The sequence below is a fragment of the Nicotiana sylvestris genome, chromosome 8, assembly GCF_000393655.2.
Source record: "Nicotiana sylvestris chromosome 8, ASM39365v2, whole genome shotgun sequence".
In the NCBI taxonomy this organism is placed as follows: Eukaryota; Viridiplantae; Streptophyta; class Magnoliopsida; order Solanales; family Solanaceae; genus Nicotiana; species Nicotiana sylvestris.
Window position 1 is genome coordinate 113912120 of NC_091064.1, and position 72089 is coordinate 113984208.

Sequence of the window (72089 nt, forward strand, 5' to 3'; positions counted from 1 at the left end):
GGGGGAATGATGTTACACCCCATGTTTCATACGTGGAAGTACGCCAAAAGTAAATTGATATAAGCTCGGAAATGAGATGTTACCTTCCGCATTTTTGTACGTTAAAGTGTCGTCGTAAGTTAATTGACATAAGTTCGGAAGTGAGATCATTTTGGGATAAAATACGATCCGAGCTATAATACTCGGTATTTATGGACTAGTGACATACAAAGTACCACATGACCATGATAGTAAGGTGTATAAAATTGTTAAAAGTGAGTAGTATTTTAAGTAATTTGAGGCAATTCCTAATTATGTGGTTAATTATTGGTTAATGGGAGATTAACTAGTTAATTAAAGAATTGGTGGGGATTAATTAAGGCTTTGATAAGCCTTAACATGGCAGCACCCCATACCCATCTAGTGACTCTTATATTAGATTGAAAGGTGGCACATTTAAGAGGATTATGTGACACCAAATCTTGCAAGTGGGTCCCACACCACCAAGACTTTAAATTTGTTAGAGACTATGCGTCCATCAGACTGTATAGAGAACCGGGTTCTCTATGTGTTTCCTCTAAATGTAGTAATGAACCAAACTGTATAGGGATATGGTCCTATATCAGTTTGGTATAGTGCTAAGTTTGTGTGAGTCCACCAAATAGCAGAGTACCTGGTCATTTATCGGGTTCTACAATGAATGCTAGTAAAGCTGAATGTAAATAAGGCTGTGGATTTTTACGTGGACAAATCTCACTCAAGGGGATCAAAAAACCACGATCTACACCTGTAGGCTTTTAACTTCACTAACTTGCAATCTCCTTATTACAAGCCACTTTACAATAACCCTATTGCAAAGACTTCAACTAACTTGTGATGCTCTCATCACAAGCCACTCTAAACTATCCTAGTTACAAAGAATTTGACTAACTTGTGGTATTTCAACCACAAACCACTTTGTCACACTACAGTTACAAAGGCTTTTGACTAACTTGTGATGTTTCCACCACAAGCCACTTTGTTACACTACGGTCACAAAGATTTTTGCTTATGACTAACCTAGCCACAACATAAACTCAGGGAGTTTACGGATTTTTGGTTTTTTCCTAAGACAACGCTTCTAAGAAAGCAAACTAGGAATTAAAATGAAGAACACATAACAAAGACTTAACAACGTAAGGACTTAAGATATCTTCAATCTTGGATCAGGTCCTTGAGGTTGCAGCAGCTTTGTTCTTGAGAGAGGTTCTTGAGCACTTGAGAGAATTTCGTTTTCTGTATTTGCAAGTGTTGAACCAGAATCTTGTGCCTTGCATGAGGTTTATAATACACAAGACATTACCTTAGTGATGTTAATTCACAATGGTGATGTCCAATCTTAATGGAAAGTGACTGTTGCACTGTCTATTGCTCTGTTTGTTGTACTGTTGCAGGCAGTCACTTTCTGCAGTTGCTTTCCAGCTGTAGTTGACTTTGTACTTCTGTTAGAGAACCCTAAGGGACCAGGTCCCTGTTGTGTTCCTATTTGTACAGTTGCGGATAGTCACTCAGTTGTGTTCCAACTGTATAGTTGACTTGTACTTCTGTTAGAGAACCCTAAGTGATCAGGTCCCTGTTGTGTTCCTCTTTGTACAGTTGCGATCCAGCTGTATAGTTGACTTGTACTTCTGTTAAGGGAGCACCAAGGGATCAGGTTCCTGATCTGGTACTTGTGCACACTGCCCAGATTGTCTTCAGTTGAGTAACTTGAATCATTGTATTTTAGTTGATCAGAGAATGAGTGGGCGGTGGAAACAGTGCAGTGCGGCAGAATCTTCATTTCCAGTTGTGTCCAATTGACTTTGTACTGCCGTGAGGAACCCACAAGAGTATTAGGTCCTTGTCTGGGTTCCTACTTCCTGAAGCTGTAGCAAGTTCACATTTGGCTGGAATCCGTTAGTTGCAGTGAAATCCAAGTGAGTCAGGTTCCCTATCTGGTTCTTGATATTAAGTTTGTTAGATCATCGACACAAGGCAAAGATATTGAAAACCTATCAATTTCCCCCTTTTTGATGACGACAAACTTAGAATTGATATTCCCCCTAAGAACCAGATCTCCACATTGTTCCCCTTACGATTCAGCCATATTCCTCATGAGAACTGAACCTAAGGAACTGATCACAACTGGTTCCTCAAGACTGTTTGGCAAATCATCAAAACTCAAGGTACCATAGGTTATCAATTCCCCCTTTTTGATGAATGACAAACCCAGAATTATTCCCCCTGAGAATTAGGTTCCCTATCTGCACTGATCACATCCGGTCCGTACCCAGTATGTTGAGAACGTTTGTCATTATCAAAACGTGACATAGAGTATAACTTATATCAATTTCCCCCTTTTTGATGATGACAAACCTAAAATTATTATTCCTCTTGAGAACCAGATTCCAGCACATGTTTCCCTGCGGATCAGACCTATAATCAACATATTATCAGCATGTTCCCCCTACGAAGCACAGCCATTAGCAACCTTTCTGATGCGAAGTACAGCCATCTTTCATGCACAGCACACATATCAATTCGATTTTGTTCCTCCCCCATGTGGACACCTATATTACTTCCCCCTTTTGGCATCATCGAAAAGAATAACAGAAGAAGTACCACCAAAAAGAAGTTCAGCAACATTCACTGAGGCCACTTGGGCAACACAACATAAACAATAATAAGATCAACAAGTGAATGTCATTGCACAAAATAGAGTGATTGCCCATAGTGGAGTAATTATGATAAAAGCATAGTAGCTTCAACAATACATAATATGACAATTTAAACAACTGAAGTACCAATGTCATCAAATATAGGGATCAAAAAAAAGGTAAGAATTCAAAGGAATTTGGAAGGAGTGAAGGACATGGATCACTGGGTAGGAAAAAAAGTAAAGGGCTAAGGCTTTGATGAGCTTGTCCATTTGTTCATTTACTCTCCTTTGATCAATGATCATCTGTTTTCTCAGTTCCTTCACTTGTTTCCTCATCTTTCATTCTCACCCTTCAACATAGCATTCTATCCTGCCGAGGGTCCTTGAGGATCAGGTTCTCAGCCTATATGAGTATGTTGAGCCATCAATCAGCGCACCAAGAATCTCCCCAAGCTTCGTCTCATCAAGAACAAACTCAGTCCCATGCACATATAGCATCATAGTATCACATAAAACATAGAAGTTTTTACTTCTTCTTCAGAAATATTAGGACTTGTAGGAACAAAGAGGTGATTCCAATTTTTAGAACTCAACAATGTCGAGAGGTTCCTCCATTTTTCAGCAATATCAGAGTCAACATTCTGCCTTACAGCACCTTTTGAGACTTCAACGTTTTCTCCCTCCAAACCTAATGGCTCAACCTTTTGCTTTTGTAAGGAACCAGATTCCTCACTTACACTATCCTTTCTATCCCTGAGCACCATGTCTCCCTCTTCTTCTTCTGAATCTGTTTTACCCTTATCATCTGCTGTATCTTTCTCAACCAACTTTCTTTTCTCCATTTTTTTTTATTTTTTGTTTTTTTTTTAATTCTTTCTCACAAATGGAGATTTTTTTTTTCACTTCATTCTCTCTTCCACAATCACCACATCAGCAGGTCACACCACTTCATCATCGATCAGCCTACTCTCTATCCTCTTTATTGGATCGGAAGTTCGTTTAAACACAAAACTCAAGGAGAAAAAGATCATCATTAAAACTGACTTCATGAGAAAGACTTGAGGCATCAGGTCCCTCATTCAGTCCTCACATTTGCCAATTTCTCCATCATTCAAGACTTCTACAAATCCAACCACAACTTCATCTTCACGCTTTAGAATATTAGATCTACCTTGTTCCCTTTTAGTTACACTTCCATCAAAATCTACCAAAGACTTCTTCGGGTTATGATTCTAATGGAGTTAGGTTTTTTTTTTGGAAAGTGAGAGAGTTGGATTCAGCTCTGGCATATTTGGAAAGAAGGATTACTTTGAGACAAGGTTGATTCTGGTTTTGAAGAAAAGAATCCATTTTGTTTGGGTGTAAGATAGAGAAGTTCCTTTTTGGGGCAACGGGCCAGTTTAGAAAAGGTTTAATATTTTGGACTTCAAAAGTTAGGAGGAGAGGCAGGAGAAAGGCAGAAATAAATTGATGACATGACACTTCAGTAGCTTAAAAAGGCATATAACTATTGAAGAGACTACTAACCTGAGTCACAGGAACCAGGTTCCGTGACTGTTTTTTGAAATTTTTGAGCAAGGACTCCTAGAAGTGCAATGTCACTCTTACTTGTTTTTATCCTGAGGCTACCATATGTGTATACCTGTAACAGTATAGATTTGAGTTAGATATCGCCGAAAAATACTTTTTAGCATTGTACCTTTCCTTCTTAACATAGCCAACCATCCAGGGATCAGGTTCCTCTGTGCCATTTTGGAGATTCTACTGCATCTCCTTCATCCTTCTGCTTGACTTGACACATCAAATCAGTCTTTCCATTTGCAATATCTATAGCTTTACCAGGAGCATTTGTGAATTCTCCATCTTCATCTGCTTGGTTTTGTGACCCTTTTTCCAACATTGTTGAGAACAAAACATTTGCATCCAAAGGCTCTCGGGTAGGTTAGCTTGGCTTTTCTCCCATTGAGCAGTTCATAGAGAGACTTCTTGAGGAGGGACCTGATCATGCATTTGTTAATCAAGTAGCAAGCAGTGTTGACTGCTTCAGCCCATGAACCAGGTCCTCCATAACCAATTTGTTCAACAAGTAGAAAATCACATGCCTAGTCATCTTCACCATAATCAGCATCATCATTAATGACACTTAGGCATGTTAGATCACCACCATGCTGGGACTTAAATTCAGCAGTGTAGACATTCTTGTATCTTTTGGCCACAAACACCACCTCACTAGTCACAAGATTTGTGACTGTGCATATCTTGGACAAGAATTCCACTTTATTTCCCTTGTCACATATCTGAGAAACACTCAAGAGACTTTACTTCAGGCCATTGATAGAGTACACGTTTTCAGTTGAGTAAGTGAGTGACATCCCAATCCTTTCTACTTCTTGAGTGTACCCCTTTTAGCTATTTCCAAAGGGTACATCTCTCCTTGCAGGGCCTTAAGTGAAAGGAGATCATTTGTACTTCCAATCATATGCTCTGAGCGGCCGCTATCCATGTACCATTGTAGGCTGCTCCCTTTCATTGTTCCCTACACAAGAAAATCAGGAGTTAGACTTAGGAACCCAAACGAGTTTGGGTCCCTTGTAATGATAGAACGGGTGGATCAGACTTCTTTTTGCCCATGCAGGCATCACATATTTTCTTTTCTGGGAACTAGGTTCCTCATCATTATGCCTCTTTTCAATAAAAACTTTATTGTTCTGCAACGACTGAATTTTAACTTTACAGGAGTCCTTGCAATGAGAAAAGGGGTGAATGAGGGCTCTTTTGGTCCAAGCAGGCATTATACGTTTTTTACGTGAAGGACCAAGTTCCGTAGCAGCAGTTACTTTTTTAGCAAAAACCTTATTTTTCTGCAACGACTGAATTCTAACCTTATAATTTTCTTTAAAGTGTCCAGTGTTGCCACATGAGTGCAAAGCCAATTGTCAGGTATAGTAACATACTTGCTATAAGGGTTGTAGGGAATCCTTTCCCTTTGGAACCCGATTCCCTGCCTATTTCCCCCATTGTTTGTGTACAAGGTAGTGATAGCATCAGAGGACCAGGTCCACTTATGTGATTTTTCAAGATCACTTTTCAGTCTTCCTAGTTCTTCCTGAAGTTGTTTGTTTCTCTCAAGCTCAGCACACAGACTAGACTTCACTGAATTCAACTCACTTTCAAGCTTAATGTGTGTCTCACTTGCAACTTCCTCCCTTTTGAGAATTCTCAGGCCTACTTTTCAATTTAAGATCCCCAATTGTTCCCTTTAAGTTTACAACTACCGCCAATAGGTCATCTCTCTCGTGCTCAATGTTAGCATTACTCTCAGTTAAAACCTCTTTTTATTTCTTCATACTCTCAATGGTTTCCTCTAAGTCTACAATGGAAACTCCCATATAATCCCTCTCTTGTTCAATGCCACCAATTTCTTCTATTAAAGAATTCTTCTCATTAATGAGGCTGTGAAAGGCATCAATCAACACATTTGCTAAGGAAATCAATTTTTTCTTAGAGTAAGTTTTCAAATTTCTTTGAACATCAAGAAAACTTACCTCATCTTCCTCCTTGTCCTCATCATCATCAGATTTGTCCATGAGTGTAAAGATTGACTCATATTTTGAAGATCCGCTTCTCTTGAAGTTTTTGGAGAATTCTTGCTTCAAGAGAGGACAATTTTTCATGAAGTGTCCACCATTTCCGCACTTGTAGCAAAAATCATTGTTCTTTGATCTGTTAGAGCTATCCCTTTTTAGCACTTCTCCATTTCTTCTAACCATCTTCTGAAATCTTTTGGTTAAGTAAGCCATGTAACTATCTTCCTCACTCGAATCATTATTAGCAGTTTTAAGTACCCGGTACTTTTCCTTCTTTGGTTTTCTCCTTTCAAGAGTTGGTGGAGTAGCCATGAGGATCATTCCTAGGTGTTAGCCTGATAGGAAGAACGTGTTCTGATACCACTTGTTAGAGACTGTGCGTCCACCAGACTGTATAGAGAACCGGGTTCTCTATGTGTTTCCTCTGAAAGTACTGATGAACCAAACTGTATAGGGATCTGGTCCTATATCTGTTTGGTATAGTGCTAAGTTTGTGTGAGTCCACCAAATAGCAGAGTACCTGGACCTTTATCGGGTTATGCACTGAATGCTAGTAAAGTTGTTAAGGCCGTGGATGTTTACGTGAAAAAATCTCACACAAGGGGATCAAAAAACCACGATCTACACCTGTAGGCTTTTAACTTCACTAACTTGCAATCTCCCTATTACAAGCCACTTTACAAAATGCACACCCGAGTTTAGGAAAGTAATTTTTTAATAGCGCACCTAAAGCAACTACGCACTTTCAGATTTGCGAGGGCCATGGAAAATTCAACTAAATGGCGCACCTCGATTTCTAAGGATTAAAATTAATTAAGCAAGGGCCATAAGTTTTGAGATTTTATTTGACATGGCACGCCTTAAATTATTCCAAAAGATTTGACTCTACTAAAGTAAACTAAGAATGTTCATAAGTTGTTATCCTCCTAAGTTTGAGGTGAAGTGTAAAAGTAAAAAAAAATTATGGATAAGACAATATTGGGGCAGAGAATTACGACTTCACTTGTTAAGATTTTATAGATTTTCCTAACCTTAAGAATATTTACAGCGTGATAAATTACTAACTTTGTATCTTGCTTTGTTCTAATTGACACTAAATTGTAGATTAAATGGGACAGGTGCCAAGGTATATAAAAAAAACCTCTTAACAGAACACTAAGATTTAAGGATTTTTGAAGGTTCATTGATTTGGTAAATTATAGAGTAGTTAATAAGAAAGGGCCTTGGCTAGCCAATTACATATTAAAAATAAATATTCACGCCATCATTTCATTATTTCAAACCAACAGAAAGTCCATAAGAAATAGGGACAAAATCAATTCTAATCAGCACATGAAACCCACTTCAGAATATTCAAAAATATGAATCCAAACATGATCGATCAACAAATAGGAAACGATTTAAAGGAAAACTAAAGTTTATCAAACGATTGCAAGGAAAAGGTTAATCCGCAAAAAAAAAAGTCCGATTCTTATACGAGCTTAACAGTGTGCAAGGAAACAAAACTTTATCACAAAACTAACACTATTTAATCACCAAAAAAATAAGCAACACCAAAATCCAATAGAACATTTCCAAATAAAGAAAACTTTTACAAATATAGCCTTAAAACTCAAAATCCCACATCTCAAAGCTGCATTTTGAAGCAGCAACACTTGAACACAGAAGCAAAATGGAGGAAAGGAGCAACAAAAATAAAATAAACAAAAAATACCTTAATTGGATTTCTACTTCACTGAAGCAAACAACGAAAACCTATAGAAACAACAACAATATGCGCCCAAAAAACCACAGCAGAATCCCAAATCTCGCACGTGAATTCGGAGTTCAACTCACTCCATGCTTAGGCATAAAAATCCAAATAAAAGAAGATGATTGAAACAAAATTTTGTTTTTTTTTTTTTGTTTTCTTTGACCAGCGGCTCTGATTTTTGCTGAAGTGGAAGGAAAAACAGCTATGGAGTTAGGGACTTAGCTCCATTTTTGTGTAGGGAGGAGGTCTGTCGCTGTCCCTCTTTTGGAAAAAAAAATGAGCTGCAACGTTCTCTCTTTTTTTTGTGAAGGGGTCTCTTCTTTGGAGGGGATGGGATTTAGGATCTGATGGTATTTTTTGTCTTAGCCGTATTTAATGTGAGGAATTTAGGGTAATGCTGCTTGGTGGGCCGGGCCTGAACCGGACCGGACCGGACCCACGGTCTTAACGGGCCTGGTGGGCCGATCCTGGTGGTCCTGAGAAGTCCGTGACGGGCCGGTCTTCATATATTAGCCCGGGACCGTTTAGCTCGGGACCATCAGTCGGGCCTGGGCAGGTTCTGGCGGGCCTAACGGGCCCAACGGCTATTTTAAAAAAATATATATATATATATTTTTAAAATTCTCCAATGGCCATATTTAAAATCTAGCCGTTTGGGCTGACAATTTGACCTTTTTTAAGTTTAGAAAATGTTCATTTGGCCCCCAAACTTTATATAATTACACTTTTTTCCATTTCTCAACTATAAATACCCCTCATTCTTTCATTTTTATTCACCAATTCATCAATATCTCTCAATCTCTCTACTACAATTACTTAATTTATTGTTGAAATTTCGTGAAAAATTGTGAAGTTGTTGAATTGAAGTTTTCAAGTGTTCAACGATTTTCAATTTTCAAGAAGTTGTTCGGCAATCCGGTAAACTCGTTTCAACTCTTACGTTTTAAGAATATATTTTTGTGTGGTTTAGTTTGCATAATTATAATTAATATGGCATTTACTTTGAAAAAAATGTTTGGTAAAGGAAAAGATAAAACCGGTGAAAGTAGTGGCCAACCAACTACCCTTCCCCCGGCTCCCCGACCTAGAAAAGATAAGCAAGTTGAAAGTAGTCGCCAACCTAGACGTCCTCCTCCTTCCGTAATTCTTGATAGTGATCACCCTTGTTTTCAATTTACCGATAGTGAATTTTATCATAATGTTGCACCAGGTGATAGATTAGATGATGAAATTATGAATGCTCTTTATCCTAATGAAACCATCTTAGAAAATAATGAGGAAAATGAGGATGATGATGAAACCCAAGCACCGGATTTAGATGATACACCTACTAGTCCTCTTAATAACCCAACTGATGCACCGGCCGACCCACCTGTAGAAACTCCTACTTTTAATAGAGAACCTGCTAAACGCCTAGAAACATCATTAGTTTGGAATTTTTTTACTCAAGTAAGAGAACAAAATAAGGCTAAGTGTAAAACTTGTGGGAAATTAATGGCGCATAAATATACTGGAGACCGTAGCGGCACGGGTAGTTTGACTAGGCACATAAAAACACACCCTAGAGATAAGGCTAGATTTTTTCAAATGAAAGCGCAGCTAGAGGGGACAAGTGTAGATTCTGCGGTTAACCCTAGTACAGGTTCAAATCTAGTTCAACCAGGAATTAACACTGTCACCGGAGGTATTTTATATTACGATCCAAATAGAGATCGTGAAGAATTAGCAAAGATGATTACTGTTATGTGCTTACCTTATACTTTTGCTTCTAATCCTAATTGGGTTCATTATATTAGAAGAGTTTTTAATCCTACTTATAAAGGTTGGCCTCGCGCAACAGTTAAGAGTGATATTTATAAATTCAAACATGAATATGAACAATATTTGCGGTATTTATTTACTCATATACCTAATCGGATTTCTATTACTACTGATATTGGTAGAAGTGGTAATGATTGTGATTATCTAACTGTTACAAGTCATTGGATAGATGAGGAATGGACAATGCAAAAAACGCATAATTGTGTATAGAATAATTAATTCACGTCACACAGGTAAGTTTATAGCTAACACTGTTGCAGATATTTGTAGATATTTTTGCTTTAGCGATAAAATAATGGCAATTTCTATGGATAATGCTTCTAGTAACACTAGTGCTATAGGCATGCTTACAACAACACTAAATCCTGCATTTACTAATATTTTCCATGTTAGATGTATTTGTCATATTTATCATTTAATTGTCGGTGATGGTATGCGAATTTTAAACATAGAAATTGAAAAGGTTAGAATGGCTCTTAATTGGCTTTTTTATTCAAACCGTAGAAGTAGACTTAGAGAGTATTTTAAAAAATGTGATGAATATGGCCTTAGAGAAAGAAAGGTTCCTAAACCTTGCCCGACTAGATGGAATTGTATGTACGAAAGTTTAGTAGTTGCATATGAATATAGAAACCCAATTAATGCAACGTTTAATTCTCGGGTAGGTGGTGAGGATGATGATGAAATGCTTACTACTCAAGATTGGACGAATGTTAAAATTCTTTTAGATTTTTTAGAACATTTTCAAATTGCTACAAATGCATTTTCTGGGCAATATTATCCTACTATTTCAAACTGTTTAGTTTATATTGCAGCACTATCTGATTTGTTTGTTGAATTTGGTGAGGGTGGGGACATTTATGAACTTGCTATAAATGAAATGAAACAAAAGTTTAAAAAATATTTTTTTCCTATCCCTCCTATTTATGGTCTTGCTGCAATGCTAAATCCTACAATGAAATTGGGAGGTCCTCATTTTTGGTATTCAAATATTTATAAGGCTTTAGATCTTTCAAATGAGGAAATTGCGACACTTGCAGATGCAAAAGCTTCAATTAAGATTAACGCTCAAACAGTTTATAATGCTTATCAACTTGCCTTAGAGCATGCTAGGCCAACTATTCCAACCCCTACTTCGTCTAGCTCACAATCCTCTAAAAGAGTTGCGGGCTTAAAAGCTCTTAAATCTTGGACGGAGTTCAGGGGGTCTCAAGGTGAAAATTATGATGAAACTTCACATCTAAATGAGCTTCAAGTTTATTTGTCTCAGGGACTTGAAAAGGAGAATCCAGACGGCTCTTTTGATCTTTTGGAATGGTGGAAGGCAAGGGAAAAACATTTTCCTGTTCTTGCAAGGATGGCTCGGGATATTTTATCAATTCAAGCTTCAACTGTTGCATCAGAGAGCGCTTTCAGTCAAGCAAGACTGCAAATAGGTGATCATAGAGCGTCTATGAGGGATAGCTTGGAAAAATCAGTACTGTTTAGAGATTGGATCCGCTCGGAAAGAAGAAACTTTGGAATTGCAGAAGCACAACCGGCGATAGATGAAGCTTATGAAGAAATGATAGCGGAACTTGCGGAGGATTCGGCTTCGCCCGGAAGTGGTGATGAACAAGCTTCTTTTCCACCACCACCAACGCAACCTCCTCCGAACCTTGAAGGATTTATGAGATTTGTTAGAGATAATACATAGACTAATATGTAACTTGTATTTTGGCACATCTTCCTTAGTTTTTTTCCTTCTAATGGTGGTATTAGTACCTTGTTGTGCTCATTCCATTGGGGGAAGGAAGACTAAGAAAGATATGTTATTTTTGGTAATAAAAATTATAAGACATACCCTTGAATATCTTTTCGCAATATTTCTTTGTCTTTACGTGGAATTATTTATAAGCTACAATATATATATAACATACAATATATACTACAAGAAAATATATAAGTAATAAGTTATAATATATATACATAAGATACAATATATGTACTACAAGAAAATATATAAGAGAATATATATACATGACATACAATATATACTACAAGAAAATATATAAGTAATAAGCTATAATATATATACATAAGATACAATATATATACTACAAGAAAATATATAAGAGAATATATATACATAACATACAATATATACTACAAGAAAATATATAAGGGAATATATATATACATAACATACAATATATACTACAAGACAATATACAATGAAATATATATACATAACATTCTATACTAGTATACTATATATATATATATATATATATATATACTATATAAAATTTAAAATTCAAATTTCAAAATTCAAAATTCAAAATTCAAAAATCAAAATTCAATTTCAATTTACAAAACTAACCTTCTCTACCACTATAAATACCCCCCTCCCTCTTCTTCATTTCAATACTCAATACTCATTTCTCATTCTAAATTTCTCTCAATCTCTCAATCTCCAATTTTCAAGACTTCAAGTCTCAATCTTAATTTTCAAGTTGCATCATGCCTCGTTCGGAAAGAGTGCGCTTATTTATTTCGTAGTACTATGAAGTGGTTGAAGAAAATGAAGAAGGCCAAAAATTAAAGTGCAAGAACTGTGGAAGAGTCTTAAATTTTAGTACTGTTCAAACCACAGACACTTTAAGGAGGCATATAAAGCATTGTGTTGAGGGTATTTATCCAAGAATTCGTCTTTAAGGTTTTTTCAACAATTTGTGTTATTTCAAAATTATTAGACGTATTTATGCTTCATGTTGTACTTTGTTATTAATTTATTATGCATGACAATTTAGTGTTTTACTATTGTTTTGTTATTTTTCTTTTTCGTCAAGCACTTTAATAATTAGATTTCTACATATATACTACATATATATTTTTAATATAGCCATGATACTACAAGAAATTGCCTTAAAAAAACCGCTAGGCCCGCGAAACCCACGAGCTTGGCCCGTTTAGCCCAGGACCATATGGGCTTAGGCCCATCATGGGCCGGTTCCACCCGTTGAGCCCACGAAGCCCGGGACCGCCAAAGCCAAGGCCCACGAAGCCCGACCTGTTTGGCCCACGAAGGCCCGGTCACGGCCCAGAATACAGTCCTAATTTAGGGTATAAAGAGGGGAAAGGGTTAATGAGTCAATGTTCTGGGCCTTTAAAATGGACTAGGGATTTAAATCAAATGGGATGTTCCAAGCTGGCCCAGTCCGATTTTGAGCTACAAAATGGCCCTTTTGCCTTTCTTTGTTTTTTTTTTTTGATTTTAAAATCCAATTAATTAAAGTCCTAAAATTAAAAATCCTAAATTATCCAAAAGTGTGAAATTAACGTAATTAGCTAATTATAAAAATTATAAACAACACTTAATTCTAAATTAAAAGAGATAAATCAATAAGCTAAAAATTAAAAGACAAAAATGTAAAAATGAGGTATTTTTTGTGATTTTCGAATTTCTATAAAACAAATAATTACCGGTTAATTCTAAAAATGTAAAAACACATTCTAAATGCAATGCATGATATTTTGGTATTTTTTATGATTTAAATAAAATAAACATGCATAGATAAATGCAAACAATTAACAAAAAAATGCTACAAAATCCACGAAATCGCAAACAATGGAAAAAAAATTTACTTTGTTTGAATTTATGGGAATAATTCATATAGGGCAAAAATCACGTGCTCACAGTTAGCATATCAATCTTTGATTGCTTCACTTGAGACGAACCTTCATGAGCATACTAGAGGGTATCCCATATAGATTTTGCATCTCTGCATGCTGAGATCCTGTTGTATTCATTTGGACCAATACCACATATCAGAATCTTCTTGGCTTTAACATTCTCTTGAACTCCTTTGACATCCTCTTCTAAATATTTTTCTCCTGGCTTTGGTCTAATGGGAATACCTTTGTCATTAACAAGCATAGGAATATTTGGTCCATTTTCAAAAATATCCCAAAGCTCCAGGTCTTCTCTTCCAAGAAATCACGCTTCATTTCCTTCCACCAACCGTAATATTTTTTATGAAACAGTGCTGGCTTGACAATTGATTATCCTTCTTGAGCATCTGGTGGTGCAGCCATTGTAGATTCTTTCAAGGTATTAGCCTCTTATGAAAGAACTTGTTCTGCTACCAATTGTTATTTTATGATACACCTAGATACAAGAAGGATGGTTGAATTGTGTCTTACCCAATTTTCACGATTTCGAAGAACCTGGTTCTTTGAAATATGCAAATAGACACAAATAGAAATAATTGCGAAAATTTAACCAACACAGAGATTTTTACGTGGAAAACCTCCTTGCTCAAGAGAAAAAAAACCATGATCTACCTAGTATGATTTTCCTCAGAACTCAACTAAACATCAAAGAATAGTTTTAGGTTACAACTCTATAACCAAAGGAACTAACTCAAGTACCCAAACCCCTACAATCAACTCAATTTTAGCAACCCCTTCCCAAACTAACTCTAGTGTAGGAAACTAACAAAAACTCAAGGTTTCTGTATTAGCCTATTGATTACACTTCCCAAAAGTAAATAGGTTACATTTTAAAACACCTTGACTCAACCTAACAATTAAAGAACTTGAACAGCTATTCAAGAACTGGTTCTTCGGTCGATCAGCTTGAGTCTCCAGATGTATCTTCTTGTTGTAATTGCTATTGTCAGAAGTAATTCTATGTGATTTCTCTCAATAGCAGTAGTCTTGAACCGCGGCAAAAAGTCTCCTTTTATATTTACAAAGTTGGCTGAAACTCTTCTTCAATTATGCTCCAAAACCTAGAATATTTCGGTTAAGGAAAACCTCTCCTATTTAGATTTGGTTTCCTTATTTGCTTCCAACTCTACAACCTTCTCTTTCCACGCAAGTTTTTTCCTTAATTACAAAATCTTTTAGACCACGAACTCCTTCAGTTTACATATTCCTTTTAGGGAACAGGTAGGACTTTCAGAGGAATCCAACTTGTGCAAACATTCTGACATTCGGGTCTGAAGAGCATTCTGCTTTTGGTCTGCTACGAACCTGCTTCATCTCTCATCTGCATCCAAGCTTAGTAGCAACCTAGAACACGAAACTTGGTTCTCTGCTCTGGTTTGTTAATCATCAAAATATAACTTACACAACTAAACAGTTAGCAAAAAGTGTTGAATATTTATGAATGCCAGTGGATCAAATTATCAGTGACTTAGGGTGTATTTGGTATAGAGGAAATTATTTTAGAGGAAAAATGACTTCCCTAGCAAAAATAGGGAAAACAAAGTTCGAAACTCCCCAACCATGTTTTCAACCCTCCCACGTCCTCATTCCCTCACCCCACCCACCTTGCCACCTCCACAAACTGGACCAACCCTCTGCCGCCCTACCTTCCGGCAAATCCAACATCCCACCCTACCCCCACACACCACCACCCCATCCACCACTCCTCAACCTCGACCACCATCCTTACCCCCTATCACCCAAATGTCACACCTTCCCCGATCCCCACCCCCAACCACATCGACCCAAACCCACATACCAACTCCAACATCAAACCCCGACCTGCCCATTTCCTCCCTCGACTCCGACCTCGGTTCGACCCTGACCCTCGACACATGACTGACCCCGACCCTTCGACCTCTCCACCCTCGGCTCCCGACCATGCACCTACCCACCCCGTCAACCATAGTATTTGCTCTTGGAATAATATTTTTTGCTTACTAGTCAGATACTAGAAGATCACTTATTTTCCAGGAAAATATTTTCCATAGAAAACATGTTCCTTCATGCCAAACACAAAAACATGTTCCTTCATGCCAAACACCCCCTTAGATTGATATTTTGAGTCTATTTTACTATGCAACAGCCTATCACAGCCAGCAACTATATGTTTTACTTATTTGTTTTGTTTAATTTCAGGAAGATATCTTTTCAGACCAATGAGAAGGCCTAACTCAGATTGATATGTGAAACTATCATGTTTTGGTGCGTAAAGTTCCAGCGGAACAATAATCACCTCTTACATGATGTTGGCTTCCATACTTCCTAGTCCCATTGAAGATATTAAGTATGGCCTGTGTATTGCATTGATTCACGACAAAAATTTGTAGAAAAATAAAACTCAAAGATGTTTTAGTAGAATTTGGTGATTTGAGTAGAAAGTAAAAATAAACTAAAATTGTTGGCAAAGAAATACGACCGAAAGCTGAGAAGAATATGTAGATTTTTTACTTCTGCAGGAAGAGTTTTTTTGTGGAAATTAAAGGGAAAAAAAACTTGATAAAGCACTATATATTATCATTTTTTTAAGCAGTGAACTGCACTACAAGTTATCATGAAGGAGATAAGAAAAGGACATACAAATGATATCTTAGCACTATCTAATCAGTGGTCTTTGATATTGAGGAAGAAGGAACAGAGAAAATGTGTCCTATCTGATATGGAATTAGGGGATCCGTCATCCGAGGAGTGTGAGGAACAGTTCCCATCGCTGGCTGCCTCTCTCTGTAAGATGCCCAAGTTACTAAATAAAGCCCAGCTATAATGAGAAGTCCTCCTAAAATGCTGCAATCACAAAGCGGGGGGGTATATCTTCAGACTTGAGGCTAACGACGAACAACTAGAAATGGACTATAAGGAAAAGATCATACGAGCGGCACAAATGTTCAGCAAGTGGAATATTGCATAGTTTCACAAGAAAAAATCTCCCAAAAAAAAGCAAGTCAATAAAGGAAACATGGCAATTTTCCAGCAGGAGAATTTCGCAGCACCCTCACACCATTTTGGTCCTCATTGTGCCAAAACGACTATAAAACAAAGAAATGAGAACATAAGACAGATATAAAAGTGGATATTCAATATATCAGAGCACTAACCTTCCCAGATAAATAGGGCTCCCGAGAAAAATGCTAGATAGAATTGCTGAAGCAGCAGGTTGAAGCGGATTGTATAAAGCAACTAAAGCAGGGCCAAGAATCTTATTGCACCATGTCATAAGTCCATAGTTCAGGGCTGATGCAACAATTCCCTGAAAAACACTAACCATTGTGAAGATACTAGTTTCATTTCACCCAACTAAAAACATTGTCGGTCTACATATTAACCATATGGCATGAGATGCTATAGACAGATGAATGAGAATCCACTATGCAACATTAAAAATTATATTTAATAAATGATGCATTGACGATTGCAAAATGAAAGAGCAACGCAGGGGAAGGAAGTATGAAGAGCATTGATGTGTCAACTGCTTAGGTACATGTTAAATCATCTTGGTACTGGTGATCGGCTAGAAACAGTGTTTTTAAAAGTGAAAAAAAGCAAATAAGCAACAAGGTCCATGGGGCTTGAAGCAAAAAGTGAGAAGTGAAGCGCATAATTTACGAGAAATTTCAAAATATCAAACATCTATGAATTTAATAAAATGAAAACTAAATTGCAATTAAAATATCAAATTTAGTATCCAACATACAATAATCCTGATATTAATTAAGGACTCAAAGTTGAGATTCAAAGAAGGGACTGATCCTTGTTGGAGTCACTTTGTGCACTATTATTTGAAGCACAAATTTCTCTAAAGCGTATGGCTTCACCCCTGAAGCGATAAATCCTCGTTTCGCGTCACTCATCGCTTTTAAGTGACAAAGCGATGACTTCCAATGATACTGGCTAGAATACCTCAAGGCGCCCCATTTTACTGTGAATGTGAAAGGAAGATCAACGAAGTGGGTTAAGAACCTTGAGGTCTCAAGTTCAAATCCCACTGGAGGCAAAAAACACTAGGTAGTAATTTATTCACATCTGTCCAAGCCTTGTTGGACAGAGTTACCTAGTACTTGTTGCTGGTAGGAGGTAGCAGGTATCCCGTAGAATTAGTCGAGGTGCGTGCAAGCTGGCCCGGACACTTCGGTTATCAAAAAAATATGCTCATAATAAGAAATTCCATTTAAACAGAAAGTGTATAAAAGGGTCTTCCGTACTCCCATAATTAGCATATTTCGTATCTTATAAAAAGAAGCACTGCAAGTCAGACATGAAGAGGATACTAAAGAGAATCTTACAGCATAGCACACAGCGAAAACTTCAGATTTTGTCAAATACCAGTCTGTTGATCCATTGGTCATAAAGAATGATGTGCCTATCATCAATAGAACGCCAAAAAAGTATGAATATGCTGTCAATGATAAGCCTGCAGGGTATTTTGCCAAAAGTGGAGCCTGCAAAAATTTCATAAGCCACTCAACTCTGCATACATTTCATAGCAGTACAAACACATACACCGACAAACTCAAGGATTTTCCAGAACGTTTCAAGCTAGCCCAAGATGTTACTGGGTTGTTGTTGTTGTTGTTTAATCAGTCTTTTAAAACATTGATTCTGTTAACTGGAATTGGTATCTGGCTATTGTTCAATAAAGTCATCTTTCTAAATCAATTATAAAAGGTGTCCAACATAAGCCAGATGGATGCAAATTAATCTACTTCAGATGAATAGCAATTGATAGATAAAAGTTCACAAGAGAAGAAAACAACTACGAGAAAGATATCATGAATCTGAAAGTGATAACTTTTAACATGGAAATGGTAAAGTGATAACTTTTACGTAGCAATATTTTTTTTTTCAAAGACTGTACATTAAACTTTTTTATCAGGCTTTAATCAATTGTAAACATTCACCCACACTAATTTAAAATTTTCAAAGACCCCCTGCAAATGCTAATGCATCACAGGCCACTCAACCAAAGCATGCCAAAATCACCTTCATTAGCATGTTATTAGAGAAGGAGGTCCATCGTGAAAGATCCTATATACAATGGAAGATTGGGGGTTAACTTTTTCAACCGATGCCTAGACACATATATTTTATATATGTGCATAGCCTTTCAGTTTAATCATTGGGAACGGCCTCTGCTATTTATTCCAATCAAGTAGATCTGAATTAGCAATTGAAATGATTATCTAGTTACCTGAATAGCTAAGTATGCTGCCATGCACATACAGTTTCCTATTAAGCATAAGACGCCGAGGTGCCAATTATCAAATCCCAGCTCCAGAAAACTAGACATTGGCCATCCAGCAGGCTCGGGTTGACCCTTAGCACTTATCTCAATGTGGGCTGTGAAGTCTGATGTGCCATCTCCAAATACCACTGGACCACGGAATACAGCCATTAAAATCGCCCCAGAAACACAAACAATGGTACCTCCAACCTTTCCCTGACCTTCGACAGTAAGAAGCTTCACTGTTTCTGTACTGCATAAATAACACATACAAATAATGTTGAGCAGGTCAACAGCTGCAACAGATAAGTTATGTGACAATACCAGAAATGCACGAATTGAAGACAAATAACAGGTAAAGAAAGGAAGCCATTATATGGACAAGAAACTGAGACTAGAAAAGGAACGAACCCACTACCACCAGCCAAGGCTTTGTGGCTTCCATTTGGGAACTTGCTGTTTTAGATAATAGAAAGATCAATGTTCTAAGTAAATAGCACCAATAGAAATACAGAAGGTTACTTCATTAGCACCCTCCTATGACATATGAAATGTAAAAGCCACTGATGCATAGTTGTTCTTCTCATAGTACCCCAAAATGATAAGTAGTTGCTTATTTAAGTTTCTTCAAGGAGAACGTAATTAATTTATACAGAGCTAGCTTCTTTGTTTTTAAAGCAGCTAAGGCAGTAGGGTTCAGCATTCCCTTTCAACAAAATTATCTAGACCATTCCCTATCGGAGATTCTGAAGTCTCTAACATCCAATCCTCACTAAACATTTATACATAATCAAAATGCTCCTGAACTATAAGACATTTAACTTCATCGCCATATATTTGTGATATAATCAAGCAATGAATGGAGCAGAACGATGTCGTTTTGGGGCTATGCCTTTGCTGACCATTACTCCAATGGAGCTTGCTTGAGGATTCAATCCTCTTTAGTAAATTAGATGCTTTCTTTGATTCCATAATTGAACGTATTTGGTTCCTTTTACCATATGACATATTAAAATCAAGTTTGTCTCTAATTCAAATCTTCTTCTACTCCTATCTATTTTTATCTTGTGTCTGTGTTTGCTTCAAGCTATCACTTCTCTATGTCTCATCTATATTGTGCCATTTTTTATCCTCTCGGCAGGAGTGTTTCTGCAATTTACTTAGAAGGTCCAACTCTCCAAGATAGTGACTGAGATTTATCTCGGTGTTGCATGTATCAATTTGGAGGATAAAGATTCTCGAATTGACTGTAATTATTCTCATTCTATGCACAAAAATAAAGTACTTGTGAATTGTGATTGCTCCAAGCCTCCAATTTAAAGCAACAAAACAATTTTGGTATTAAGAATACAACATCTGGACCATCAAGGAAGCCTATATTAGCTGGATTTTTTGGAGAGTTGACAAAGCCATCAAAAGAATATGGAGAATGATCCCAGCAGTCATATTTTGGATTGTTTGGAAGGAAAGAAATGGCAGATGTTTTGATGGAATATCAACTCCAACACATTCCCTAAAAGCTAGATGTTTAGTTAGTTTGTTCAGTTGGAACTTTCTTTCCCCTGTTAATAGCGTTGACACTTTTTGGGATTTTGTTAGCTCCCTGGTTCTAGCATAGGCACTCTTGAGCTTACAATGTTTTTTGTCTTTTGTACGGGAGCTAACATAATTTCTGTTCTTGTAATTTGGCATCTTCCAGATGTCCTTTCAATGATATTATCTTACTTCATCAAAAAAAAAAGAATACAACATCTGATACTTGATAGCACTATGATCTTTCACATCTCACAAAGTTAAGAAACACAACATAACTTATCAAAAAAGGTTTAAGCAACACAAGATTCCCTCAACACCTAGGACATGCAAGAATTCTGAGTGATGGAAACAAAGAAACAAAATAGAGAGATGAAGGAAGGTTGATGTCTACTGACCCCATGAGCACAGCAAATATGAACGTAAAGACTGGTATTGCAGGTTGCAAAGCAGCAGCATAAGTCGGATTCGTGTAGCCAAGACCAACAAGGAACAAAAGTTGGTTACCAAAAATACTGTCTCAGTGCCAAAAGAGAAAAAGGGCTTCTTCAGGAATAGGCTTTAATTGAGTGTAACAAAACTAAGGAAATTAACAAAACAAATCCAAATATACACGCTTAGCACATCAAAACTTACCCAGTTAAACCTAGAATGAAGAATGACAGTAGAAGCCATTTATTCAGAGGAGGCCTCGACCTCCTATACATAGAGAAACATAACACGTAAATTTGTTAGTGATGCTATTATAATTGCAGATATCATAACTAACCTTTTGAAAGAGCTTATACAAAAGAACATGTGTGTGTGTGTCTATGTATATAACACAAAGGATATCTGATGAAAGAATGAGAGGAAAAATTTGTTATGTTTGTCAAGCGAACTGCCATACAGTGATGTAGTAACAGACTGAAAACATATAACATACTATAAAAAGCAGGACCCTCAGTTTGAACTACTATACCCGCTTGTCAATAGTAATGCTCTTTCATTTTTTGGGCAAACCCAACCCACACATCATCATTAGAACGCTAGACATTCGATTCTAATGGTATCTAATTAGCCTAACTATTAGTCTGTTACGAGGTTTCACACTCAAATCTCCAATTGGAGAACATAAAAAAAAAAAAAAAAATTTGGTCTTTGCTTCAATTATTGTGGACTAACAAGTAGTTAATAAAACAAATATTTCAATCAACCACCTACTCATAAAACAATTGGGGTCGTCTATATGAACCCTCTGTGTCCATTTCACTCTATTCGAGCCCATTTCCTTCCAATACTGGAAAACAATTTGATTCTTCAAAAAGGAAATAAGGATTCTCTAAAACTACAGGTTCTCTAAATGTCCTATTTATTCCTATATTGACAGTAACATAAAATAATTAACAAACCAAAAGAATTCTTGGCAAACATTCCATTGATTCCACTAAAATGTCTATTCTTTACGGTAACAGCAATAGCTAAGCCTTGATTTCAAATAGTTGGTTTCACCTATTATGTTCTATCCTTAGTAAAATTCCATTGATTCCACGAAAATGTCTATTCTTTACGGTAATTTCGTGTGCTTTAGGTCTACATTGTCCCATTTTAGAACATTCAATTATTATAGCATGAGTGTTGCACCTACTAGTATGTTTCGACTTTCGAGGTCTATGGTCAAGAAAACCTTCTCTCAAGATGTAGCTACTTTCAAACTTTGTCTAATGTGGTCATTTCTAATCTTGTCCAATTTATATGACCACACTTATATCTCAACATCTATATTTCTGCCACATAAATCATGGATATTTAGGCCTTAGAGATTCAAACTTGCCTTTTACATTATTCAGCCCCTTGCTATCGCATAACATTCTTCTAAAACTCCTCCATTTCCACCCTCGTACTTCAATTTTATGCATCACATCTTCATCTATCATGTCATTCTCTTGAGAAACTAAACCTTCTTATATAAATTGTCTGCATTTAGACACCCTAATGCCATCGAATCTTACTTCACTTCATTCTTCCCGGAGTGTTAAATCTACAGTCATATTATGCCTTACTATTACTAAATCCTAAAACTCTTATTCCCTAGAGTGCTTCTCCTTGACTTAATAACTTTTGGTTGACTCGTATTAAATTCGTCAATTAACAAAATATCATCTGCAGATAGTACATATCATGAAACTTCATCTTGAATATAATTGGTAACTCAACTAGGTTAGCAAGTAGGACATCAATGCAAATCCCCGATGTAACCCATAGTTATGGCCTTATAGGAAGAGTTATTAGTATCTCCTACTATTTACACTTGTGACTACTCCCTCGTCCCTCGTACATGTCCATTGTGGATTTATATATTTGATATGCAGTCCTTTCCTTTCTTCACAAGTATCCACCAAGGATGTTCTTTTAACAAAGTAAAGGGAACCCACTAAGGACTTTTCTTAGTAATCTATCATATATTTTCTCTAGGTCAATAAATGTCATGAGGAGATCCTTCTTCCTCTCCCTATACTTCATTCATCTCTTCAGGAAAGAAATAGTTTCTATTAATTAGATCCAATAAGCATAAATTCAACTGGTTCTGTTAATTGTTATATAGTCACTAAGTCTATGATCTAACATCTTTTTCCAATGTTCCATTACATTACTCATAAGTTTAATACCATGATACTTCGAACAACTTTGAATATAATCTATGTGTGTATATGTATGTGCTTGTGTAGGCATCCTCTCAATCCTTCATAATATTGAATAGTTTGATCAGTCATATTGCTCCAACCTCTTCAAAGTTCCAAACCTCTATAAGGATACAATATGCACCACAGAATTTTCTAACCCTTGCGATTTGTATTGAGCAATTGATGCCATCTCCTTTCAAACTTACTTGGATCGTGCTTAATTGTATATAGGGTGAAAAGTAGCATAGAAGGGCAGAAAACAAATTAACAGTAACCACTTGATGTACTTTCAAGGTTTTGCACCTCTCAAGTACAAAGAAGAGAGAAAAACAAAAGCACCCCGCTAAAGTTTTTCACAAAACTAGCGAAAGCGTTCTTCAAACTCACGTTAGAAGAATGTAAGATGGAAAGAAACCTCACCCACACGTTCCCCAATCCCGCAAGATTGCAAGAAGAATTGAATAAAGGAAGAACAATGAAATATAAAATAAATCACGTTTTTGAAGCAATAGCTTAGAAAAACTAATCACCAATGTTTATTTTCAACATATTAAGCCCTTTAAATAGGCCTTACAATGAGTAAAATTGGTAAGGTTAAGGAAAACTAATCCTAATTAGACTAGAATAAGAATAAGGCTAAGAAAACCTATCCTAACTAAAATAGGAAAAAGAATTCTAGTAGGAATGGGATACCAACTAACAATCCTAGTTTGACTAGAACTACAAATATAACCCTACTAAAACAAAAATTAAATTCCTAGGAAACAAGAAATAAGAAATCCCAATCTTTAAGGAAAAGAAATCCTAATCTTGAATGGATTCTTAGACTTCTTCAATTTCTTGAAATTCTTGGGCCTCAATTGGACTAAGGCTAATTAGTGTAAGCATTTTAAATTCATGGCCCAATTCTCTAAATCCATTGGCACCTTCATGAGCCCAACAAGCCTCCATTGTTGTAGAAAACATGGCCTCTATATGTTCATCATTCTCCCCTACTTGAAAAGGACTCGCCCTCGAGTCATCAGAAAAGTAGGGAGCAAGATCTGCTACATTAAAGATAGGTGATATTTCAAAGTCATTGGGAAGCTCCAAGCGATAAGCATTATTACCAATCTTTTGCAGTACCTTAAAAGGTCCATCAGCTCGCTTCTGTAATTTCGAAAACTTGCGGTTGGGAAATCTCTCATTGCTCAAATGAACCCAAACTAGGTCGCCTTCCTTGAACACCACATGTTTCCTACGTGTATCAGCCTTTTCTTTATATTTAGCATTTTGCTTCTCGATATGTGCCCAAACTTTCTAATATAGAAGAAAGGGGTCTGCGCACCAATATCCGCCATAAAAGGGCCTAGCCATAACAAATGAGAAGCTATCCGACTCAACTCCAACATAATGACTCTGATATAGCTAGCCCTTTTAGGTACTTGAATATTGCCTAATTGTTCGGGTCCATTTATGGTTATTGCTTCTGTGAACATAGTAGCTAAATAATCCCAACGTGTTACATAAGGCAAATATTGTATAATTGTTCGGTTTTCCGCAATTTTCTCCATCCCTCTATGTAAATAACCCAATATTGGTTCGCAGTCGACAACATCTTCACCATCTAGAGTAACGATGAGTCGAAGAACACCGTGCATTGATGGGTGCTGAGGCCCCATATTGACTATCATGAGGTCTTTTCTTGTAGTTGGTGCAGTCATAAGTTTTTTACCGATTCATTCTTCCATGAATTGCTGAAAGTGAAAAGAAGTTCATCAAAATTTAATCGAAACATATAAGTGAAAATGAAATGACTCTTCAAATAAATCAAATTAACGAGTTTTTGTCTCTCGAATGTCCAACTGATTAATTAATTCTTTATAACGTACTCTATTTTTTTTTGACAAATAAGCTAGGAGTCGTTGACGTTTTCCCAAAATTTTCTTCAAACCTCTCTGAGATAAATAGTCTTTTTTGTGCAATTCTAAATGTGAAGTAAGTCTCCGTATCTTATTGGTGAAATTGAATACTTGAAATTCAACAGATCCTCTCTTTTCTTCTTGAGAAATAACTGAAATGACAGAATTTTTTACCATAAAAGAATTTCCCCTTTCTTTATTTTACAGATATGGATTTTATCGAATTTTATCGATCAGTAATAATAATGCCAGTAATTTGAACGTGGTATATAGACTTAATTTCTTTATGAACTCCTAATTTTATCAATTCCAATAAATTAATCAAATTCAAAATTTGATTCAGATAGGAATCCAAAAAGATGGTAGGTACTTTTTTTTTCATTCACAAAAGCGACTAATTTAAACCTAAAATCCTAAAATGAAGAAGATTTTGTTGATTCCTTTCTAGATCTAATCGATACTTTATTGATTTAGTGTTCGAAATCCGTAATAGTGTTTTGCATGGCGGAAACAAAACAAGGCTCGCGACTTAATGCATCAGCTACTTGATTGACCTTCCCAGCCTTGTGTTTAATAACAAAGTGAAATGCTTGCAAAAATTCTACCCACTTAGCATGCCTAATGTTGAGTTTTTGTTGGCTATTCACATACTTCAAGGCCTCATGATCAGAATAAAGCACAAATTCTCGAGGTAAAAGATAGTGATTCCAATGAGATAGAGCTCTGACGATGGCGTAGAACTCCTTGTCATAAGTAGAATACTTTAACTTGCATCATTCAGCTTCTCACTAAAATAAGCAATAGGTCTACCTTCTTGACCAAGAACAGCTCCAATCCCAACTCCGGAAGCATCACATTCAACTTCAAAGATTACATCGAAGTTGGGCAAAGCAAGCACAGGTGCTTGAGTCATCTTTGTCTTAATCATTTCAAAACTCTTTTGAGCAGCATCCGTCCATTTAAACGAGTTTCCCTTCAAACACTCGGTAATAGGAGCAACAAGAGAGCTAAAATTCTTTATAAAACGCCGATAGAAAGAAACCATACCATGAAAGCTGCGAATCTCAGTTAAGCTTTTTGGAATAGGCCAGTTAGCAATAGCTTCAATCTTTCCCGAGTCGGCATGAATTCCTTCACTAGAGACAATATAACCGAGAAAAGAGATTTGCTCGGAAAAGAACTTGCACTTCTTCAGGTTGGCATAAAGTGTTTGCTCTCTTAAAACTTCAAAAATCGTCCTCAAGTGCTTCAAATGTTGTTGATCATCCTTGCTATAAATAAGTATATCATCAAAATAAACAACAACAAATTTTCCCATGTATGACTGAAAAATTTGGGTCATGAGCCTCATAAATGTGCTAGGAGCGTTAGATAGACCAAATGGCATAACGAGCCATTCATACAACCCCTTGCCAGTCATGAATGCAGTCTTCCATTCATCACCCTCTTTCATTCGAATTTGGTGGTAACCGCTCTTCAAATCAATTTTAGAAAATATCTTGGCCCCATGTAATTGATCAAAAAGATCATCAAGCCTAGGAATAGGAAATCTATATTTGATGGTGATCTTGTTAATAGCACGACTATCAACACACATGCGCCAAGATCCATCTTTCTTAGGAACAAGCAAGGCAGGTACAGCACAAGGACTTAAACTTTCCCTTATTAGTCCACAATCTAGTAGTTCCTCGACTTGTCGTTGAAGTGCCTCTTGCTGTGTTGGATTCATTCGATATGCTGATTTATTAGGAAGTGGTGCACCTGGAATTAAATCAATTTGATGTTGTATTGACCTCATTGGTGGTAAGGAAGAAGGTGTAGTATCAGAAACAATATCATGAAACTCATCCAATATTGCTTGAAGTCGTGGGTCATTGACTTCTAATGACTCTTTCTTGGTGATAGATTCCACCTCCTTAGGTACTACAATAAGCACTTCCTCTCCTTCCTTCAAGTGTTCTTCTACCTTAGCTCTTGTAATGTATGTCTCCTTCATTTTAGGATTTGACTTTAAATCTTCAGGGTTCATTGGGAGCAATTTGATCTTCTTTCCATCCCTGACGAAAGAGTAAGTGTTCTTGAAGCCATCATGAATTGCCCTTCTGCCATATTCCCATGGTCTCCCAAGCAGTAAGTGGCAAGCATCCATAGGCATTACATCACACCAGACCTTATCTTGATAATTCTTGCCAATAGAGAAAGGAATAAGGCATCGTTTATTAACTTGTGCATTCCTTCCTTCATCCAACCACCTCATGCGGTATGGCTTCTGCAATGGCTCTGTCTCAAACCCCAATTTGTTAACCATTTCTTCAGAAACTACATTAGTGAAACTACATTAGTGCAACTTCCTGGATCAATGATGAGTGTACAAACCTTTCCCTTAGATGTACAACGTGTATGAAAAATATTGTGTCGCAACCATGGTTCTTCCTTGCTAGAATCTGAATGAAGAACGCGTTGGATCATAAGGTATTCTCCATCATCTCCTTATTCAGCTACTTCTTCCAAGTTTTCATCATGTTGCTCTTCATTATAACCTTCTTCATCAGTTGCTCCTTCAAGGATGGAGAATGCCTTTTTGTTAGGACAATCAGCTAGTATATTCCCAAGTCCTCCACATTTATGGCATCTTTTTTAAAAAATTGCTTCTGAAGTCATTGGCTTCCCTTCAACTTTCTGGACACATGGTTTCGTTGTAGACGATTGTGGCTTTGTAGAGCTCAAACTAGCACTCCCATGGTTGAAAATGTTAGGCCTTTTTATGGTAGTTGATGAAAACGTGGCTTTGGCTTCCTTCTGTTGTGTCTCTACGACCTTGGCTAGTTTGACAACATCTCCAAAGGTCCAATGGGGCTGCAATCGTATCACATTCGCAATAGGCTTATTTAATCCAGCCAAATATCGAGCAATTAGGCGGGCTGGTTTTTCTTTAATGTCGCTCTTGAGCCTAAGATATTTAAATTCTCTTGTGTACTCGTCCACGGATAAAGCTCCTTGTCTAAAAGAATGAAACTTCAAGTAAGAATCTTCTTCATATGTCTCTTGCAAGAATTGTTTGTGCAATTCTCGTTTCATTCTCTCCCAAGTGCGAATTCGTGTTTTTCCTTCAAGCTCTCGCTCTTTTTTGAGGTTTTCCCACCATAGCGATGCATAACCTCTAAGTTTTATAGCAACAAGTTTGACCTTCTTCTCATCAGAGTATTCTTTAGAATCAAAAACACGCTCAATAGTTATAAGCCAATCAATAAATTCATCGCCTTGAGATTTGCCATTATTATTGTGTGGCCTTCTCTGAAATCTCCTTCTATCATGTTGATACTGAACTTCATCAAAGTCGTACTCTTCACTACCTTGATTATCGGAATATTCCAAATTTGAGTTTTTATCATAGTGAGCATGGCGCCTCAGTATTTTCATGCCTTGGTCAGCTATAACTTCTTCCGCTTGCTCAATATGTCCTGCTCTCCGCGGTTGAATTGGTGGATCTCGAAGTGGAAGACGTCGCGGTAGCACTGGTATGTTGTGTCTTGGTGGTGGTGGAGGTTGTAGGCGTTGTGGAAGATTTGGTGGCTGATTTTGAACCGCTAAACCTTTAACCAATCTAGTCAAATTCTGCATTGATTTCCTTAAGTCATCTAGTTGCACTTTAATTTCTTCGTTGTCTCGTTCAAGGGCTGTAATTCTTGATCTTTCATTCTCAAGTTGTTCATCAAGTGAAGAGGATCCCGAGCTTGTTATTTGCTTGTCTAGCGACATGATGAACAAGATAACAATTTAAAAATTTGGACTTGGAACTTGAGCTCTGATACCAAATTGATGTACTTTCAAGGTTTTGCACCTCTCAAGTACAAAGAAGAGAGAAAAACAAAAGCACCCCGCTAAAGTTTTTCACAAAACTAACGAAAGCGTTCTTCAAACTCACGTTAGAAGAATGTAAGATGGAAAGAAACCTCACCCACACGTTCTCCAATCCCGCAAGATTGCAAGAAGAATTGAATAAAAGAAGAACAATGAAATATAAAATAAATCACGTTTTTGAAGCAATAGCTTAGAAAAACTAATCACCAATGTTTATTTTCAGCATATTAAGCCCTTTAAATAGGTCTTACAATGAGTAAAATTGGTAAGGTTAAGGAAAACTAATCCTAATTAGACTAGAATAAGAATAAGGCTAAGAAAACCTATCCTAACTAAAATAGGAAAAAGAATTCTAGTAGGAATGGGATACCAACTAACAATCCTAGTTTGACTAGAACTACAAATATAACCCTACTAAAACAAAAATTAAATTCCTAGGAAACAAGAAATAAGAAATTCCAATCTTTAAGGAAAAGAAATCCTAATCTTGATTGGATTCTTAGACTTCTTCAATTTCTTGAAATTCTTGGGCCTCAATTGGACTAAGGCTAATTAGTGTAAGCATTTTAAATTCATGGCCCAATTCTCTAAATCCATTGGCACCTTCATGAGCCCAACAAGCCTCCATTATTGTAGAAAACATGGCCTCTATATGTTCATCACCACTTTAGCCAAGGTTGACTAACCAAACTTCAACAGCAAAAAAATAGTTATTGTCCAATAAAAAAAATAGCTCTTACCACAAATCTTCAAGATGTTGTGTGGCATTATTTTGGGTGGAACTTGCAGGGGGCAGTTCATAACTATCTCATAAACACACAATAGCCGATATTGCAGCATCAAGTAGTTTCATCAGGTCCAGACTATTGCAGCATCGCACTTAAAATGGAATCGTAATGTTTTTAGACCTCCAACCCTCTTCCTCAGTCCCATATTTTTCTGTTATTACCTCCATCCAGAAAAGTGTGCTCCTTAATCCCGAACCTCCATATCCACTTTCCTAATAAAGCATGGTGGAAACAAGGCAAATTTTCACCCCAAGGCCTCCCCATCTCTTTGGGGGGCGTGATGATCTCCCAACTTACTAAATGGAACTTCCTATCCCCATTTGTTGAGTCCCATATGAACTTCCAATGGAGTCTTTCCAATTCTCCAGTAAGCTAGCTGGTGCCCCTGGTATTAAAAGAGTATGTGAGAGTGCTAAAAAGTGTGCTTTTAATTAACACTTCCTTCCACCTTTTGAAAAGTATATGTTCTACCAACCAGCTACTTTCCATGTTGCTTGGTCTTTATCGGAAGCATCCAACAGTAAGCCAAGGTAAACTACTTCCACATTGGATTCCAAAAAGAAGCCAATGAAGACTTGGCAAATTGATTCTGATGGTGGTGCTGAGACAGGTTCGAATGTCATGAAAGTAGGGGTTTGTGTTAATGTTGGTATTCTCCCTGACATTGTATGCTAGAGGGTGCCTATTTCATGTTGTTTGACCACCCAAAAAAAAAGACTTAAAAAAAAAAAAGAATCCTACACAGAGGAGCAATTAAGTTATCACTATCGAATATTTTCCGAGTTGTGTTTTGGGTAAGCTTATAAGCATCATTTGGCTTATCTAAGCATTTGGTAAACGTTAGTTTAATCAAGATTTTACTGCTTTATCCTTGATATTCCTTTTAATTCTCAAATACCCAAAACAAAATCCTTAACTGCCTCCCCAATCCACATACATCATTCCTCTTTTTCACAAAGATCTACCAAATTTATAATTTTTTTGAGACGTTGAAGGGTATTTGAGCAATTTTAACAAAAGAATAGCTTATCAGCACCTTTTTTACCAAACATATCAATTGTTTGTTATCAGTTTTAGTATTCCTATCCAAATACCCCAACTGCTAAAAGTGCTTATCAACATTTAATACTCATCAGCTATTTACAACAAGCTAACCCAAACGGGCTTGAGCCAGTAATTCGCTCACAATTCACAAAAATCCATGCATTATATTTACATCAGTTCAATTATTTATCTACAAAGAGGCTGAATGTAACTAGATCTATGCTTACTGTTTGCAAACAAGAGAGAGTACACTACTTGGATGGCAGAATTAAGAGAAACAATGAAAAGGGGACATAGGGAAAGAGATAAAAGGAACTAACTTTTCACGGAAATAGGCGAATGGGGCAAGAATAGAAATAGCAAGAAGGTCCCGATACAAACAGAAGACAATTTCATTCATGCCCACATTTAGAGCCACCTTTGTAATCACATGGTACCCAGCATTGAACAGTTGTACCATAGCCATTGTACCATGGGCTTTCCATATCTCAGCCCCATTTCCTACTGCAACTGCTGCCATTTTGTTCCTCTCATCCACTCCACAGTCACCCACCCCCACCCCCCATATATTTAGTCACCAAAACGTAATATTGGGTAGGTGGTGATGGGGTAGGTGTATCTTAACTATAAAGACTAAAAGAATACGGCAATAGGACAAAAGGAGAGAACTTGTTGCAGGAACTTCACGTTGTTCTACTGAGTTTGTCTTTTGGTCACAAAACACTGAGGAAGCTTATGGACCAAATTTTTGGAATATCTTTCAACCAATTTGAGGTTTAAGCTTTCTCACATACACATATGTGTGTGTTTTCTCCTTATGTGTCACTTGTCTAGCATGGGTCCAGAACTATATGGGATAAGCCATATTTTTCTTCTTGTTGGGAGAACAAGCAATACAAACCACGGCTCGGGTGTTTCATACTGAAAAATCACACCAAATAGAAAATCGAACCAAACTTATTTGATAAATCAAATTTTCTTTTGGTTTTATATGATTTTGGTATTAGATTTGAAAGGATAAAAGGATAAATTTATCCTGGACTATGCAATATGGTGTATATGTGTACTCCATTAATAGTGGAGTTAATCGTGCCCTTGTCATTACAAAAGTGCATTATATTTGCCTTTATTGACTAACAGAATTGATTAGTACAATTTGTTGTCACGTGTCCAAATTTAATAACGGAAAAAATGGCCAAATTTACCCATAAATTATGCGAAATGGTCTATATATGTTGTGAATTCTCATGTTTTATATGTACATCAAACAATTTAATTGTCTACCTAAAAAGAATCTTCGACGAGTTCTTCATTATATTTAAGTCTTATCCACCATAGACGAGCTGTACCAAAGCCATTGCAGCATGGGCTTTCCGTATCTCACCTCCATTTCCTACTGTCATCTTGTTCATTTCATCCACACTACACCTACCCACCCCTTATATGAATAGAGTCAATAAAGAGTAATAATGGGGGAGTAGGTGATTCTTGATTATTATTATAGAGATTAAAAAAATATATATGAGAAAAGGAGTTAACTTGTTTCAGGAACCTCACGTTTTTTGTGTTTTCTTGGTTTTTCGGTCACAAGAAACTGAGAAAGCTTTGGACAGTATTTTGGAGTTGATCTTTCTGACGAATTTGATGTTTAAGCTTTTCCCACATAAACAGTCTGTGTCTTCTCCTTTTCTGAAAGTAAAAAGGCTAAAAATGGCAAATTAATTGATGGAGTTTAGAGTTACTTTTTCTAATCCTTCAGAAATTTCTAAAACGTATCACTTCTACTGCATTAGTATGAGTCATATCATTGTTTTTGTTTTTTTAATCTAGTACCCGTATTGGGTTCTGATTAGTTCAAATTCGCATAGCATAAAATTCACCAAAAGAAATAGCTCAAATTCACTAAAAGAAATAGCACTCCCTATCAAATTCAAAACTCAAACCCGAGGAGATTAAGCATGAAACGATCATATTCATCTCACCAAACGATAAGTACGATGTATGTCAGCCTACAATAACTCTCCTCCTTTATCTGGCTGAGAATCAATTACACTGTGAAACTCAAAGTCGAGTTTTTGCTGACACAAAGATAACAAATTTAGCAAGTAGTGTTTCCTAACAATAAAAGAAGTAATGAAGAATATGAATCAAAAATTGGAAAAAAGAGTGTCAAAAATACAAATACTAGATGTACCTTTGATACAAAAATGATGTATTACATATTACACTTTTGACTCACTCATTGCAATATCAAATTCCCAAAATTGTTCTTATCTGATCAGGTGGATGTCTAGCCAGTGATTTTGGATCTGGGTAGCCACTATCAGGGTCCATGATAGCCCTGTAAATAAGCTCGTAGGCTTCAGCAAGTGACCTAGCTACCTGAACACTAGTTTCTGATCGCAATCTTGGAACTTGCATCTGCTCAAATTCAGGAATGGCGGTTTCACTGCCCAAAATGAGCCCAAAGAAAGCCTTCAAACTCTCAGCAACAGACACCGGAGCTGTATCCTCTTCTTCTGCTAACGCTTGCCTAGCTATGGAGTTACCAGATTCATTAATTTCTAATGACTTGCGGAAGTGTGACATCTTATTCAATAAACCACATCTTCTTAGAATAGCATCGACTTCTTTTTCCACAAGAGCATTTATGTGATTGTCTATCATCACTCCGAGCTTCTTCACATAGCCACTTGCAACTTCATGTCCTAAAAGTGGTTGCTGAATGGCACATAAGCAGTTGATGAGGAAAATTTTGGCCGGAGTTTCACTGGTCTGCAAAAACAAAACAGTAGGTTAACGCTAGTGATAGTAGATAACTGCACCATCTCATATAATATCACTATATTATAACATGCACCATCTCATATAATTTCACTATATTATAACGACATATCAATCAATAGTTTACTCATGATCGCGAACATGGAATAAACACAAAATCAACATTTCGGTCAATTATCTAATACATATATCCATGGTGATCTATGCACCTAGTATAAGGTGGTCCAGCAAATCTCTCTGAAAAATAGTATTGTTTGAGTAAAATGTCCCAAATCCAACCAAACACAGCTTGGAAAGTGTCGGTAGGATTCTTCCATTTCTTGTAGTTTCTCTTCTTGCTTTCTTACCTTTTATTGGGGGAGAGGGAAGGGGCACGAAATTTCACAAGCCAAGGTTGCAACACAAAAGGCCTAATTGGACTTTGGAATTCAAGGGGAAACAAGACCATAAATACCTGTGGTAGAGATGCTGAACTGTTGCCATCCAAAAGAGCATCCATAGATGACCTGCGGTGTTGACTTGGATCAGAAGTAATTCTATTCCTTCTGGAGGAGTGTATGGCACCCTTTGACTTGTGCGCCTCTGCTGCTTGCTCACACATCTGCATGGAAGATAAGATAGTAAACATAGAGAAGCATAATAAAACCGATTTGACAATACTGCAGTAAAATCAGCAATGATGCCATTTTCAGCCTATCTCATTCTCACGTCAAGAAGCTCAAATCAAACAATCTTAAAATTCTGAAATGTCACTCAAACAGGAGAATGGAATCAACAATGCATTCTACTTTATACGATCTAAATAGTTGATGTACTCTAGTTTTCCATATAAACAAACAAATTAAATTTCCCAGACCTATTCCTTTTTACTTTAAACACAGCTAACAACCAGAGATAATCTGTACTAGTAATATGGTCTTGCAATTTCGGAACAAACCAGTACCCCCGCGTTACAAAGTTCAAGAGAAACAGATAGACTGCACAAGAAAAACAAGAATAGTCCTAATAAGAGAACATGTTCATTTTTTTTCTTTCAACATCAGACGATGTTGACATGCATTTAACATGACTTTATATTTGGTATTTACTCTAATGGAAAGGCAAGTCCATCACATGTGAATAAGTTTTCTTTGTTTCGCCAAATTTTTGTTAACAATTATTTATTTTTATTTTTAAAAAATCAATGTCATTCCCATAACAACAACAGCAGACCAGTGTATTTCCATAAATGGGGTCTGGGGAGGGTAAGATGTACGCAGCCTTACCCCTACCCTGGAAGGGCAGAGAGATTGGTTCCGGTAGACCCTCGGCTAAAGAAAAGATGGAAGAAGCACTGCTAGCAAGTAATAACAATACAGGATTTTTAGAAAACTAAATCCAAGACAGTAAAAGAGAAGATGAAAGAAGTACTGATAGCAAGTAATAAAAGTGCAAGATATATAGTGATAGCAAACAAAGGGGGTATTGATGGCAAGTAATAACAGTACAATATCCTTCCCATAAAATAAAAAGAAATCATAAACAGCCGATGTCAATTGTTAGAAGTCACGACTCACATCATAGTCATTTTAACTGGTACTTTATATCAGTGTTAGAAAAAGCGGTCGCTTCCTCGCTTAAAGCGAGAAGCGAAGCGACCCCTTCCTCGCTTCTGCCATGTGAAGCAACTCAGGTAGGAAAAAGCGACCGCTTCCCACTAAAAAGCGAGAAGCGACCAAGGGAAGCGACCTAAGCGAGCGCTTCTTTGTTTTAAACAGCTGCCAGCCTATTTAATTAAAAAAGAAGGGTTTTCAGTGTTCTTTTATCAAACACAACCAGCAGAGCATCTGAGAGTCTCTGCGACTAGGGTTCTTCAACAGAGATTCCAGCAACAGGTATGTGATGATTTTCTCTTCTTCTGATTTCTTCTCTTCTTCTTCTGACTTCTTCTCTTCTTCTTCTTCTTCTTTTTTTTCTTCTGACTTCTTCTTCTTCTCCTCTTTCACTGTTTCAACGTCCAAATAGTAGCGAATTGCTGGCGAATTCTTTTTTACCTTCAGTTCTTTCCCAGAATCCAGCAACAGAATTTTTTTTACCTTCAGTTCTTCTTTCACAGTTTCTTAGTTTTTATTGCCTTTTCTTATGTGTTGTGTAGTTGTTCTTTTAATGGAACCAAAAGAAGAACAGTTTCTTAGTTTTTACTGCCTTTTCTTATGTGTTATGTAGTTGTTCTTTTAATGGAACCAAAAGAAGATAGGAAAGACCCTGCTTGGGCTTACTCTACAAGAGTTAGCGAGACCAACAAGATGACAATTAGACGTCTTTTTTGTGACAAGATTTCAAATGGGGGAATCTATCGTCAAAAAGCGCATCTAATCGATGGTGATCCAACTGTCGCATCTCGCTTGACAATCTTGTAGAAGAATAGGATGCTCATTTTGTGCTTTAATTGATGCTACACTTTAGTTTATACATTGAAGTATTGAACATTGCTTACAGTTACATGTGTTGTCGATGCAGTATTTATTTTAATATATATTTTTTTAAATTCCGCTTCACTTCAAAAAAGCGAGCGCTTCGCTTCTCGCTTTAAGCGAAATGGGGGTTGTCGTTTTTCCTCGCTTCACGCTATTTTTAACACTGCTTTATATTTCACAGGTACCTATAAGTATCTTAGGACATTTGAACCTCATGTTGCAATAAACTAGTCCTGCACAGTTGGCGTTAGATTAATAGAATCTAGATGATTCATGCTAATTATTCAACAACAAATTGTTAGAGTTAAATTCCTGTTTCTAGATATTTATGAATCTTTTTCATGGGTTCTCTGCTCTACTGCACACAACAAAATAGGATTTCTTTTGGGTCAGACAGAACTACTTGCCAACCATGTTTTGACTAATCTACTCAGAGACTGGAAACAGGGGTAAGCACAAACTAATGCTACCGAATTCAAGCAAAGCTGATTCTCCGGTACTCTAGCAATCCCCCAAGGTCAGATAGTTGGCCTGTATAACTCTAAGGTCTTCCATTAGAAAAATGCTAAAAATTTGTTTGAACAAGACCAAGATGTATAATCAACATGTGTCTAGGTGCTTAAGGCTTAAGCATATATAATAGAATTTGATGAATAACAACCTTTGCTCATTCAAAGATAAATATGTAATTAACAATATATTATTATCTTTTCGGAAGGACCAAGCATTTCTTGAGAGAAGTTGAGACTTGCATTCAACATTGTATAATGAAAAATCCTAAACGAGTAACACTTAAAGAAAGCACATAGGAAATTCCAGATTAGGGCTAAAGTGTGAGCTTGGATAGCAGAATCCTTCCATGTCTTTCCTATTAAGTGCACCAACCGAATTAAGAGGGTCATGCAATATTTACTTATTTAACACAACGGATGCAAAGATATGTGGTGACATAAGAATTTACAAGATAAGAAATGTCACATTTGCAAGAAGGTTCAAGTAGTACACATCGACGATTAAATTAGAGAAGGTAGCTAGAGATGGTTTAGTCATGTCCAGCATCGACCTCCAGATGCACCGGTCTGTAGGTGTGAAACCACAGTGAATGAAGGTGTTAAAAGAGGACGAGGTAGACTTAAAATCACATGGAAGGAAGTTGTTTCGAAAGAACTACATATGTGGATCCATGCAGACTTAGCAAAAGATAGGGCAGAACGGAACAAGCAGATCTATATAGACGATACATATTAGTTGAGAATATGGTTCTAGATGTTAGCACTTTTGCCATAGGTCCTATGATTTCTAGGATGGTTTAGCCTTTTCAGAGATTTTATATGTTTACAAAATATAGAGCTTCTAATATTTTTTTATTTGTATTTACATAATACTGGCATGAGATGAGCTTAAGTGGAGTAACATGGTCAGTGAGGATTCATATAGCCGATCCCGACTTGTTTGGGACTGAGGCGCAGATGTTGTTGTAACACAAAAAATCAGGAACTAATACATAAGTAGCAATCATTTATTTAAAGTAACTTGATGGACACTGACCTGAATAATAGGATCTAGCAGAGCAGATATAGCTGGATCAAAGTCAGGCTTCTTTCCAGATGCAGGGAACATCATGCTATCATGTGTTTGAATAATTTCAAGCAGCACTGAAACTCCTTCCCTTAAAGCTGGTGGTGGAGAAAGATCAACAGCGACCAATGGAGGATACCTCAAAAGCTTCTCGCCCCGACTCTTTAGTATGTCAAAAAAAGTTTTTTGGGCCGCGTCCTTGAGCACCAGTAAGGTATTACATAGAGATGTTTCTTCCCCCAGCAAATCCGATATCTGCATTGGAAAAAGAGTTGAGTGCAAGGATAACTTAAAAAGGAGGGTGCAAGAAGATTGGATCGCTAGCAAAAGATTTCTACTCACTGTGTATAAATAGAACTCCAGTGTATTACTAAGCTTGTAAGAAATTATAAGATTAGGTTGAGAGTGCAAAACTTGTTCCACTCTAACTTTAAAAGGGCGGCAAACTCCTTCAAAAATCCTGTCTAGAACAAAAGTCAAATCGGTTTCTGTCTTTCCAGACTCACTATCTACGCCTTTGGGGTATTGATGACTAGTTGATCTAGTATCTGATGCATCAGGGTCAAGCAATGCAAGGACAAGCTCTCTTTCAGACGCCAATGCCTGTCATGAAGCAAAAACATGTACGAGATCAGATGCAGCAAGTCAATGCGCAGAAGACCCTTTTTTGTTTCATAACAGGAAAAACTTAAACATTATGATAAATCTATCACCTGATGCAACCATCCCAGCATGTCACCGACGTATCTTAAAGGATCGTGAGCATGCACTTCAATTGGCCTGGGAAGTCCACCAGGTCCTCCACGTGTGAGAGCACTTATAAATCTCCTAAACAACGCATTGTGCCTCATGTTTGCCACCTAATATTTCAGGATTTCATGAATATGAAATGTAGACAACATTGCAAAGTTGTTAAATAATCATTGTAGCTCTTAGTTAAGATAAGTTACCTCTTCCGCACAATATTTAAAAAGTACTGGTCTTTCCTTGAGACACCTGACTGCTGTTTTCAGAAGTTCTCCGACTTCAGGGTTATCAACATCACCAAGTCTCCTACACTCTGTCTGAACCCACCTAGCAAGAAAACCAGCAGAATGTCAACATAGTGGAAGGCTCAGATGACTGTTTATTGGTTAACACTTCTAAATTTTAAGTATCCATATAAGAAATTCTCTTTGATAAGGTAGTATCCATATAAGAAATTAGACAGATCATATGATTATGACCTACTAATAGTAGAAAGAATGACCAATTTGAAATAATTCAAGAAAACCAGACATCAATCACTGACAACACAGAGGCACACAAACAAAATAGAGCACAAATTTACAGAAAACTGAATTTGTAACCATGCATGGGTATTGTTGCAAGAGGCATAGAATAGATGGTACAAGGAGCAGATTGACAAAAGTAGATTATACAAGAAACAAATTGTTCATCAAATGATAGGTGTCTGAATACCGTGCCACACAATATACATTTTACCAGATAGCTATAGTGTTTTGACATTCCAGACATCAGCACAAAAGGTAAATCTTTTCGGTAGGCACTTAAATGAGAGGATATTGTGACTATGGAGTATGACATACGAAATGTCCGATGTTCAAGAGTCCATTGAGCCAGAGAAGAGTAACCTGCAAAGGCGTTCATATGCTCCTTCTTGATACATGGCCATCATATCCATGAGCTCCAAACCAGCGCGCTGCCAAGAGTATTTGAGTCAATTAAGCAAAAATAAATAAAGTTTGTCCTGGCCCTGTATCGAATTTTAATCTCTGGAAAAAATTTAGGCTGTGATCTTTTTTATACAAGTCAAACAACAACAACAACGACCCAGTAAAATCTCACACGGTGGGGTCTGTGGAGGGTAGTGTGTACGCAGACCTTACCCCTACCCCGATGGGGCAGAGAGGCTGTTTCTGATAGACCCTCTGCTTTTTATATAAGTCAAAGATTTTCATTAATAAACACCAACTAGGTGTTGCAAAGTACAAGATGTGCGTGTAACCCTACTTGAGTCATATAGTCTATCATTAGGAAAATATAATTGAAACTAGATGATTGAACTCTTATCAATTACCAATCACACAAGGGCTCTTGAAGGAAATATAACTCTTTTTCCAGAAGTTTCCTGGATATCCCTGGATCACTCATGTAGCCACTTGTATAGACAATTGGCAGTGATTTATTAATATGAACTTTAACTTTCAGATTTCAATGATCTATAGCTCTTGGACACAGGTCCATCCCTTTTTGTCCGCAAAATTTTCATACCTAATTTTTTTTCCAAAAAAGTGATCACATATATCTAAGTTGGACATAATTTTTATCAGATTAACACAACATTAGATAAAAATAAACTTTAAGTAATTCGAAACATTAGATGACAAAAGTTTCTACAACTGATGAACAGATATTTCAGAAGCAACTGGTTAATTTGTCTACTTTTTTTGGGGGTCGGTGAAGTTGGTTAATCTGGACTGAGATGAATTTAAATGGGGAAACATGAATATACCCGACTCTAACTTGTTTGGGACTGAGGACTAATTATTGTTGTTGCAATTGGTTAATCTGTTATAATTAGTGGGATAAGAAAATTAAAAAGAACATCAAAATATGTCCAGCATCGAGTCCCATTATTCCATGAGGAAATAAAATCCATCAATCAAGATGAGGATCTTCCATTCACCATTCCAAAAGCTGGATGAGACATGTAGTCTGGATCAGATAATGTCACAAGCTATGTTCAATTGATAGGGAAGGAGATACGCACTGCACATGTCATTCAAATTTAGAGGCTTCAATCATAAAATATAATTATCTTAACCTCCCTGAATCAAAATATCCTTTCATGCACAACCAAATGGAATAAAGAACTGCTGAACATAGTGAGTTATTCTCAAAAAGCAATGTGAAAAGAAGCTATTCCACAACGAAATGTGCATTTATTTGTTTGCTATAGAAGAAAGGTCATATGTCAAATTTCCTTTTTAAAACAAAAAACCTTGAACAGTTGCATTTGTGTCAAGGCGAGTCTTAAAGTTTGCTTTCTATGTTCCCTGCCCCACCTCCTTTTCTTTGCTGGCTAGTGATTTGAGAAGGTCAGAGATAAATTTAGGGATATATTCATACACTGTATAAAGAGACAGAGAGAGAAGTTTACTTGGTGGTGTGTCCTGAGAAGCACTTTGCAGTTGGCATGAATTTCTTGAACATGAGCAAGCGCCTTAAAAAAATTCTCATCAAGGTCTTCTTCCCTAAGAGCATTTATCTACATCAACGAAAAGCTGCAAATCAAACACAACTAAAACAAATAATCTGTTACTGAAATAGGATCGAACTCAAAAGGAATGACTAAAACCTCTTCTGGGGATAGCTGATAATCACGAAGAAAGCATGATACAATTTCTTGCCTCTGTGTAGTACTTTCAAATTCCTGTTTCAGCCGTTCTGTGGTACTAATAATATCACCTGTCGTGGCATTGCAACTGCTTAAAGCCAGTGCAATTCTGAAAATTCAGGCATTACAAGAACACATGTCAGAACAACTTTTCTTTAATTGATGTAACAGCAAGGAGACTTAATACTGAATGACAGTGTAAACAAGGTAATTTAACTAGCTGTAGCATGTTCTCCTCCTTATTTTCCAAGTAACTAGTTCCACTGATCACAGGTGACCAGATAGCATTAAAGTTAAACTCAATCCAAACATATTAATCAGAAGACCAAAAGTTGTATAATACTTAGCAATTGCTTACTTGTCACAGCATTCAACGATCGAATTGACTTCTTCTTCAACTCGATCCAACGCCTAATAAAAAAGGAAACTCAATTCAACTCTAGAAGTTCTTATTCGAATAATTAAATCCAAAAAAGGGTACCTTCTGAGCAGCAGTGGAGGAAAGAAGGAACTCTTCATTTATAGATAGAGAACGCTTCTCAATAGTGGATCGGAGGTTACGGCGAGAATGAGGTGTGTTTTCGGTGTAGAATGTGGAGAGAGTATTCAGCGATGCGAGCAGATCCGGCGTGTCTGTTCGAGTTTCCAGCACTTTCTTCAGCTTCCGTGATAGCCCCGGTGCCAATGCCATCGCCGACCACCGTCGATTTCCGCTGCCGGTGATAAGCTATAGATATATTAATTTGTATGTATATGTATAGAGACAGAAGCTCTTCAAGTGAACTGATCGGAGTTACAGATCTCTTCGTCTTCCTAACTAACGGTGGAAAAAGAGTAACAGAGTGAAAATGAACATGGGCTTAGATGGGCCATGTAACATTTTGATTTGGGCTTTTTACTTATGGGCATTTTTTCATACCTAGAATTAGAAATTTTATTACTAAAAGTATTTATGTTTACTTAATTACCCGACCTACCCATGTTTAGACTACAAAATATATACATTTTTGTAAAGTAGAATCCTTTCTACATTAGCCTTCCAATTTTAGACGCGGAAAATTGGGATCACAGAGGATTCTTCGGAGAATTTACTGACGCAATTTCCGCAATTTAATTACGTCGATTTACTCTTATCAACGTCGCGCAATCAAAGCTCAATACTTTAATTTTTTCTCATCAACGTCGCACAATCAAGTTCAATATTCTGATTTTCTCTATCTCCTCTGGTTTCAAAATCAGAAACGAAGATCGGCGAAAAAATATTGCAAACAATTGTCTTCAATAGTATTGAATTCGGCAATATAATGACAAATTTAGCTATTTTGCTTCAACTAAATGGTCATTGGGATAGTGTTGGTAGGTACAACGATTTTAATGTTGATGGAATTGTAGTCAGCGAGGATTCAAATTACAATCAATTGAATTATGCAATTGCAGAGCATCTAATGATCAATACTTCTGAGAAAATCATCAAAATCAAATACATTGTCAATGAACGTTGTCCTCCAATGGAAATTAGGAACGATATAGGAGTTCGAGTATACATGGAAACCAAAAAGGAAAACAGAAGCTTAGGAATGTATCCGCTGTGTTCGAGCATACAGGGGAATAATGTTAACAGTCAGCACAATGGATGCAACAGGTATTGTAGATTCTTTGTAGAAATATTGTTGTAAAGTTGTTTTCAGTATCTAGTTTTTATACTATCAAATTTTATTACAGAAATTGATTTTCTTTTTGCCACATGTGTGATAGGTAGCATATTACCACTAGCATACGTTGTTGTTGGTTCAGAAGATGACGCAGCATGGAATTCGCTTTTTGAGCAATTTAAAGATGCGTATGGTAAAAAACCTAATATGTGTGTTGTTTCGGATAGGAATGAGAGTATCTTGAAGGCAACATCTATTGTTTATACCAGAATGCCACATTATGCTTGCATGTGGCACATTTGGACAAATATAAGGTCAAAGTTTAAGAAGGATCATCTAAAATTAAGCGAATTGTATTTTGCCACGACACGATCATACACAATTGATGAATTTAATGAAAGAATGTCAAAGATTGAAGAGATCGACGTGCGCGTTAAAGCATACCTATACGATATTGGTTACCACAGATGGTCTTGGGTACATGCTACGGTGAACAGAACATGGACGATGACGTCAAACATTGCAGAGTCATTGAATGCGGTAACAAGAGATGCAAGAGAGCTGCCCATATTAGATCTATTAGAGTACATGAGGACTTTTCTTGAAAGTTGGAATAATGAAAAGTTATTGAAAGTAAAGGGTACATTCACATACCTTGGGGAAAAATACAACAAAGAGTTGGAGGACAATAGGACATTATCGCAGAAGATGAGAGTAAGCTATATCCAGTAACATCAGATCTAATTGTAGATAACTTGTAGTAAAATTGTTGTTATTTTGTATATATTGCTGACAATTAGTTGTGTGCTTGTAATGAATTTGTAGGTGAGGGCTTCAACAGACCACATCCATACAGTGCTAGATGGTGCGAAGCGCTTTATTGTTTGCCTTCAAAACAAGAGATGTTGTTGTGGACAGTTCCAGCTTGACGAACTTTCTTGTCCACATGCTTTGGCGGCCTTGAGGCACAGGGATGAGTCTTATGAAAACTATTGTTCTCCGTATTACACGAGGGAGAGTCTTTTGAAGACTTATGAAACACCAGTAGACCCGCTGCCTGACGAAAGCAAATGGAATGTGTCATAACATGTAGCCGAAGAAGTTGTAAAGCTACCAATTGGGAAAAGAAAGCCAGGGAGACCTCAGAAACAAAGATATAACCATTTGATGAAGTAAAAGCAAAGAAGTACAAGGTTTCATGTGAAAACTGTGGGCTAAAAGGGCATAACAAAAGATCTTGTAAGAATGCACCCAAAAGGAAATAAAAATTGATTAAGTAACTACAATTTTTTGATAGATTGTATTGAGGTGTTCTGGAGAATTATAGTTGAGTTGCAATTTTGTGGATAAATTGAATATAGACCATCTCCTATAATGAAATGTTTTCAACTCTTAATGCAATTGGTTTGTTATTTTTTTTGTTGAACTACATTTCTTGAGCCAACATCCTTAGGGTGGATTCATCACATCAACAGTAAGAGAATGGGAACGAAATTCCCAGTTTCACAAAACTCAACTATAAAATCAGCAAGTGTTGCAGCACTCTTAGACAGACTAATCAGATAAGGAACATCTGCAAATCCGCATCCTAGGGACATCAATATCTCCCCAGCCTACTGACTTAATACATAGTGAAACATTATAAATGTATTTAAGTTGTAAAGAAATTATATGTTAAAAATAATGAAACAAAGGGTACCAACACAAAAAGTACTTCATAGTGTACTAACAATTTTGAACCAAAAAAGGATCTTCACTGTGTTTTCGATTTAAAGTAGTAATTTCCTGTACAAAAATAACAAAACTAAAGGTAAAACAATTTTAGCACAAATCTGCTACAAATATGTTTCAACTGACTTGTTCTAAGTTAAAAATTTGTTTACAACTTTACTACAAGCCCACTACACCTACACATTTTAACTACAATTTTTCTAGGGAAACTAATTCTTCTTCTTCTTCCGGACTTCTGTTCTCTCATTTGTAGCTGGTGGACCTTTTCTTCTTGCTAATCTTCCAGTCACCTCACTCTCACTAATTGCACCAATCTCTTGCTTTTTCCTAGCATAATCTCAAAGTAGAGCTCCATAGCGTCTACGATGTTAATCAATATTCGAAAAGTCTTCTTTTGAAATCAATAGCTCTCTAATGCTGACATATTCAACAAATGCCGCAACTTATACACCACAGTCACTGCAAACAGAAATTAAGGGAAAAGATTTAGCGTTCAGAGGTTGAATAAAATCTGTTAAATAAATAGAAGGAAAAGCAGCTTTTTCATACAGTGGTCCCTCTTTTTGCTGGGGTATCTCACCGATCAACCACTGAATGTCAAGAGGGTCAGTAACACCTTTTTCAATGTATGCCTTTGTGTTCTTGTAGTTGATGTTTGGACGCTTGCCATAAAATCCAGTGGATGACAAGTATAGGGGGATCATTGTTGAAAATTTGTTGACAACAGATTCAATAATGATGTGATTGTGTGAAGAGACCATAAAATCATAAATATATAGAACCCTTTCGGTAATGTCAAAAATAGCCAACAACCAATGAAATTTTTCTACAATGTTTGTGGGCATAATCAAAAAATCAACTTGATCCCATGCAACATTTACAAGTAGTCTGTACCCCAATATGTATTTTGCTATGACGTCCTGGGATTTGACAACAACAAACTTCTTATCGTCAGGAGCATTAATGTATTTTTCATAAATTTGTTCAATTCTAGTCTTGAAAATACAGTCAATGGTTGTAAATCGTGTTTTGCTCACAGGACCATACTTTCCTCTCTTCCTCAAATAGTATAAAATAACATCAATGTGCTGCAAAAAAAAAACAAAGTTCATTATTTCTTAATGCTTCAAACAAATTAACTACACTTTTTAAACAAAAAAAACTACAATATTCTCCAATAATAGAATACTATAGCTAGTCATTTCATTCTGCTAGGGTATGTGTTTACCGTGTTGTTGAGAACTTGTCCTGGATGTGCTAAAGTGTAAAATTACTCTTTTTTTATCAACTTTCTCCACTCCAAGTTCATACCACGGCTTAAGATGGTTATCTTTTATAGAATAAGGCACCTTCTTCCTATATAAAAATATAGAAATTACAATAAATATGTAGATTCAACTGGAAATCAAAAAATTATATGAACTCGATAATATCAAAACTTGTATAATCTAACCTCTTTGACCCCGTATCGGCACTAGAGTATAACCAGTTATTGAATTCTTCCAACAAGTCAGGATCAACATCGTCGCCAATTACCTCAGTAAATGGATGCTTGATGAGGAAAATTGGAGGTCCTTCTGAAGTGCTCCCCCAGAACTGTAAAAAGGGAGAAAGGGGGATCTGGCATGCTTTCCAGGCTGCCTTGTTCTTGCTTGTAAAGCAGGGGTTGTGTCATCTTGGATAGACTCGCCAAACTTAACAATCTGAGAGAAGTTCTCTGGAAGCTCAAAATCATCAAGTGTTACTTCCTTTTTTTTTCAGATCTGCAGTCATCTGAATTACCTACATTAATGTACTCAGTTGGTTCACCTTCAAAATTTAAAACAAAAGAATAAGAAGAAATGTTGCATCAGTTCTTCAACAAAAATTGAAACAAATTGTCAAACCTTTTTTTCCCTATAACTGTAATGTAACATGTAATACCACTGAAATATTCACAGCAATCGTCTACTGGTGGTATAACATTTTCTTGTTGAATGGGAGATTGAATTTTTGTTGTCTCCTTCTCCTTATTTAAATGCTCTCCTGGAATGCCAATATTAGCTTCCTGTTTTGGAGAGTCCACATGCATGGTTTCCTTCTCTGTTACAATAAATGTGTGCAACTTAATTAATTTGTAGATAATTTGTAGGAAGCATTAACAAAAATGTGGATAAATTATAGTGAAAGTATAGTAAATTTGTAGAAATGTTGTCCTGCATTTGATATGAAAAACAAATATGATGATAACATGTACTAAATCATACCTGCATTTTCTTCATCAAATGTTCCTTCAAATTTCGAAGACAAATCAACACCTACAAGAACATTCTTCTCAATTTGAATGTCATTCAGGTATTCTGTATCTAAGAAAATTATTGGAAATATAATGTAGATTAGTTGTTAGTAAGTTGGGATATATGTAGATTTAATGTAGAAATAATGTAGATACCTTTTTTACTACAGCTGGCCACCACTGGTTTAGCACTACTGTCCGAAATGTGTTGATTGTTCTTTTCTTTGCAATGCTCATCATTTTTCATAGAACTCCCAGTAAACTGCAAGCATAATTTATTAGACTATATACTTTTATGAATGATAATAAATACTTAGAAATTGTAAAAATTATTGTCTAAAATGACTATATTTCGAATGAAACCTTAGCATCAATATTATCCTTCTGAGTGATTATCGCCTCTACAATAGCCTTGATTGAATCTTTGAGTAGCAGTCGAATGCCACCTAGTTCTTTAAAAACATCTTTCTTGAAAGTTCCAAGGTCTGAACTAACCTACATATTAAAATAAAAAGAGTTAAAGGAAATAATCTGCATAACATAAAAACAAAAAACCATCTAGGATTATGTATAGATGTTACCTTATCAACATCTTTTTTTAATTTCTTTCAGAATGTCTTTCTTGTCATCTTTTCCAATTGTCTTCTTATGACCGGATGGAGATGGAGAATCTGTCGGATGTTCGGACTTTTTTTCATCTTCTACAAGGATGTATTCAATTTTATCTAGCAAATTCATTCTTGAAAGCTCTTTTGGTGCTTCAGTTATGTTGGAGAACTGAGTGGAAAAAAATGTGAGAGACCTACTCATAATATGTATTAATTCTGTAGATGATTTGTTGTAAATTGTGTGCACAGAAGTGAAAAACATTTACCTTGATCCATGATTGTTTGATCATTCTATCTTCCAATGCAGATAACTATATCTTGTCCTTACTAGCTGTCTAGTTAAGTACGCGGGGGATCGAATTAGCAAATCTTGTAGCTATATCCGTGTTGACCATAGAGCAACACTCATACAACTATATTTGCATAACTAGTGCAAAACCTCGAATGAGATAAAAATGCACAGAAGGGTTAAGCTTGTGCCTAACGGACTCAAGCAAATGTGTATAAGATTGGATACCTCATGCGTAATTCGAATACTGCCTCGAGTCCACCAAGTAGAACCTAAAATCGTCTATCAAACCTAAATTCTCTTTGTCTGAAGGACATATGAAGAATTTGATGAGATAAAAAATACACAGCTTGACTGCATCCTCATCGTTCACCCAACTACGGCTGGTTACAATTTGTTTCAAGTATGACCTCTTAACTTTTTTCTTCTTCGGGAAATAGCTCCTTATTATTTTACTGTCATACGTAGTTGTGTAACCAAAGTTCGTCACTTTTGTAAAACATCTACGGCCACTAATCAGGGCAAACTCTCTCAACCCAAAATTCAACCTCTCACCCTTTATCTCTGTTGTAAAAAAGTCGAAACCAGATGCATTCAATTCATACTTCATAAGAAGGTGAATTGCTTAATTTTGGATACATATTTTTGGCAAGGAAAGAAAATACCCAAAACATGTCTTCTTGAACAACTTCAACCCTTTTTCAGAAAGTAATGCCTTGATTTGGCCAAGAATAGTAGGGTCGCATAATGTCTGGAACTTGGTGATGCCATAATCAAAATTATATGGTGCAAAAAACTTTTGATTCTGCAGCAAAAGAAACATCAAGTTAATAAACTTGTTTCAAAACTAGATAATAATATAACTACATTTATACTACAAAATATACACAAGAGACAATAATTTATAGTGACATGAAGAAAATTTGTTAACCTACAACATATCTACACAATGTAGACAAAATATCTACAAATACAAAAACATAAAAATTATGTATGTTCACGAGAAGGAGAACAAATTTTTTAGCTTTACAAAAAACAAAAAAAAAATTGAAAATACTAAAATTGTACCTTCTCCAATGACTGTTGGGGTACAGTTTTAGCTGATTTTTGAACCTTCTTCCTTTTTAAAGGTTTAACATTAGGAGAAACTCTGCTTCTTTTTATAACTTTGGTGATAACTTCTTCTTCGACAAAATCATCATCTGAAGAAAGTTCTTCTTCTTCGACAAAATCATCATCTGAAGCAATTTCTTCTTCTTCGACAAAATTATCATCGGAAGCAATTTCTTTGCCCTTCCGTTTAACATATTTAACAGACCTCGAGGCTTCACCAGCATCCCTATCATGCTTCTATTTTTTTTCTAGCTTCTGCCCTAGCTTCACGAGGGGAAAGCCTGGGCTTGGTCTCTGCTTTTGCATGTGCCGATATTGTAACTTTTTTGGGTGAATTCTATGAGGAAACACCCAAATCAAAAGTAGGCATATCACCTACTTTACATTTTTTTGGGTTAATCTTCAACAATGTTTTCTTCTTCATTGAAAATTAAGCAATTACAATTTTGGTAGAGTATTTAGGGCTGGAATATGTAAAAATAGAGAGGAATTTTGAAGAAGAGATTTTAACTGTAGAGGAATTTTTGAAAGAAGAGTGAAAAGAGACGTTAATGGTGGGAGATACTAAAGATACGCTGGGGGTTGTCATACCTCCTTTTTCACCCGCGCCCCGCAGAGGGGCGCAGAGGGAGTTTTTCCAATTAAAGTACAATCGAAACGAGATTTGTTATTTAATTCAGAGTCGCCACTTGAGAGATTTATGGTGTCCCAAGTCACCAGTTTAATCCCGAATCGAGGAAAAGAATGACTTTGTATTACAGACTGCGAACTAGAAATCTGGATAAGGAATTCTGTTAACCCGGGAGAAGGTGTTAGGCATTCCCGAGTTCCGTGGTTCTAGCACGGTCGCTCAACTGTCATATTCGGCTTATTTATCTGATTTTAATTCATATTGAACCTATGTGCAAATTTAAACTTTTTACCGCTTTTATTATTGTTATTTTCTAACGAGAATGGCAATGTCGTGAAAACACATCTCGAACCACGTCACATCAATGCACCCGTGGTTGTTGACACATCTCGACTCCGTTGAGATTTTGATTTGGGTCACATAAATGTGCACCCGAGTTTAAGGAGGTAAATTATTAAAGTACGCGCCTAAAGAGACTAACGCGCGGTTGTTTTGGTAAAAGGCCGTGAAGTTCGCTAAACGGCCGATCCCGAGTTCTAAGTAATTAATACGTACATTTGTGAGGGCCCCGCAATCTGTGCGTTTTGTTAGGCGAGACTCATCTCATTTATTTTAAAAGGACAATCCTAAAGTGACTACATTTTTATTAAGTTTGTCTCTAAAAGAAAATCTCCAAATTAATTACATGCTTAAAATAAGGACGTGACTTATTAGTTATTAGTCTAAGACAAAGGCAAATGGGAAATTGTAATCGAGCTTGTACAAAGGGAGATTATTTCGTATCTTATTCTATAAGTGAATATTACCAAAAAAAATTGAAATTATAAATAGAAATACAGAATTAACGAACAATAATATCAAAAAACGAAACTAATTACTCTTTACCAATTTTAGACCCACCTTACTAATTTCAGCTCAATTTATTTAATACAAGTGAAATTCAGGAATTCCAAAACACTTTCCTGTTTCAGCTTGCAGCTGGCCTCTAATCTCACAAATTATACTACGAAACAAAACTAAACTAATACGACTATTACATAATCATATTCCAAGATCCAAACAGTCCCGGTCCAGATTAATTTAACAGTCCAACAAGCTCATTTTTAACTACAGGAATCAGTTACCAGATGCTAACATGTATTAATAAAAAAAATCTCTTATACAATTCCGTTTCAGTCCACTTACTACATACTAACAGGGATCTACCTATCATCAACGACTGAAGAATTTAAATACACAAGTCATATTGAAACCAAAGCAGAATTTCAACTCTTCACGTATATTCAAACTTCATGTTTTCAGCTTACAAATGCCAAAGTTACAGTTGTGTACCTGATATTGCCAATACAAGAAGAGGAAGGTCAGCAAAGTAGTATGTAACACAGCAATAGCAACAATAACCAGCAACAACCAGCAAACGGAACACCCAGTGACAGATTTGAAAACCAACACGATTCCAGCACACTCAATGAAACAGTATCAACACAAACCAGTGCAGACCAGGAATAACAACTCAAGAAACCACTTGAAAACCTCAATTAAACGGAAACAAACTAATTTTGATTTTCAGTAGTAAAGAAGACCTCACTTTTCAGTATTTAGGTCTCAACCTATTGAACTCTTTTTCGTAAAAACTCAACTTGTATTTCACTCTTAAACTCTGAATTTCTGATGTCAAAAATCAGCCCCCCCTTTTTTTCCTCCCCTTCCTCTGTCCTAAAATGACTCTATTTATAACAAAACTCTTGCCTTGAAAGACTTAAACTAATCCGAAATATTCTCCCCACACTTGCATGCCTTGTTCCCCACTACTGCATGCTTTGTCTCCCACTATATTAAACAAATACATTAATTCCCACCACCATATGTCTTGTCCCCCATTATGCACTAAATAATGTATTAATTCTCACCATCATGTCTTGTCCCCCACTACGTCTTATTTTAATATTATTAGTGCCTAGTGGACGGAGCACTCAAATTAATCATTTTTAAGGCTCATTTCCCATATTACCCCTGAAACTACTGAAATTATCATTCTGCCCCCATCCCCTTTCAACCTGTACCAAAACCATATCAGTTATAACCAATTCCTCTAATCAATTAACCAAACTACAACATCTATAACCAAATCAAGCCTGACAATTGACAAATTAAACACATGAAACTAACTCCCAATTCTGTTTATCATAGTCAGATTCATATCACTAAACTCAATCATCAGTTGACCTCAAACTAAATCAAACAACATCATAACAAAGATGAATGATTCAAACTAAATCAAAAACTAAGGACCAGCACATAAACACTCGACATTAAATCACTTGATGAAAAACTAACGAACTTCCAACAAAAATGAACACGAATTATCTCTAATACAAATAAAGACCTGGGTTCGAATTCAAACCAACCCATCGGAACACAAACACAATCATAGAAAGAAGAAAAGGAGCGGAAGATGAATTCGCTGAATGAAAAACTAAAAGAAAAGAGAACGAAAACCAGTAGTTTGAAGTCCGGGTTCGAATGGCAACCTCGATTTTCGACTAGACACCAAAAAAAAACTTCGCATCGAACCCAAACGCTTGAGCTACTCCATTTTGATTATTTCTTAGAAATGACTTAAAGTTAACGTTTTGAAAGAACAACAAACACCGAACTCTATCTATTTCGTGGCTGTTTTCGTTGCTTTCTCAGTCCGTTCCTCCTCTATCTTATGAATGTGGACGTGAGTGTGTGCGACGTTTCTGGGTTTGGCTAGAGGTGAACGACGAGAGCTTGGAGCTGGACGTGACAGTGGCGGTGGCTGCTGGACGTGGAGGCTGCTGGGGTGTTGAAGAAGATGACGCAACGGCAGTGAGTTGGGTCGTTCGTGTATGGCTGCGTCGTGTGTGCTTGAAGAAGGAGAAGGAGAAGCGATGGTGGTTGGGAGGTCGACGTGCTGTGGACGCTCATTGGTGAGAGGAGGAGGGCAGCCATGGGCATGGGAGCTGGAGCTTGCGACTAGAGGGCTGCCATGGGGCTGTAGGTTGGCGACGAGGAGAGGGCAGCCATGGGGGGGGGTCGTTTGAAGCTGGATCTGGAGGGGTCGTTCGGGGTAGATGGAGAGGAGAAGGGCAGCCGTGAGAGGGGTGGTCGTTTGGAGAAGGAGAAGAAGGGGGGAGGGTGTTTAGGGTTTTTTTTAGGTTAGGGGTTTAGAAAAATGAAAAATGGAAGAAGGGGGGTGTTTGTTTGGGGTTATGGGGCGGACCGGGTCGGGTCGACCCGGTGGGGTTTTTGGGTTGGATAAAGGGTTATTTGGTTTGGGCCTGGTTGATTTAATTTAAAAGGTGGCCCAGTCCGATTTTCTTCTTATTTCCATTGCTTCTTTTTCTTCTTTTATTTTTCTTTAAATAAAACTAAAATTCTAAAAATCCTAAATTAGCCTATAAAACTAAATTAATTTATAAAAATGCTAATTAACTCTTAATAACAATTAACACACAATTAAATAGCAATTACGATAAAATCACACAATTTGGACATTAAATGCTAAAAATGCAACGTACATTATTTTTATGATTTTTTGTTCTTGTAAAACAAACTTAATTGCTCCTAATTGTAAAATTAAATCCTAAATGCAAATGCGACATATTTTTGTATTTTTTATTAATTTAACAAATAAACATGCACGGACAAATACAAATAATTATCCAAAAATGCCACGAAAATTCTCAAAATTGCACACAAAGGAAAATTATTTTATTTTGAATTTTTGGGAGTAATTCTCACATAGGGCAAAAATCACGTACTCACAGCTGCCCCTCTTTGTCCGAAAACATGAAGGGTTTTCGTGCAAAGATGAAGTGAGCAGATACGAGCGATTTTTGCCCATCCGAGTACTCCGTGTGAAGCATTTTTTGAAAGATTTAACCGAACCTTTGCTTCGACGGTTTCCTACATATCCCTGGCTAATAGGGAATCAGGTCAATGTAGTTCGGGAAGTTTTGGATAGCTGGGACTGCCTTTTGCTGTTACTGTTGTTGCTGCTGATGTTACCTCTTAATGACCTCCTTATTACACCTTGATGAAAGATAAAGAAATTATACTAAGCTATGATCTATGAATTACAAAGATTTATTCCCGAGCTTGGTCATGTGACTGTTGCTGCCTTGTTGCCTTGTGTTTCCTTTGAAACTTCTTTACTTCTAATTTGATTTGTATTCTCCCTTGATCGCCGATCTCGCACTATTTATTTCCTTCTGGCGAGCTTCGCATTATTTTCCTTTCGAATCTTGAACTACCTTCATCTGCTAGGGATTTATGTTGTTTCCCGCTGGGGATTTTGCTTGTATTCCTCCGCTTTACTGACTTCGACACCAATTACTTCTTAAAATATAACACCTCCATTCTCCAGGCGGGCTCCTGACTTCAACAACTTTCTTAAAATATAACACCTCCATTCTCCAGGCGGGACCCTGACTTCAACAACTTTCTTAAAATGTAACACCTCCATTCTCCAGGCGGGCTCCTGATTTCAACAACTTTCCTAAATGTAATTCAGCCTCCATTCTCCAGGAGGGCTCCTGACTTCAACAACTTTCTTAAAATGTAACACCTTCATTCTACAGGCGGGCTCCTGACTTCAACAACTTTCTTAAAATGTAACACCTCCATTCTCCAGGCGGGCTCCTGACTTCAACAACTTTCTTAAAATGTAACACCTCCATTCTCCAGGCGGGCTCCTGACTTCAACAACTTTCTTAAAATGTAACACCTCTATTCTCCAGGCGGGCTCCTGACTTCAACTATTTCTTAAAACATAACACCTCCATTCTCCAGGCGGGCTCCTGACTTCAACTACTTCTTAAAAATTTTACCACCTCCATTCTCCAGGCGGGCTCCTGACTTCAACAACTTTCTTAAAATGTAACACCTCCATTCTACAAGCGGGCTCCTGACTTCAACAACTTTCTTAAAATGTAACACCTCCATTCTCTAGGCGGGCTCCTGACTTCTTTAACTTGAATCATCTTCTTTCAACTGCTTCCCTCAAAACTGGTATTTTATTCCTCTGAAAACTGCTAGGGATAACATCGATATTTTATTCACAAATACGTTATTTTCCTTCTTCAAAGACTACTTCCTTTAAAGCTGGTGCTTTCACTTCCCTGAAACCTGCCGGGAATAACACTGCTGGGGAATTATCTTCCTCCTTTAAGACCAGTTACTCTCCTCCTTTTAACAATGGTGGGGATGATACTGATTTAAAGGCCACTACTTTTAAAACTTTGGGTTATCTTGCTTCTTCCAAGGTTGCTTGTCTTTAAAACTTTTATCTCCCTTCTCGTATACTGCTGAGGATTTTACTTCCTTCAAAACTTGTGTTATCTTCTCTCTTTCCCAAATGGCTATCTGATTTCAAGAAAATTTTCTGCCCCAGTTTGATAATCTTCTTTGTGGACATGCCTCCCTGCTGTCAATAATATTTCCTTTCCCTGCTTTAAATCAAAGAAAAATTTGTTAGTTTAAAACGTAGTGAGTGGTCGTGCCACTTCTGCTGGGGATGGTTTTTCCCTTTTCTTTTCCCTGCTTTGCTACAAAACTTGCTGGGGATGATATTATTTGCTGGGGATGATATTCCTGTTGGGGATGGTTTTTCTTTTCTCTTCCTTCCCCGCTCTGTGTTGTCCGACCATTGCAGAACTTGGTCGAGAATCTGTTGGAGTTGTTCCTGTATCTCGCAAATCTGCTGGGGATCCTCTTGGAATTTGATCCATAACCTTTCAACTGTTGTTCTTTCTGTTTTTCTCCAACTTCCCCTGGAAATTTGGTCCTCTTGGGATCTAGACCCATTCGTCATTTGATCTTGCGACAAACTTCTTTTCGCTTTGTCGCCTTATCTTTGGCCTGTCCTATTCGCATTTTGCTTTGCACCATTTTGGCCATTGGTAGTAAGCTCTGAAAATCTTTTCCAAGAACAAACTGCTAGGGAGGTAAAGTCTTTAAACCAAGAAATGAATTAGTGATGATTTCAAAAATAGAAAAAGAAGAAGTCTTTCTGAACAAATGCTGGGGAAAAAGAAAGAAAAGGACTTATCTGAATGATATAACTGATCCCAACGATCATGTCGTGCATTCCGGACTAATCAACCCAGTCTATTCGTATCAATCAATCTTTCGGACGACCTCATCTTGCTGGGGATAAACAAGCACTCAACTCTTTGCCAAATGTGGACCCTTTCCGCCAATCTTGCCTTGTCGCCTCATAGTGCCCTTCGAGGGGTTTTCACTAATAAGACTCTCTCATTTCTCTCAACTCCCGTCGCCTTATGGTGCATGTGAAGGTTTTCACCGATAAGACTCTCTCGTTTTATTTTATTTTTCAGCTGGGGATTGGAGTGCTGCCAATATGATTCTCTCTGCTGGGTATCGGGGTGTTATCCCCGACTTCCGTTTGCATGACTTGGCACTTCTCGGATACTGATCGGGAGGTCTTTTTGGACATCAATATGGGTTTCGTGTATGGCTAAAGAAATGGGGTATTAAGAGTTCAAAATAATTTTGATGGTTATAACAGTACAACTCTTGGAATCACACTTTCTTTCCAAAATTACGAACACAAACTTCTGCCCCGGTTTTTCTTGCTTGGGGATTTTTTTTTGTTTGTTACCCTATGTTGCATTATGCGTGCTATGTTACATTATGACCGAGCCATAAGGCGCCTACGTATCCTTCTTTGAGGAATCAGGTCAAACGTAGTTCCCAATTCCTTTTTTTCTTGTTACCTTTCTTTTGTCTTTATTATCATTATTTTTCTCTTCTCTTTTCTTTCATTTTCATTAATAATTCCAAAAGAGGGGTATGAAAGAACAAATAAGGCTCAAAAGGGGAAGCAAAGGTTAAAGTGTTTGGATAGAAGAAAGAATTGCCTCCGTCATTTCATTCTCCGATAAATGCCAAGTACAAACAAACAACAATCACAACTAAAAGAAATCATACATAATATCTCTTAACTGCGTTAGAATTGATAGCCATGTCGACGCATTTCCCTTCGATATCTGTTAAGCATAAAACGCCATTGGACAACACTCTGGTTACAATGAATGGCCCTTGCCAATTCGGGGCGAACTTGCCCTTTGCCTCAGCTTGATGTGGGAGGATGCGTTTCAGCACTTGCTAGCCCACTTCAAACTTCTGGGGACGCACCTTTTTGTTGTATGCTCTTGCCATTCTTTTTTGATATAACTGGCCATGACACATAGCTACCAGTCTCTTTTCATCAATCAAGTTCAGCTGCTCAAAACGGGTTTTGATCCACTCGTCATCATCAATCTCAGCTTCAGCGATAATCCGAAGGGATGGAATTTCAACTTCCGCCGATATTACTGCTTCAGTTCCATATACCAACAAATAAGGAGTTTCCCCTACTGAAGTACGAACAGTAGTGCGATAACCCAACAATGCAAATGGTAATTTCTCATGCCATTGTCTGGATCCTTCTATCATCTTCCTCAGTATCTTCTTTATGTTCTTGTTGGCCGCCTCGATCGCTCCATTCACCTTGAGACGATATGGTGTGGAATTACGGTGTGTAATCTTGAACTGTTGACATACTTCATTCATCAAACCGCTGTTAAGATTAGCACCATTGTCCGTGATGATCACTTTCGAGACCCCAAACCTACAGATGATATGAGAATGAACAAAATCTACCACTACTTTCTTGGTTACCGACTTGAAAGTTTTAGCTTCAACCCACTTAGGAAATAGTCGATGGTTACCAGAATGAACCTATGACCGTTGGTAGCTGCCGGCTCGATAGGTCCAATGACATCCATGCCCTAAGCAACAAATGGCCATGGTGCTGACATTGTATGCAATTCTGTCGGCGGAGAATGAATCAAATCTCCGTGTATCTGACATTGATGGCATTTTCACACGAAATTGATACAATCACGCTCCATAGTGAGCCAATAGTACCCTGCTCGAAGAATCTTCTTCGCCAACACATATCCGTTCATATGTGGCCCACAAACTCCAGCATGTACCTCTATCATAACTATCGTGGCTTGACTAGCATCTATACATCTCAGCAATCCCAAATCTGGGGTTCTTTTGTACAACACTCCTCCACTGAGGAAGAAACCATTTGCCAATCGCCGAATGGCTCTCTTTTGATCTCCGGTGGCTTGCTCCGGGTATATCCCCATCCTGAGGTACTCCTTGACATCATAAAACCATGGCTCTCCATCCATTTCTCCCTCTATCATGTTGCAATAAGCATGCTGATCACGAACCTAGATATGCAACGGGTCAACATGAATTTTGTCTGGGTGGTGCAACATCGATGCTAAAGTGGCCAAAGCATCGGCAACCTCATTGTGAACTCTTGGGATGTGTATGAACTCCACTGATCGAAATCGCTTGCTCAGATCGTGCAAACATTGTCGATATGGTATGAGCTTCAAATCCCTTGTTTCCCATTCACCTTGAATCTGATGCACCAGGAGGTCTGAGTCTCCCAAGACCAAGACGTCCTGGACATCCATGTCTGCAGCTAGTCATAGACCCAAAATGCATGCCTCATATTCAGCCATATTGTTGGTACAATAGAAACGCAACTGAGCCGTAACAGGATAATGACGTCCTGTTTTAGAAATAAGTACCGCTCCTATTCCAACTCCCTTCGCATTTGCGGCTCCATCAAAGAAGAGCTTCCAACCTGGTTCATTGGTCATTTCCAACTCATCTATATGCATCACTTCTTCATCAGGAAAATACGTCCTCAATGGCTCGTATTCTTCATCAACAGGATTCTCAGCCAAGTGATCGGCCAGTGCTTGGGCTTTCATAGCCGTCCTCGTCACATAGACGATGTCGAACTCCGTGAGTACTATTTGCTATTTCGCTAACCTCCCTGTGGGCATAGGCTTCTGGAAAATATACTTCAGTGGATCCAAGCGTGAAATGAGATAAGTAGTATATGATGACAGATAATGCTTCAATTTCTTGGCCACCCAAGTTAGGGCGCAACATGTTTTCTCGAGTTGAGTGTACTTAACCTCATAGCCTGTAAACTTCTTGCTGAGATAATAGATGGCTTACTCCTTCCTTCCTGTAATGTCGTGTTGCCCCAGTACGCAGCCAAACGAATTCTCCAGGACCGTTAGATAAAGAATTAACAGTCTTCCCGGCTCAGGTGGAACCAACACAGGTGGATTTGACAAATACCCTTTGATTTGGTCAAATGCTTCCTGACATTCTGCCGTCCATTCTACCACGACATTTTTCTTCAGTAGCCGAAAATTGGGTTCACAAGTTGCTGTGAGTTGAGCAATAAACCTGCTGATATAATTCAACCTTCCCAACAGACTCATTACTTATGTCTTGTTCTTCGGCAGTGGCAAATCTTGGATGGATTTGATCTTTGACGGGTCCAACTCAATGCCTCACCGACTGACGATGAATCCCAACAGCTTTCCAGATGGAACACCAAATGCACATTTGGCCGGGTTGAGCTTAATATCATACCTTCGAAGTCTTTGAAAAAACTTCCTCAAGTCTGTTACGTGGTCTTCCTGATGCTTGGACTTTATGATCACATCGTCCACGTATACCTCAATCTCCTTGTGTATCATGTCATGAAACACAGTAGTCATTGCTCTCATGTATGTTGCCCCAGCGTTCTTCAAACCAAATGGCATTACCTGGTAGCAATAAGTCCCCCACGGCGTAATGAACGCCGTTTTTTCCACGTCTTCTTCATCCATCAGAATCTGATGATACCCAGCGTAACAATCCACAAAAGACTCACGTCCGGCACAATTATCGATCAAAATATGGATGTTGGGTAATGGAAAGTTATCCTTTGGGCTTGCCTTATTCAGATTGCGATAATCGACACACACCCTGATCTTCCCATCTTTCTTCGGCACAAGCACCACATTAGCCAACCAATCAGGATATCGAGTGACCTGAATAACCTTTGCTTGTAGCTGCTTGGTTACTTCCTCTTTAATCTTTACACTCATATCTGTTTTGAACTTCCTCAATTTCTGCTTGACGGGAGGGCATGCTGGGTCAATAGGCAATTTATGAACCACTAAATCAATGCTTAATCCTGGTATGTCATCGTACGACCATGCAAAAATGTCTTTGAATTCAATAAGTGCTTTGACTAGTTCTTCCCTGATATTTGGTTCAATGTGGATGCTTATTTTAGTTTCCTTAATATCGTCTGCATCCCCTAAATTGATGGCTTCTGTGTCAGTTAAGTTGGGCTTGGGTTTTTCTTCGAACTGGATTAATTCTCTGTTTATCTCTTCAAAGGCTTCATCCTCATCGTATTCCGATTCGTCATCATAATCGACCTCTTGTACAATTAGTTCGGAATCAGATTGATCTTTTAGACTAGGTTGAAGTGCATGCCATGTCATTAAGACCAGTATAAAGAGAACTGTTCAGAAAAAGAAAAGAAGAATACAAAATCAAAAATAAAAAAAATGAAATAAGGAATGAAGAAGAAACTTTTTATTTTATTGAATTATGGGATAACAAGGTTTCACACTTTGATGAACACGATAAAAATAAAAAGGAATCTGGATTATAACCCTGGAATAATCCAGAAAACAAGAAGGAAAATCAGAGCCAACTACCAGTACTCCCTCCGAGTAGGAAGAGGAGTAGCTGTCCAATTGTTGACATTGGCCCTAGGCCCCACAAACTGTTTGTCTACCTTACTGGAACCTTCTCCAGCTTCTATCATGTTGACATCGGCGAACAACCTTTCAAATCCTTCATTCAAATCTCCATCTGTTCCGATCAGTGGTCCGAGAACCTTCAGGACCGACAACTCTCTGATACCTGCTCTGACAAATGATCTGGATAGGCGCGGGATTGGCTTAGGGAGGACCCAGACTCTTTTCTTCAACTTGCGGGCCCGCTTTACATCTGCTGCTGTAGGCTTGAATCCCAGCCCAAAAGTATCCAGGTTCTTGGGCAAAGAAACTGGATGGACAATACCCTGCAGATCAACCCCCAAATCCTTTCCTGGTACAAACCCGTTGTTTAACATCTCTGAGGCTATCATGAAGGTCGCAGCTACGATTCTGGGAAGTGGAAGGCCCCCACCCTCAGGAACTTTGTCTACTGAGACTGCGTCAAAAACCTGATAAACCCATGGGCCCTTGTCATCGTCGGTTTCTATGAAGGGCACAATGGCATCACTAACGGCATGTGTACCATCATCCCCGTGTACCACAATCTCTTGTCTATCCCATTCAAATTTGACCATCTGATGCAGTGTAGAGGGCACTGCTTTGGCTGCGTGGATCCAGGGTCGTCCCAACAGAAGATTATACGACACCACCACATCTATCACTTGCAATTCTATGGTGAACTCGACCGGACCAATTGTCAATTCCAGTATGATATCACCCACTGTGTCAGTACCGCCCCCATCAAAACCTCGGACGCAGACGCTGTTCTTGTGAATCCTATCATCATCAACCTTCAGTTTGTTCAGAGTGGCCAAAGGACAGATATTGGCACTGGACCCATTATCAATCAGTACTCGAGTGACCACCGAGTCTTCGCATTTCACAGTCAAGTAGAGTGCTTTGTTGTGTTCTGTACCCTCTACTAGCAACTCATCATCAGAAAATGTCACTCGGTTTACCTCGAAGATTTTGTGCACTATTTTCTCCAAATGGTTCACTGAGAGCTTGTCCGGAACATGGGCTTCGTTCAGAATCTTCATTAATGCCCGACAATGATCGCTTGAATGGATCAACAAGGATAGCAACGAAATCTGGGCCGGGGTCTTCCTCAACTGCTCTACAATGGAGTAGTCCTGTGCCTTCATCTTCTTCAAAAACTCCTCTGCTTCCTCCTCCGTCACTGGCTTCTTTATTGTTACAGGATTAACCCTTCTCAATTCTGCGGGAGCAAAACACCTTCCCGAACGAGTTAACCCCTGGGCTTTGCATACTTCTTCCACAACCTCATTCCCCTTATGCATCATTGTCACTTGACTGTAGCTCCATGGCACAACTTTCTCACTTGTTATTGGAAACTACATTACTAGCCTGATAACAACTGGTTCTACGCGGCCCCCCTCACCACCAACACTGGTGCGCTTGATACTCACTATAGCACTACCTTGACCGGTTCTGGCTTCTTCATAACAATAGACAAACCTTTCCTTATTACCACAACTGGCTTGTCACCTACCCTTCCTAACTATACCACTGCCTTTCCACTAGTCGACTTTTCTCTTGGACTGGCACGAATCATCATTACCGTTTGTGAGGGTTTCTTGGGCTTCCCTCCTTCGTGCACTAGTTCGATCATGTGGGCCTCATGGTGCACCGGTAACGGGTTCTCATTGATGTTGGGTGCCTCTGTTGCCTGAACCTCGATCCTATTTGTGTCAATAAGATCTTGTATGACAGTCTTCAACTTTCAACACTTCTCAGTATCATGCCCGGGAGCCCTCAAACAATATTCATAGCTTACTGAGTGGTCCAGATTTTTGGGAAGGGGATTTGGCAATTTGGGCTCAACAGGACTTAATAGGCCTAACTGCCTTAACTTGTGGAACAGAGTAGTATAGGTTTCTCCCAGTGGAGTGAATGTTCTCGAACTCTGCACCCTTTTGTTCCTGAAAGCCTGATTTCCGCGGAAGCTTGGCCCTGAAGGATTCCTATAGGCCCTTGGTGGTGGATATGTGCTTTGCGGAGGTGGGTATGTGTTTTGTGGAGGTGGATATGTATTCTGGGGAAACGGCACACGCCATTGCGGGTGAGCCGGAGGCTGGGTGTAAGTTTGGGCGTGATGGACGGAGAAATATGGCTCTTGTGGTGGATAATAGGGTTGTGGAGGGTTGTATGGAGTGTGTGGGTAATTTGGGTAATGGGGTCTGGGTTGGTAGCGAGGGGAAGGACCTCTTGATCTGGACCAAGTACTTGCTTCGACTATTGTGACCTCCTCTCTCTTCTTTTTCCCAAGCGCACCTCCCGTGCCGCTTTGGATAGCCTGAGTTGTGGCCTTGATTGCCGAATAACTCATTATCTTGTTGGACATGAGTCCCTCTTCAACCATACTGCCCATTTTTACTACTTCATTGAAAGATTTACCAACTGACGTTACCAGGTGACCAAAGTAAGTTGTCTCCAAAGTTTGTAAGAAGTAGTCCACCATTTCACCTTCCCTCATTGGTGGATCGACTTTTGCTGCTTGTTCTCTCCAATGGAAACTGAATTCCCTGAAGCTCTCTCCGGGCTTTTTCTCAAGTTTCAACAGTGTGAGACGGTCAGGGACGATCTCAAGGTTATACTAGAAGTGACCTGCAAATTCTTGTGCTAGATCATCCCAGGTATACCACCTGCTAGGATCCTGCCTCGTGTACCATTCTAGTGCGGACCCGCTTAAACTTTGACCGAAATAAGCTATCAGCAGCTCATCCTTTCCACCTGCCCCTCTCATCTTACTATAGAAACCTCGTAGATGTGCCATGGGATCACCATGTCCCTCATATAGATCAAACTTTGACATCTTAAAACCTGCCGGCAATTGAACATCGGGGAAGGGACACAGATCTTTATAGGCCACACTAACTTGGCTGCCCAATCCATGCATATTCTTGAAGGATTGCTCCAGGCTTTTCACTTTACGGAGCACTTCGTCCTGCTCTGGATTCTTAGCTGGCCTCTCAGTTTCTGCCGGGAGTTGAAGGTGAGGGGTGTAAGTGTATGGCTCGGGTGCTTTGAAGGTGAGTTCAGGGGGGTAATACTGGTTATCGTGAGCCTGAAACAACGGCTCGCTGGATGATCTTTGCAGCATGGCTGGTAAAGGTGCCACGAAAATAGGAACAGTTGGCGGAGGAGGGTTTTGTTTGGGTGGTGGAGCTTGGGGATTATAGGAAGTTTCCCCTTGATAGTATTGGGCAATGGGGAAGCTCGCTGATGGACTAGTAGGAGGGTATTCCAGAGTCCGAGCCGGTGAGAGGTTAGGAGTAAGGGGAAGGGTTGGTGATGTTTGTCCCCTAGCCCAGGCTAGGTGCATCCCAGCTATCTCTTATCTCAACCTGTTTACTTCCTCCTTCATCATTTGCATCTCTTTCTTTTCCTCCTCAACACTTTTGTCCGAACCAGACATACTTTCCGGAATGGGCCCTTTTGATCTTGTGTGGTAATGATAATCTGCCAGAACGTTCTAACAAGCTAACTGTTTCGAAATCTTTCTCTGGCTAAACAACAAACTACTTAGCGTTAGAGTTTAACACATATTGCAATTTCATGTTGGGGAATGCAATGTTCCTAGGCAGTTTAACCATTTCTAACATGTTTTTGCTTCGATTGCATGCGTCATCCCGGCTTACCCTCTCTTTTTATGTCCTTTTTTCCTTTCTTTTATTCACAAATGCCTTTTCTTTTCCTTTTTAGTGATGTTCGAATCTTATGTGGAGTGCCTACGTATCATGTCCCCGCATGAATCAGACCGGGCGTAGTTCTGCCACATAAATGTGACAGCAAATTTCGGGAATTTTTTTTTCTTTACTGAAGCTTCGTAATACAAACTAAACAATTTTTTGGAAAGGAGAAACCTGAAGTAAAACCAATTACGGACTATTTTGATGGAAAAGAGAATATACAAACAAACAACAGACTCTAAAAACGAAAACACTGACTTGAACTACAAATACATTAAAGCTCCAAAAGTTGGTGCTCGCGAGGCATCATTCGGCCTTTCCGCGGGCTTAGGTGCGAGATCCCTTTCAAGTTGCTCCAGTTCGTACATTGTCTGCTTGACGAAAATCATTACTGCTGACATGAAGGTAGTGCGGGTCATGTCTTCACACTCTTGACATTTCCTGGTGATAGCACGAGCAATAGTCAGAATCTTGTTCCTGGTTTGATTTTTCTCTAGGAGTAGGCGTTCTATCTGATCCCCTCTAGCCTTCAAAACCCGAGAATCATGCAGATGTTGTTTCCGTAACTGCTGTATTTCACCTTCCATTGAGGCCATCAAATTACAATAATGTTTACTCTCGGTTTCAAATGCCTTGGCTTGTTTAGCCGCCTTGCTCTCTAGGGTGGTCACATTCTTTTTTAGACCGACAATGGTCTTTTCATAATCTTTCCTTGCCTGCTGTAGGTACCGCGTGCGCTCTTTCGTTCTCTTTGCCCATTGTACCTGGAGTTGTGCTACGGTACCCTCAGATTTCTTCAAATCATCCCGGCACTCACCGATTTCCTTCTTTAGTCCGTAAATCAATCTTTCATCCGACCGACTCCTTTGCTGCTTGTCAGCATCTATCCTCATTTGTCGGATCTAAGCCTTGAGAGCCTCATTTGCTTGGGCTAACCTGTTCTTCTCTCAATCATCGGCAACAACTTGCACCTTGTTCTCAAATTTCAGATCCTTGATCTGTTGTTTCAGCTTGCCTACTTCGGCCCGGTATTCGCGCTCTTTGGCCAACCAGTCCCACGGTTCTTGTGACGCCTCAACGAACTCTTGAATGTGAGGTTTTTTGGTTGGCCTTTCGTGCTCAAGTTCTCTCATGTACCAATCACGGTATCCTGGCGCCACTTCGCCTTTGGCCCGATCCTGCACGCAAGTATCTGCTTTTAAATATTGGCATTCACTCCAGATCTGACGAACTCTTGCTTCAGGGAATTGTCCGTCAGGGCTAATCTCAATTACTTGAGCACTAAGATCTTCTTCCTGAGGCACTGTTTGGTATCTCCCGAGTTGTCTCAAAACTCGATATGGCACGTAAGGCTGAATGCTCTTGAACCCCATCAATAGAAAGTGGGCCCTAGCTGCCGGCATATGGATGACCTCATCTATGGGCAACCATCCCAGTGTCCACTGTATTTGGCTGGCGGTGAGGGTCCGAAAGAATAATGTCCATGCTGTAACTCCCTCGGGTAGACTAGCCCCCTAGATTCTTGTGTAGAATTCTTCTATGCAAGTTTTCTTCGAGGAACCATAACTCAAGAGCTAGGAACGGTGGCAGAGATGCTCAGTCATCCATATTTGTAGCAACAAGTTACACCCCTCGAAGAAACTCCCTCTGGCTTTGCAGGCCGTGAGAGCTATGAAGATATTAGATACTATCATAGGCGCAAGAGTGCTTTTGTCTTGAATGAGCAAAGTACTGACGACCCCAGCTATTTTCAGATCAATGTTTCCGTCTTTCCTTGGGAATACCAAAAGGCCCAAAAAGGTTACCATAAAAGTCACTCGTATATGCTCTTCCCACTTCTGACGGTTACCCTTGCTGCATAACTTGTTATCCGGGTTGTTGAATCCTTCGACATGACCGTATCTGTCGTATATGAAGCGTGGATTACAAAAACCTGCGGCCAAATCTGGGTTGTAGACCGTCCTAGGTATCTTTAACCAATCTAAGAACCGATGCACAGTGACAGCTCTTGGAGCAACCAGGTATTTTTGCCTCAACGGAACTTCAGCATTTCCGATGTACCCGACTATTTCCTCCAAAGTCGGGGTGAGTTCAAAATCGGAGAAGTGGAAGACACTGTGCGCCGGGTCCTAGTAGGTGACCAAAGCTCTTATGATATCCCCCCGAGGCTAGATTTTCAATAAACCCGTAAGACCTTTTAGATATTTCTTGACCTCATCTTGCCCTTCACCACATAAATCATCCCACCATAGCCGCAACTTGAGAGGGGTTTTAGTCATTATTGAAAAAGGTTCATTTTGCATCGTGTTCATCCTGCACATTCATTAAGGTGGCTAAGAAATAAAATTTATTTGACTCAACAAATTGACTATTTTTTTTAATTTTTTTTATTTTTCACAGATTAAAAGAAAGATCTGGCTCCGCACACGGCTATTCAGCACTTCGGGGACGAAGATTTTAAAGCTGGGTGAGTCAGCCAGTCAAAAATCCAAAAAATGACTAAAAGTGGCCGTTTATGCAAAGTCAGCCTTCCGGCGTCCCTTTCGGGAACATTCGACTATTCTTGCTAAAATCGGCATCACCCGACTTATTTATGACGATAACTTAAAATTTTGACATTTTCTGGGTATTTTGCAAAAAGGGAAAGTGGGACCTGATGAGGGTTGCCTACGTATCTCACATCCGGTGAGAATCAAACCGACGTAGTTCGGGTCGATAAAACAAACTTCTTTTGAAAATAAGACTCTTTTTAATGTCAAATGAAACCCTTTTTTTCATAAACACAACCCTTTTCTTTTCTTTCGTTTTCTCAAAAATTTCGACAGAGTTTCGACGCTATTCGGACATTGATGATTTTTTCCAAAACGGGCGATTAACTCTCTTTAACCCTCACACTGCTGTTTCTCTTTCCTAAAAAACCGGTCAGCATGCAAGTCCGAAACAAATAAATGCACAAGTAGAAGCAAGTAAGATGCATCTGGATGGTCGTGTTCATTTTTGGTACACCTGTCCTAGACAGACCCAACCCCTGTGTTGAGTCTCCAAAGTCAAATGCGCGTGATGTAAACAAACGTTCTTACTAGGGATCCGACATAAAGCTGAGTTATTCTAGGTTCATAACCTTGGTATTTGTTCTAGACTGTGTACCCGAGCGGACAACTCGAGTCGAGGAGGGGGCTACATACCGGGGACCCGCGGGATCGTCCGGCTTTGTAACTTGTCCGGCCTCTTTCTTATTTCAGGTATTGACACTAACAGAATAGGGAGCCTCGACCAGCAAGCTCCTCCCCAGAGGTAAGAAGAGAAGGGTTTCGGTACAGTTTATACACAGTTCAGATAATATCAAAGCGGTAAAAGCAGCATTTATCTTATTGGGCCCAAACATGTAACAAAATCAGATAAAGCCAAATATAAAAATTTATCTAAGCTCGAATTCTGAACCCTGAACCAGAGATTCTGGGTCAGTCCCCAGCATAGTCGCCAGAGCTGTTACACCTCCTTTTTCACCCGCGCCCCGCAGAGGGGCGCAGAGGGAGTTTTTCCAATTAAAGGACAATCGAAACGGGATTTGTTATTTAATTCAGAGTCGCCACTTAGGATATTTATGGTGTCCCAAGTCACCAGTTTAATCCCGAATCGAGGAAAAGAATGACTCTGTATTACAGTCTGCGAACCAGAAATCTGGATAAGGAATTCTTTTAACTCGGGAGAAGGTGTTAAGCATTCCCGAGTTCCGTGGTTCTAGCACGGTCGCTCAACTGTCATATTCGGCTTATTTATCTGATTTTAATTCATATTGAACCTATGTGCAAATTTAAACTTTTTACCGCTTTTATTATTGTTATTTTCTAACGAGAATGGCAACGTCGTGAAAACACATCTCGAACCACGTCACATTAATGCACCCGTGGTTGTTGACACATCTCGACTCCGTTGAGATTTGGATTTGGGTCACATAAATGTGCACCCGAGTTTAAGGAGGTAAATTATTAAAGTACGCACCTAAAGAGACTAACGTGCGGTTGTTTTGGGAAAAGGCCGTGAAGTTCGCTAAACGGCCGATCCCGAGTTCTAAGTAATTAATACGTACATTTGTGAGGGCCCCGCAATCTGTGCGTTTTGCTAGGCGAGGCTCATCTCATTTATTTTAAAAGGACAATCCTAAAGTGACTACATTTTTATTAAGTTTGTCTCTAAAAGAAAATCTCCAAATTAATTACATGCTTAAAATAGGGACGTGACTTATTAGTTATTAGTCTAAGACAAAGGCAAATGGGAAATTGTAATCGAGCTTGTACAAAGGGAGATTATTTCGTATCTTATTCTATAAGTGAATATTACCAAAAAAAATTGAAATTATAAATAGAAATACAGAATTGACGAACAATAATATCAAAAAATGAAACTAATTACTCTTTACAATTTTAGACCCACCTTACTAATTTCAGCTCAATTTATTTAATACAAGTGAAATTTAGGAATTCCAAAACACTTTCCTATTTCAGCTTGCAGCTGGCCTCTAATCTCACAAATTATACTACGAAACAAAACTAAACTAATATGACTATTACATAATCATATTCCAAGATCCAAACAGTCCCGATCCAAATTAATTTAACAGTCCAACAAAGCTCATTTTTAACTACAGGAATCAGTTACCAGATGCTAACATGTGTTTTAATAAAAAAAATCTCTCATACAACTCCGTTTCAGTCCACTTACTACATACTAACAGGGATCTACCTATCATCAGCGACTGAAGAATTTAAATACACAAGTCATATTGAAACCAAAGCAGAATTTCAACTCTTCACGTATATTCAAACTTCATGTTTTCAGCTTACAAATGCCAAAGTTACAGTTGTGTACCTGGTATTGCCAATACAAGAAGAGGAAGGTCAGCAAAGTAGTATGTAACACAACAACAACAACAATAACCAGCAACAACCAGCAAACGGAACACCCAGTGACAGATTTGAAAACCAACACGATTCCAGTACACTCAATGAAACAGTATCAACACAAACCAATGCAGACCAGGAATAACAACTCAAGAAACCACTTGAAAACCTCAATTAAACGGAAACAAACTGATTTTGATTTTCAGTAGTAAAGAAGACCTCACTTTTCAGTATTTAGCTCTCAACCTATTGAACTCTTTTTCGTAAAAACTCAACTTGTATTTCACTTTTAAACTCTGAATTTCTGATGTTAAAAATCATCCCCCCTTTTTTTCTTTTTTTTTTCCTCCCCTTCCTCTGTCCTAAAATGACTCTATTTATAATAAAACTCTTGCCTTGAAAGACTTAAACTAATCCAAAATATTCTCCCCACACTTGCATGCCTTGTTCCCCACTACTGCATGCTTTGTCTCCCACTATATTAAACAAATACATTAATTCCAACCACCATATGTCTTGTCCCCCATTATGCACTAAATAATGTATTAATTCCCACCATCATGTCTTGTCCCCCTACTACGTATTATTTTAATATTATTAGTGCCTAGTGGAATGAGCACTCAAATTAATCATTTTAAGGCTCATTTCTCATATTACCCTTGAAACTACTGAAATTACCATTCTGCCCCCATCCCTTTTCAACATGTACAAAAACCATATCAGCTATAACCAATTCCTCTAATCAATTAACCAAACTACAACAGCTATAACCAAATCAAGCCTGACAATTGACAAATTAAACACATGAAACTAACTCCCAATTCCGTTTATCATAGTCAGATTCATATCACTAAACTCAATCATCAGTTGACCTCAAACTAAATCAAACAACATCATAACAAAGAGGAATGATTCAAACTAAATCAAAAACTAAGGACCAGTACATAAACACTCGACATTAAATCACTTGATGAAAAACTAACGAACTTCTAACAAAAATGAACACGAATTATCTCTAATACAAACAAAGACCTGGGTTCGAATTCAAACCAACCCATCGGAACACAAACACAATCATAGAAAGAAGAAAAGGAGCGGAAGATGAATTCGCTGAACGAAAAACTAAAAGAAAAGAGAACGGAAACCTACTAGTTTGAAGTCCGGGTTCGAATGGCAACCTCGATTTCCGACCAGACACCAAAAAAAAACTTCGCGTCAAACCCAAATGCTTGAGCTACTCCATTTCAATTATTTCTTAGAAATGACTTAAAGTTAACGTTTTGAAAGAACATCAAACACCGAACTCTATCTATTTCGTGGCTGTTTTCGTTGCTTTCTCAGTCCGTTCCTCCTCTGTCTTATGAATGTGGATGTGAGTGTGTGCGACGTTGCTGGGTTTGGCTGGAGGTGAATGACGAGAGCTTGGAGCTGGACGTGACAGTGGCGGTGGCTGCTGGACGTGGAGGCTGCTAGGGTGTTGAAGAAGACGACGCAACGACAGTGAGTTGGGTCGTTCGTGTATGGCTGCGTCGTGTGTGCTTGAAGAAGTAGAAGGAGAATCGATGGTGGCTGGGAGGTTGACGTGCTGTGATCGCTCATTGGTGAGAGGAGGAGGGCAGCCATGGGCATGGGAGCTAGAGCTTGCGACTGGAGGGCTGCCATGGGGCTGTAGGTTGGCGACGAGGAGAGGGCAGCCATGGGGGGAGGGGTGGTCGTTTGAAGCTGGAGCTGGAGAGGTCGTTCGGGGTAGATGGAGGGGAGAAGGGCAGCCATGGGAGGGGTGGTCGTTTGGAGAAGGAGAAGAAGGGGGGGCGGGTGTTTAGTTTTTTTTTTTAGGTTAGGGGTTTAGAAAAGTGAAAAATAGAAGAGGGGGGGTGTTTGTTTGGGGTTATGGAGCGGGCCGGGTCGGGTCGACCTGGTGTGGTTTTTGGGTTGGATAAGGGGTTATTTGGTTTGGGCCTGGTTGATTTAATTTAAAAGGTGGCCCAGTCCGATTTTCTTCTCATTTCCATTGCTTCTTTTTCTTCTTTTATTTTTCTTTAAATAAAACTAAAATTCTAAAAATCCTAAATTAGCCTATAAAACTAAATTAATTTATAAAAATGCTAATTAACTCTTAATAACAATTAACACACAATTAAATAGCAATTACGATAAAATCACACAATTTGGACATTAAATGCTAAAAATGCAACGTACATTATTTTTATGATTTTTTGTTCTTGTATAACAAACTTAATTTCTCCTAGTTGTAGAATTAAATCCTAAATGCAAATGCGACATATTTTTGTATTTTTTTATTAATTTAACAAATAAACATGCACGGACAAATACAAATAATTATCCAAAAATACCACGAAAATTCTCAAAATTGCACACAAAGGAAAATTGTTTTATTTTGAATATTTGGGAGTAATTCTCACATAGGGCAAAAATCATGTGCTCACAGGGGTATGGAGAGAGAAACGTAGGGGGAGTGGGGTACGGAGAGAGAAACGTTAGGGGAGTGGGATTTGTACGTTTGAGTGATTGTAGGAATTGATTAATTATCCTTGAATCCTAAAAATGTACACAATTGGTAATTTTGTATATATGAGGTAATTAAAGTGAAACTTGAGTAGGGAGGGTAATAAAGTTTGTAATAGTGTATAGGTATGTAAAAATCCCTTTAGTTATTGGGTCAAAAGCCGGTAGATTGTGGGTTGATATAGCTATCAATTATTTTTTATTGGGATTTTTACCTTCCTATATACTATTTGGAATTTATCCTCTCTACTCAAGTTTCAATTTAATTATATAGGCTTATATAATTTACCAATTATATACACTTTAGAAATTAAATGAGTATCCCTTTATATTAGGAATTGAATAAAGAATCGATTATTTCCCGTCCTTGTTCTCTCTCCCTCCTGCTCTCTCTCTCTCTCTTTGCGCTCTCTCTCTCTGTTTCTCTCTGTCTCTCAATCTCTCATCTCCGTTGTTTCCCCAATTTTTCTTCTTCTAATGTCCTCTATTTTTTATACTTTCATATTGTATATATTTTTAATAGAATTCATCAATGGATTTCAATCGTTTTACTATAGAGTTTTAAATTAACAATTTCTTTTCATGTTGCATAATTGTTCAAATTGAAATTATCAATCAATAAATTTTGAAGGTGTTTGACTCTCCACTATTGACAGCCATTAAAAAACTTTAAAGTTGTAATGATCCGGCCGGTCGTTTCGAGAGTTGTAGCCCCGTTACCCTATTTCCTGCCCCTTTTTTGTTCTACAACTGTATTGTGACTTGTCGGGTTAGTTGGTTCGGGTCCGGAGTGAATTCAGAGTGAATTGAGACACTTAGTTTCTTAATTAAAAGCTTAAGTTGGAAAACTTGACTGGATGTTGATCTATATGTAAACGACTTCGGATTTGAATTTTGATGATTCTTTTAGCTCCGTTAGGTGATTTCGGACTTAGGAGCGTGACCGGATTGTAATTTGGAGGTTCGTGGTAGAATTAGGCTTGAATTGGCAAAAGTTGGAATTTTGGAAAGTTTGACTGGGAGGGGACTTTTTGATATCGGGTTCGGATTGGATTTTCGGAAGTTGGAGTAGGTTCGTGGTGTCATTTATGACTTGTGTGCAAAATTTGAGGTCAATCGGACATGATTTGATAGGTTTCGGCGTCGTTTGTAGAATT

The 72089-nt window shown here is 38.1% G+C and overlaps 3 protein-coding genes across 5 annotated transcripts; 1 reads left to right on the top strand and 2 right to left on the bottom strand.

Annotated features, from left to right (window-relative positions):
• Positions 1-16055: 16055 nt before the first annotated feature.
• LOC104219447 (WAT1-related protein At4g19185-like) lies at positions 16056-31621 on the bottom strand. Of its 3 annotated transcripts, XR_011401466.1 has the most exons (8): positions 30899-31620; positions 20958-21020; positions 20720-20836; positions 18756-19041; positions 17851-18006; positions 16666-16817; positions 16441-16596; positions 16263-16354 (listed from the first exon to the last, which is right to left on the bottom strand). XR_011401466.1 is itself a non-coding variant. In XM_070152998.1 (7 exons), the coding sequence occupies exons 1-7, from the start codon at positions 31096-31098 to the stop codon at positions 16171-16173; spliced, it is 1158 nt and encodes a 385-aa protein (XP_070009099.1). In that variant the 5' UTR covers positions 31099-31619; the 3' UTR covers positions 16056-16170. The 3 variants fall into 3 exon arrangements, 2 of the variants coding, with proteins under 2 accessions (XP_070009099.1, XP_070009100.1); XM_070152998.1 differs by lacking the exon at positions 16441-16596 and having other exon boundaries at positions 16056-16354; positions 30899-31619; XM_070152999.1 differs by lacking the exons at positions 16441-16596; positions 20720-20836; positions 20958-21020 and having other exon boundaries at positions 16056-16354; positions 30899-31621.
• A 1131-nt stretch (positions 31622-32752) lies between these two features.
• LOC104240126 (conserved oligomeric Golgi complex subunit 6) lies at positions 32753-41635 on the bottom strand. Its single transcript, XM_009794909.2, has 11 exons — positions 41278-41635; positions 41155-41207; positions 40758-40905; positions 40560-40667; positions 39031-39098; positions 38347-38470; positions 38110-38256; positions 37739-37999; positions 37367-37651; positions 33817-33963; positions 32753-33353 (listed from the first exon to the last, which is right to left on the bottom strand). The coding sequence occupies exons 1-11, from the start codon at positions 41485-41487 to the stop codon at positions 32829-32831; spliced, it is 2076 nt and encodes a 691-aa protein (XP_009793211.1). The 5' UTR covers positions 41488-41635; the 3' UTR covers positions 32753-32828.
• Positions 41636-42100: 465 nt separating this feature from the next.
• Positions 42101-43534, top strand: LOC104240127 (uncharacterized). The gene is made up of 3 exons (XM_009794910.1): positions 42101-42416; positions 42519-43162; positions 43274-43534. Exons 1-3 carry the CDS (start codon positions 42101-42103, stop codon positions 43532-43534), a joined length of 1221 nt encoding a protein of 406 aa, XP_009793212.1.
• Positions 43535-72089: the final 28555 nt, after the last annotated feature.

Excerpts from the sequence above, each read along its gene's own strand:
- LOC104219447 (XM_070152998.1), bottom strand. The coding sequence starts at position 31,098 with ATGGCAGCAGTTGCAGTAGGAAATGGGGCTGAGATATGGAAAGCCCAT. Across the intron at positions 21,021-30,898 it reads TTCGCCTATTTCCGTGAAAA|GAGGTCGAGGCCTCCTCTGA; the intron begins GTTAGTTCCTTT and ends CTCTATGTATAG. Across the intron at positions 16,355-16,665 it reads AGCCCTATTTATCTGGGAAG|CATTTTAGGAGGACTTCTCA; the intron begins GTTAGTGCTCTG and ends TTGTGATTGCAG.
- LOC104240126 (XM_009794909.2), bottom strand. The coding sequence starts at position 41,487 with ATGGCATTGGCACCGGGGCTATCACGGAAGCTGAAGAAAGTGCTGGAA. Across the intron at positions 38,000-38,109 it reads TGCTGGGATGGTTGCATCAG|GCATTGGCGTCTGAAAGAGA; the intron begins GTGATAGATTTA and ends GCTTCATGACAG. Across the intron at positions 33,354-33,816 it reads GTTCAGCATCTCTACCACAG|ACCAGTGAAACTCCGGCCAA; the intron begins GTATTTATGGTC and ends TTGTTTTTGCAG.
- LOC104240127 (XM_009794910.1), top strand. The coding sequence starts at position 42,101 with ATGACAAATTTAGCTATTTTGCTTCAACTAAATGGTCATTGGGATAGT. Across the intron at positions 42,417-42,518 it reads ACAGGGGAATAATGTTAACA|AAATTGATTTTCTTTTTGCC; the intron begins GTCAGCACAATG and ends ATTTTATTACAG. Across the intron at positions 43,163-43,273 it reads CATTATCGCAGAAGATGAGA|GTGAGGGCTTCAACAGACCA; the intron begins GTAAGCTATATC and ends ATGAATTTGTAG.